Genomic DNA, 68,322 nt, shown 5'->3' on the forward strand with positions numbered 1-68,322 from the left:
TGGCTACAAGACCGAGGTCAGCGAATCCTGAGCAAGGGCTCAGGATCCCACCCTTAGATTCAAGTTCAAGAAATCTTATAAGATCCCTTGAAGACCACATACACAACATGGCACAGCAATACCAAAGGCAAGTCTTTGCTCCCCTCATGGATCAGGGGATACCCTGGAATTATAGCTCATCTCCAGACTAAAGAGATCAGTTCCTGTGGAGAAAATTATACTCCACTGAGGTCCTTCCCTGCCCCCAAATCCTGTCTGCTTTGGAAGGTGGTCTCCACAGCATTATAGCCCACTGAAGTCCCTACTGAACCCCACACCCATGTTCCAGGTATTTCCAAACCTAAAGTCAGCAGCAATCCTCCTCCCCCCCCCCCACAGACACAGAGAGAGAGAGAGAGAGAGAGAGAGAGAGAGAGAGAGAGAGAGAGAGAGAGAGAGAGAGAGAGAGAGAAGCAATTCCTTTGGATCCCCCTGCAAGTAGGAATGTAATCTTGTTTCCAGGGAAAGGTATATTTACACCATGGTTGCTGTCATCTGAAGAAAGAATGGCAACTAGACCCTGAAAGTTTGGGAGAAGACCACTGAAGCGATACCTTCCTTTCTAGGACTTTTTTGGCTGCCCCTCTTTCCAGGAAGGGAGCCGGCAGAGTGACAGCAGCACAGGGGACTTGCAAAGATTGCTGACCTTGTCTGGCTATTTTGGGGTCAAGGAATATCTCCCGCTCTGCCTACCTCTGACAGACTGCTCCTAGAGGGGTGACACTAAAGAGAAAACCCTTGGAATTTGCAGGTTTCTGGCAGATCCAAGAGTGCGAGTGCTAGGTATCTTGCCCTTTCTTCCTGCCTTGATTTTTTGCGTTCATGGACTTTGTAGAACATGCAGTGTGAAAAGCAGCTCAAAGCTTTTTCCCCATAAATAAATAATGCCTAGCAAGAGCCTTTCCCGTGCTTTAATTAACATTTTCTCTTGTTTTCCAGTTATGGAATTAGGCTCCCTAAGCAGAACAGCAAGGACAGTGTTGTATGAAAAAGATATTTTCCCTTTACCAGCATTGATCTGAAACCAGAAAGTGGGTTGAAGCAATAATTTACCTGAATTAAACTCCACTTGTATCTTTGTAAGATTTTGAGACATTTACAGAAGGTGCAAAAACAGAGTGGAATAATCATATCCATTTCTGCTATGCACAGAAAACAACTAGCTACAGAGTTTCTTCCACTTTAGATGACATTCAACCTGAATCATGCCCAGACTACCAACCCTATTCAATGTGGTACATCTAGGGCATTGTGTATATCTAATCACAATTGTGCTCTCTGCCTTTGCATTAGGATTTTAGGGCCTTACACAGTCTGAGCCTTGAATATCTGAAGGACCGCCTTTCCCAATATGCCCCCATAAGAACACTAAAATCATCAGGTGCTAATATTCTGGTGGTCCCTGGCCCAAAAGTATCTCACCTGGCCTTTCTGCCTACAGAGATAATGACAGCATAATCGAAGTTCTGCAAGGCCTAGAAAATGGCGCTATTCCACTAGGCATACAGTTAAGGCCAGGGCAAACAAAATAAAGCATCCTCCATAATACAACTCCTCCAGAGTATATCAGCATAGATGGCCCAAAGGCATTGAGATAACTAGGGCATTCTGGGTTATAGTTTATTGCTATTATTGTTTTAGACTGTTTCTGCATGAGCGATATTGTTTGGATTTGCATTTTTAAAGGATCGACTTTTTTGTCCATTTCTGCAACAAATTTTGCTTCTTCAGACATTATTCCAAATTGCTCCCTCACTTGCCCTGCAGCAAAAATGGATTTAATCTTTTCAAGCAGGGTTTAATGAGGTCTAATTTGGGGCTGTCCAATGCAGAAATGAGTATCATCGGGTTTTTCCCCACACCCACCACTTTGAGTCATTTGGGAACGCCCCTTTCCTCCTTGTCCTTCCTCCCCCTCCCTCCCTCCCTCCCTCCCTCTATTCCAAAATATCTGCCATAAAAAAGGGTGATTACATTCCAACACTGTTTCTAACTTTTAAAAGAAGTAGTCTTGAAGTGTTATTATCTGTACATATAAATAAAATGGTAAGAGGGTGCTGGGAGAAGTTGGGACTCATAGCCGACCAGTCCGGTATGCTGTCTCAGCTGCCCCATCCCTGATTGGCCATCTGTTCAACAAATGGCCTATGAGGAAGAGTTTCCCCCCCTTGCCCTCCAGGTTCTCCCATCTGGAAGAAGTGGCCTATGGAGAGTCCGTCCCATAGGATATAATGGAGGGATGGGGGCACCCTCTTCAGGGGCCGCTAGACGTGGACCCTTTGGACCAAACATTCTGAAATTTGGAGGGGAGTCAGGGAAGGGCCTCCCAGAGCTACCCTGGAGGCTCTAACTCAAACCCCTACCCCCCAGCCAGGAATGCTGTTATAGAATATGGTGGAAGGGGATTGGCTTTCTGGATTGATTGACTGGCAGAAGAGAGCCATGTATAAGGCGCCTTGCTCTCTTCCACCATTTCCAGCAGCACACATGGAGTGTAAGAAGTGTGAACAGTGGCAGACAAGGCAAGACAGCAGAAAAGGTGAGGAATGTCTGGGAAGCGAGATAACATTTAGCGCTTTGCCATTCAGCTGGCAAGACGCTATTTTTACTGATGTGCGGAAGTGTCCTGGGTTTTCATAAGATGTCTTTGTCGCTGTTTAAAATGTTAATAACAGCACAGATAGCAGATTTTAATCAAAAGGGGAGGGATGTTCAGAGAGTTAAGAGCCAAACTGAAGCGGCATCTGTAATTTATCTTTTACAGGTTTACAGAGATTGACAATCTTCGTCTCATCTATTGGTCCTGGCCGGGGGACTCAAGGCTGCAGAGGAGTTTGCAGCCTCAAGGGGTTTTATCGCTCACTTTTGGCTAAAGGAGGGAACTATAGGGAGATCAGTCACATCTGCCAAGGAAGATTCTGTACCCAGATAGGCCAGAGTGAATCGAGTGGCACTCCCTGAGCCCTTGAAATGTTTCTGAAGTCAGATTTGCAGGCTTGTCTGAGCAATGAGGAAAACTGCTTTTTCTGGCTGCAGCCTGCCTTGGCCTTGTTCCTCTCCCCACCCTAACTGAAGGGTAAGCAGTGCTGCCACCTGAAGAGCTTCCAGATAAAAAGCACATTGTGTGACTGTAAGACGATGACATGTGCCAAAGTGCTACCAGAGTTTTATGAGAATGCATCATCCTTGTAATGAATTAAAATTGCCTTTTTGCAGTAATGGGGCATCTCTTCTTCTCAAGTAGCATGTACGTTTTTTATGTTTCCTAGAGGCTTTTGTATACCATCTTTCCTTTCTAGCTCAGAGTGGTTTCCAGCAATAGTACGGCATGCCATTAAGAGGTGGCGCGCGCACACGCACACACACTCTGCCACCACCACGAATGCCTTCCACTTGAGGCTCAGCGAGCGCTTACTCTACTCTCTTTGAAGCTCCAGGCCAAACTGTTTCTTTACACCCAGACTCCTACTGAAAAGCTTGATTTTTAAAAAATGTTTTTTACAGTCTGCTTTTAGCCTGTTTTGTACTGGTTTTATGCTATTGGCCTAGGTTCTAATGCTGGATTTGGATTCCCAGTGGTGGCATTTTAAGGGTTAATGATGCTTATGGTTTAATATTTTTTACTCTTTTTTTCTCACTGAGACTCAAAGCAGGTTATACAATAGACGTAAATAGACGTAATCCACAGGATTACGCTGCTCCAAGACGGCCAGTCCAAGAGGGACGGTAAACAAATCAAACTATAAATACATAAAATAAAGGTTGACATCTAATAAATAATATAAAAGGACTAGGATTGCATAAATCTGAAACAAAGCATAAGTATTAAACACACTATGTTGAGCAATGCAGAAAATGGTATTACACATGTAGAAATTATGGTTGCTAACCCTGGGTTTGTACATTCCAGTTCTGCACATCTTGGATAATGCACTTTTACTGTGCTTTTGTGGCTGGATTTTCCTGTGCATTGAAAGTGCATTATCCAACAAGTGCAGAATGGGTCCTCGAGATTTGAAGGTGAGGCCTGGGTAAGACAGGGTTTGGAGAAGGGAAGGAGGTTATCAGAGAGATGATGCCACATAGAGTCCAGCCTCCCAAACTGAAGTAAATAAATAAATTATATATAGGATCATGCTGATTATGAAGTATTATATCATGCTGGTTGCTTGTAAATAACAGCCCTAAGGCTTTTGTTTCCCACTTTAATTTATAATATTTATTTAGAAATTTATGTCTGTTATGAGAACAAGGAAGGGCCATTGTTGGGGGAACATCTTGCCAGCTGCACACTATTTCAGCTGTGTTTTTGGTCTCCTTCTAGTCGTGAGCCACTTGGGGTGTTTTCAGGGACAAAGCAGAATATAAATATTTAAATAAATAAACCTTTTGTTCCCAAGGAGCACCTAAAGCCGATTTCATTGCCCACCTCCTTCCATTTTATTCTTACAACAACAATACTGTGGTGTAAGCTAGACTGAGAGAGAACGACTAGCCCAGAGTCACCCAGCAAACATCCATGACAGAGTGGGGCTTCTAAGCTGGGTCTCCCAGCTACTAGTTTGACTCTCTAACCACTAACCTCACAGTCTCTTTAATAACACACACATTTGTGGAGCATGATGCTTCAAGTGTATCATACAAATATAAAGTCATCCCTAGGGAAGACCAAAGTTTGGCCATTGTTGGAATATTATGAACTAGACAGCCAGGAGCAGAGACAATGAAATCCTCAGCTAGTTAGCAAGCAGATGGCCAGTTACGTATTCTGGTTCCTGCTAAGATCCAATACACTACGGAGGGCATTGAGCAGTTCCTGATCGTCACAAAGGAAAAGGCCTGGCTGTTTTAAAGGCTCGGCTTAAGAATCCAGGCAAGCTCCTTGACTCTCAGCCTCCAACAGAAGTTTCATTTGAAACCATCTGTCAGTTTAGTGCAGCAAGAGTTAAAATAAATGGTAGGCCACAGCTTCAGGGCACCAGCTGGTTTTGCATTGGATTCACGATGCCCTTGGGATCTCTTTACTGCCTCATAAACCTGCTCTTAGTGGATGCAATGCCTTGTGTCATTAGCATTTTGGGGATGTGCTGCCGTGTACACGCACAAACACACACAAAAGAAAGAGTGGGTTTTCTCCATTCTGGTTTTGTCTGCCCTCTTATCTCGAGGCTTGTGAAATCTGCGCACATCAGATTTGAAATCATAAACAAATAAAGGAAACGTCGCTGCCACTATGTCGCTCAGGAAGGACTGGAGGCCTGTGGCCAAAGATCTGACTGATTATTTCACGTCTTAACATATGAACTTCAGCATCTCAGTACTGTGGTTCCAGGCCATTTGTGCTGTTCTTCTTTGCTCTTTTGCTGTCCTGGGTTTTCTTTCTATCTTTCTCTTCCCTGGGATCACTCCCTCTTCCTGCTTTCCCCCCAGTGCCCCTGCTGTTCCACCTTGCTTGTGTAGACTCAGCCCTTCTGACAGTGCAGTCCTTGTGTGACAGCTGGTCAGCTGTGCCCATCCCTGACTAAAGACTCATCTCCACAAAACCCCTTAGCGCAACACAACAGATTTGCCTTCTTATGGAGCAATCGATCTGTTCTTCCTTCAGCTGTGATTTGTGTGAAGGTGTGGTTTCATAACATGTGCAGGGTCTTCTCTTCTAGAGCACAATGCACAATGGAATGATTCATGCACCCTGCAAGATTTGGGATCTGCATCAATGCAGGTACAGATTTGTGATCTTGTTACATGTAGTATTTACAATTTAGGAAGTACAGTTAACTCATGTGTCCTACCCGTATGGTGTTGTAGTATCAGCAGTATTGCCAAAAGACTAGGAAAAATCATGTCTTGTCCTTTTCCTAGAGGCTTAATGGGATGTTATTTACACTGAAATCTTAATATCAATGCTCAGGGAGCCCTGATATTACTGCTCAGTCAGAACAGCTTTATCAGTGCTGTGGCGAGCCCAAGGTCACCCAGCTGACTGCATGTGGAGGAGCGGGAAATCAAACCTAGCTCACCAGATTAGAAGTCCACATTCCTAACCACTGCACCAAGCTGGCTCTCTACACCTAGTCTGCACTCCCAATCATGGTGGATCTTGCAGCTATGCAGCTATCTCAAAGTTTTCTCCTCTTTTGTGCCTCTCAAGAACAAATCGATAGGATCACTCATACTAGCACCTCCAGTTTTTCCCTTTGTGAAGCTCATGGCAGGGCATTCCCCATATCTCTGGCACTCTGCAGGCCAATGTACATCATCAATGAAAACAGGATTCTGCTACCTCCTTCTCAGAAGATCATTTGTGCAATGCTGCCTTATCTGCAATAGGGTGCAGAAAAGCTCTGTCATCTGATTCTGCTGGCTGTATAAACAGGCCCCTTTATTTGCTTGCTCTCCAAGAAGACCTGGAAACACACACTTCAAAGTACAAGTTGTAGTTTATTGTAAAATAATTTATATGTTCTCCTGACAACGCAAAGAAATCCACACAGATGTTCAACACTGGAAAAATCAATAAGGCTTCCAGTAAAATCAGATCCACTTCTGCTGTGAGATATACTTGACGGTTGTACATTCTGTGGGTGGCACTTTTGAAAAAAAAATGTTGGTTAACCTGATCAGATTTTACTGCCTATCCATTGAGCATTTCTCTGACTCTTTATGGAGCACTCGTTGAACACTCTGTACCCTGATTCTAACATGATATAAACAAAATGAAATCAGAGTCCAGTGGTACCTTTAAGACCAACAAAGATTTATTCAAGGTGTGAGGTTTCAAATGCAAGCAATCTTCCTCAGACTTGAAAGCTCACACCTTGAATACATCTTTGCTGGTCTTAAAGGTGCCAGTAGACTCTGGTTTCATTTTGTTGTGCTGCTTCAGACCAACATGGATACCCACTTGAATCTATGATATAAACAGATTTTCCTGTAGCCCACCTTGCTTCCTAATAGGCAATACATCTTGGAAAGTAAAGGCAAGCAATCCATCGGCTTCCCTCCAAGTCTCCACTTCATTAAACCCCCTTTAAAAACTTTTTCAGGGTAAGATTATCCTGGTAAGGATCTTGCCACAATATTCCTGGCATGGCTCTGTAGAATTCTGAGCAACTCAGGGTGTGTGTATGTGGGCTGATCTCTCCCTTCAGATAGGCAGATCAGCAGTGACCAGAAGAGGTGATGCAGCTCCTATTTCCTTGCCATTGATGGGTGAGAGGTGGTGAGAATCTGAGTTATCAAGTGAGCTTGGATCCATCCCATCTATTCAAGAGGGGAGAGACTGCCAGGAATCCCTGGCTGAGATAGCCTTATGTCTTGGAAGGTATACCTATCCAGTCCTTTCTTTCATAATTTACATTCCGCATTCTACAGACATTTTTTCTGGAGGCAGTCGTTTTGCTTTACCCGCACTGAGGAGCTGTATTTTGTTTGTTTGTTTAACAGATGAGATCCATCCAAGGAAACAAACAATATGCATCTATGGGGTTCCCAGTTCCGTTGTATGGTGCCACCTTGTGGCTAAATTATGATATTTTTACATCCAAACATAAGTCACTTATTTAATGCTTGCATTAATCAGAGGTAATCTTGAATGTTTCTGTGGGTTTTGAGAGTGTTGTTGCAGCTGTACTGTGTGTACAAGTGGAGAAACCTGTATCTCCTTAATTGGCTTAGCAGAACTAGTGAATAGCCTTTGTAGTTTTCTTGATTGGATTTTACATAATTACATTTCAACCTACATTTTATGGCCTCTTGACCCTGCTGTGTGCTGTTTGTTTTTCATACTTCCTACAGAAGAGAGTAGGTGAGCACAGTGGGTAGAATGTCGGACTAGGACCAGGTTCGAATCTGTACTCTGCCATGGAAGCTCACCATGTGACCCCAGACCACAATCCTTAAAAGCAATCTTTCATAATCTGAGCAATCCTCACAGGATTGTTGGGGCGAGGATAAGGTGGAAGTGAGAAGAACAACATAATAATCTGCCTTGGATCCTGATTAAGAAGAAAAGCAGGATATACATTAAACAATACTAATAATATGAAAAGGTCTTCCAAGTGAAGAGCTGTTCACTCCATTTGAAGAAGCGGATTCCACTTCATGATGCTTTTTAGTCTTTACAGAGCCCATGGGCTCTTATTTAATTTTGCTGCAACATACCAACAGAGCTAACCCTCTGGATTTATTGACAAGAGTGGCCATGCCATGGAAACAGAGCTGGAGCAGGCAGCAGTGTAAAAATATTTCCACTGGGATCTTAAAATGACTCTGATTGCACCTTTTATGTTGGACATAGGCTTGCAGCCTGCTTGTTGCTGATAACTCCAGCCTTGACTGCCGTTCTAGAGGCCAAGCCAGAGGAGCTCACATTACAAACAATGCCTGCACCTGCTCTTTGCCCCTGACACACAGCCCATTCCTTGATCCAGAATAAAGATTCTAGCCAAGAGGTCATTTATACATGACCATTTAATATGTGGTGGAGGTTATATGCAAAGTGAATGGTTGCATCAGCATACTATGCATACTCTGTCCGGATTTAATGTATTTAATACATGTGCTGGCTCAATTACTGGCAAACTAATGCTATATGCACACAGACCAATGTATATGGAAATTGCACCTGGGTATGGATGGTACAAATGCTTTGCACATACTGATATAATCTAGCCTTGAGAGTGATGGTATTTTAAATTCTGCATCAGTCAGGAAGGGCTTGCCATGGAGGGGTGAGAAAACCTGCATCTCCAGAAATTCGCTCAACTAATTGACACAGCAGTTAAAAACACACTTAAAAATAAGTTTCATGACATGTTAAAGACTAACAGAAATGCTTAGTGCTGAGAAAGTCTCTTGGCTCATGGTCATTTTTTGATGTGACAAAGAGAGTACTCATTTGAAATGTGTTCTTTCTGAAGCCATGGTTTTCATAAGGTTTGCCCCCCACACACACACAAACATCATATTTGAGGCTTGCCAATCTCCAGATGATGGCTGGAGATCTCCCAGTATACCAACTGATCTCCAAGAGACAGAGATCAGATCACCAGGAGAAAATGGCTGCTCTGGAAGAGGGACTCTATGGGGTGATACCCCAGTGAAGTCCCCCTCTTCAGGCTCCATCCCCAAAATCTCTATTCTCCTACCCAGAGTTGGCAACCTGATGAACCTTGGCACGTTTGTGGTAGAACCTCAAGATTCTGGGACTCATTTTAGAACATCAACTCAGTTCCTGTGCTCTGAAAATGTAGGGAGATCATTTCCAGTGGGGGACAATCTGTTTTTCAAGGAAACGTATATGCCGTTACACTGACCTCAATGAAGAATTCCTGGATTTCATGGAATATATTTTTAATGTATTAAAAGTACAGGAGCATTGAGCCCTCTCTTATATGTGGTCACTTGTATTGTTGGTATGTTTCAAATGTAATTTTCTGATTTGTATTATTTTATGTTAAAATATATTATGTAGCAAAAGACAGGGAGGTGATAACAACAATAATGCTCCACAATATTTATTAAAATTTATTATAGTATTCTTTAAGAGGACAGATACAATATCCTTTTTAGCCTGTTGGGTTAGGACTATAGAAACCTTCTTTCATGTTCTCATTCAGCCCTAAAACTCTTTGGGTGGCCCTAATCATCACACTTTCTGAACTTGAAACTATCTTACTGGGTTATTGTGACAGTAAAATGAGGAAAAGGGAGAACCATGCATCTCTGAGTTACTTGAAACGTGAGAGGAAAATGTGATACATTATTTGTAATCTTATTAATATTGTACTAAAATGTTCTTTGCATCAAAAGATGGAGGAAATTGACAATATTACCTCAATATAGTATACTGTTAATACTAAAACAACAGTTGTTATTCTAATCGTATTTTAATTATCCTTATCTTTGGGCAGAAAACCACTGATTTTACATGCACTCACACACGATACTTGCAGCAATACACAGTGCCGTTCGTTTAATCCTAATGCTGTAATTGCCATGTTGTATGTTTTAATGTTAAAATGTCTTTTGTGTCAAAAAAACAGGCCAGACATTAAAAAAAAATCAGGTATCATTTTAATAAACTATAATAACAATCCTGCTTTCAGTGTCACACTGATAGCCGTTTCCGTGTCAGCACAATTATTGTGGCTTCAGGAAAAGATGCTCAGCTCCAGTTCCAGCTGACTGTCATGCGCTTCGCACGCGTGGGCGGACAGAGGCAGCGATTGGGCGACAGAGAAGCCCCGTTGCTAAGGCGCCCGTGGCGACCTGACCCCAATCTTGCGCGAGCTTCCCGAGGAAACCCGCCCCAACCAATCCCGCTTCCGACTTGGTCTGTGCTCGATCCTCATTGGCCGTCTGGGAGGTCACTCAAAGAGATAACCCAGCTCTTGCGCATTCATTCCATCCTATTAGCGGCTAGAACCGCGCTACTGAGACTCATCCGCGGCCACCATTCTTGGCAGTCCAAAGCGGTCGCTGCTGCTTGCGGCATGTGGGAATAGAATACCGGCCGTGCACCAATCGTGGGCGAGGGTTTTTCTAAGTGGGCGGTGCCGAATCCTCTCCTTCTCCTCGGAATCAGGTTCTCGAGGCAGCTGCTGGGCCAGGTGCGGAGAGGTGAGAAGGAGGAAAGCTCCATAGGGGGTCAGGATGGAGATTGCCAACGGTGGGGTCTGCAGCTCTTAGGGGGCTGATGATGGGAGGGTTTGAAGTGGTTGGAGACAGAGGGTTGCAAAAGGGGAAGTGGAGGGGTTGGGGAGAGGGTGGATGAGTGATACTTGCCGCCAGATCGACCTGCTTGAGGGGGGTGGGAATGTCCAGAAGAAGCACGTTGGGGGGTCGTTGTGAGGTAGGGCATGCATTCCGAAGCGGGTGTTTTGCTCAGCAAGCAGGGTTCATTCACCACCTGCTGAGCTTTCGGACACTGGCAGTACCACCTGACCTTAGCTGGCTCCTTTCACAAGCAGAAGTAGTGGGGGGATGTGGGAGTTGCACCCCCCTCCCCTTGGGTTACGTGATTCTGCAGAAGAAAGACTGGGTAATGTGCAGGTCCAGATCTTAAGGGCACCTTAAGTTGCATGGAGGATGCTTAGGGGCAGGCACAGAGGTCTATTGATACAAAGGGTTGCATTGGTTGTGGGGGAAAAGCATGGGGGGGATTGCCTGCAGACTCTTGGGGAGAACATGGGGTCCAGTGAAAGCTCTGGATGCTGAAGACATGAGGGACTGCAGTAGGCAGTGAGTGCTTGGTTGGACGTTCCAGTGGTAATTGGCTGTGGGATGAAATCTGTTATAACAGGAATGCTTATAAATAACAGGGCTTGTGTGTGTTAGGGGTTTGGGTCCTGGAAGTCTGTGGAGGACCGAGGCTTGGGAGGGTGCTTGAGTGATGCTTGTGGAAGTTGGGTTATGGGCTGTGGGGTTTTTGTGGAGGCTTTAGGATTAGCAAGATAGGGTGTGATGCAGGTCAGTTCATTGGAAGAGATGGAAGACTGCACTGGGGGAGTACTTGGTGGCTGCTCTCTGCTCACAATGTGGGGGGACTTGAAGAGTCTTTCAGGAATGGCTGGACACAGAAGACTGGGTGAGAGGAGTGGGTGAGGGGCAGAGCTTTGCAGTAGTTACCCTTGGACTGTGAAGAAGCAGAAGTGCTGTGATGTGGGAGATTTGGAGGTGATGGTAGTGGTTAGATAAAGATGTGTGATAATAGCGCCACTATGGCGTACACACTCCCAGCAGCCCAATGTTATAAATTTAAATAACCTGTCTGTGTAAATTCAGCCACCAAGTAGCTGCCTTAGCAGAACAGTCTGCTGCTGCTTTTGAAATACCGGGGGAAGTTGGCTTCGTAGCTGTGAAGCTGTGCCAGGGACACCTCTTGGCCTTCCCTTGGTACGCTTGCTTGTCACACAGATCTGGGAGCCGGTTCACACTTGGCAGGCCCAATGTAATTGAGTAAGTGAGAAATGTTAGCATGAACTAGTCAGTGTGCCGCATACACTCACGCAAAAAGGACCCAATCCTGCTCCATCCATTTCCAAAGTCGCTGATGCTTGTTTTGCCTCTGCAGCTGCAATCTGGGCATGTTAATGTTTCCCACATAGTTGCGCCTCTGCAGTCACAGCTGTGCAGAGAATGTACCGGAAGTTTGCTTGTGTGAAAAGAGCTCTCAGTCTATTTTAAGGGATTGCTCAGTGTGCTGCAAAAGACATTGAGGAGGCGATTGGCAGATGATCTGGGAATTGTTTGTGATCTGGCGAGCAGTGAGGTGAGGGCTGTGAGGAGCCAGCTGCTGATGGAGGGCTATGGGGAGCCAACTGTTTGAGGATATGGCGTGGCATGGACTTGCCTTGCTTTAGCCAGGTGAGCATCCTGGAGGGTGCAAAGGACTTCCTATCCAAAAGCCTGTTTCTGTCTCTAAATCGTATCCCTCGGGCATTTCTCTCTCTAGATTTGAAGTGCTGCTCTGGTTGGGCAGGGCATCTTCCATCAACCGTCTTCTTCTTGGACCAGCCATGATCCACAGCCTCTTCCTGATTAACTCATCCGGTGATATCTTCCTGGAGAAGCACTGGAAAAGTGTGGTCAGTCGCTCAGTCTGTGACTACTTCTTTGAGGCCCAGGAGCGAGCTTCGGAGGCTGAAAACGTTCCCCCTGTGATCCCCACCCCCCACCACTATCTCTTGAGTGTTTATCGGCACAAGATCTTCTTTGTGGCTGTGATCCAGACAGAGGTGCCCCCGCTTTTTGTCATTGAATTCCTTCATCGGGTTGTGGACACTTTTCAGGTAGGTGCCTGCATCTCATCTTATTAATTTAGAATACGATATAGTTTTTACACTGTATTTTTCAGGTGTACTCACAAGTCACAGATACACCATTCAAAGAAGCAATAATATGTGCATCAAGCCACAGGTACACTTTAAACTGTGTTAAAAACCCATGTTTGTTTTTTTATGATATATGACGATACACTCCTTATTCACAGTTTGAATTACTAGCCCAAAAGGCCCCACATTTCTGTGTGCATTTCTGGTTGTATTTCCTCCTTTAATAGCAAAAGTTATGCTTGTGGGAACTTCTAACAATTCCCAGTTTAACAATCAGCACATAAGGATGGAAGCAGTCCTATAGATATGAAGGTTTCAGATCTAGAGGGATCGTAAACATTAAAAAGGCTTTCCCAAGGTCACCCTGTGGCCTTCAAGGCTGAACTGGGATTTGGACCCTGGATACTCATTCCACAGCAGAAGGCTGGGCGGGAGTGCCAGGCTGAGGATCCGGGCAGGACCAGCCTTTCCATGAAAGAAAACAAGCAGATTATCTCTGCAGACTCTAAGCACCAATTTGTCAGCTATTTAATTTACCTTGTTGGTGGGAGGGAGTGCCATTTGGATTTTCTGTCCTGGGCACAAAAAATACTTTTGGAAAGCACAACCTAAAAGAGTTGACAAGGTCAGCCTGCGGCTCTCCTTTCTTGATCATAGGATTAGATGATGCTTTTTGATCTCTGACCTCCACTTCAGAGATTCCCGTTTGGCAAAGTTGTGTTCCCAGAGAACGAGTCCTGCCAGCCCAGTCATGAGAATGCAGGAGTGTCGGCATCCTCAGGCTTTTGGAACACAGAGCTCAGTTGTTTGTTCTGCAGAATGCATGATCAAGGGCTTTGAAATTTCTCATGGCTCGAAACTGCAGCCAGGCCCAGTTGACTTCCCCCTCTTCCTCAGAATGCTAATGGGACTGGGAATTTTGCATGCTGTATTTTACCTACACAATTCGGCGGAAAGGCTTTGGTTGAGGAGGCCTTTTATTTAATTTTTTTAATTAGTTCATTTATTTCCTGGCTTTCTTTCCATTGTGGGTCCCAAGTGGCTTATTTCTTTCTCCTGTCATCCACTTTATCCACACAACAAAACTATGAGGTTGGCTAGGCTGAGTACCGCACAGAAACGTCTTCCGAATTTCATCAGAGCAGATTGCGAAAGGAACTCTGGCAACCGGTGCATTGTGAAAGGAGGGCAGGAAGCATAAACTGGGCCTGTGCTGAGGAAACGAGAGTATAATGCTTTTCTCTTTTGTTTGCTGTTAGCGTAGGGGAAATTAATCAGCGTGTTTACAGTCACTTGATGGGAGACCCAGAAACTTGGTTCAACCATAGAGGCCATTTTGTGATGGCCATGCAGATTCCTGGATCTTCCCCATTTACAGTTTCCTTGAGTTGAAAGTTGAAAATTATGTCTCTTGACTTGTGTCTGCTCTGCAAATAAGTACTGCTGACAACAGGGTTATAACTATGAGGGTATGAAGAACTTTGTATAAGGGTTCTTTTGTAAGAAACCCCTTTTCTGTCCTTACCATTCTGGCCAAGGACTTCAAAAGCCATGGGGTGATTAGCGCTTGGACACTTGTTGCTTTTTTTTGGGGGGGGGAATAATTAAAGTTGAATTCCATTTTGTTGATTTTTAAAGATAAGTAATTTTATGCAGAGGACAGGACCTGCAGTTATGAACTAATACTACATGTAGAATGGTACATGTAGTACCATTAAAAAATTGTCAAAGTAGTTCAGCAGTGGAATCAACTACCTAAGGAGGTGGTGAGGTCACCCTTACTGGCAGTCTTCATGCAACAGCTGGACAGATACTTATCCTGGATGCTTTAGGCGGGTCCTGCATTGAGAAGTGGGTTGGACTAGATGGCTCATATGGCCCCTTCCAACTCCATGATTCTATAAATATATTGAAATTTCAGGTACTTGGGTCTTCTGTTGTGCTGTTTTGACTTGCAGTCCCCTTCCGTTCAGTATCTTTAGGGCCCATCTCATGACAAACATTCTGGCTCCATGCCTCCTGACCAGAAAGAAACATTGATAGAGTTTGAGTTGTAACCTGATGAGCCTTTAGCTAGATGAATGCAGGAGAAAAGTCTTATCTAGGCCTCTTCCATTATTAATGTGCATGGTTTCTCCTCCAGTTACCATTAGGGCTTCCAGTCTGTTGTAAAGTGAAGACAGCTTCTGATGTCTGCGAGTGAAGGGAAGGGGGAAAGGCAGTGCTTTGTTCAAGGCCAACACATTTTGGATCCTGAATAAAAAGGCTTCTTCCTGTCCATCTGTGTATAGTCTTCCTTTTCTTTAAGGAGTTGTGAAAATGGCCTTTCCTCCATTCTGTCCTCTCAAATGATTCTGCAAGATGTGTTAGGGTGAGAATATAACTGGGCCCAAAGTCATCATTTGTAGGAGAACAGGGATTTCAATCCAGGTCTCCACTCCTGAGATTCTATCACATGTTAAATGATGTGGCACATAATCCAGGGAGAAGATCTCCTTTAGAAAGCATCAGTCAGATAAGCAGGAGAGCTTTGGGCCTCATGGCCATGACCTTCTGCACTTGAACAGGAGAACCTTGCACTGAATTATGGTCCAGTGAATGGAATTGCCTGTCACTTGCCCTTAATGACCCTCAGCATCCACTGCCTGTTGGGAGCTTACCTCATGACGCTACATGTTTTGCCTCCTGAAGGGGATCTTGGCTTTGTCAATATGTTTCAGGGCCCTCGGGGTGCAAGCAAGTTAATCTTTTTGGGTTTTTTCACAGGATTATTTTGGAGTCTGCTCCGAAGTAGTCATCAAGGACAATGTTGTGGTGGTCTATGAGGTCCTGGAGGAGATGCTGGACAATGGATTCCCACTGGCTACCGAGTCCAACATCTTGAAAGAGCTAATCAAGCCGCCCACCATCTTACGAACAGTTGTCAACACAATTACGGGTGAATTAATGGACCTCTTTTGTTCCTGAAGGGCAGGCGGTCTGGGCAAAACACAATCTAAGGCAATGTTGTGGTGACACTTGTCTTGGCAGATCCTCAGACCTTAGATTTCCTGGAGTCCTTGACACAGTTATTTGATGTTTTGTTTGCTGGGACAAGTCTTAAGATTTGAATCTGGGAAGAACTAGTGTTAAAAAGTGTTAAAAAGATTTCAGCTGGGCTACCATCAGCAACAGAGAGTAGAGTGTGGAGGTTTGTAGAAAGCTCAGGAGACATGCTCTCCCAGGTGGAGCAGGAAAGTCCCTGAAATCCACGGTGCCTATTCAGAAATACTCTGAATAAGCAAGGATGAGGTCCTTCCATCAGCCTTCCTGGTCCTTCCTTTGACACCGTCAGTGGCCAATCATCCTGCAGAAGTGGAGACAGAGAGAACAGGCCCCTTTCATTGTGCATCAGTAAGAACACCAAGTTGTACAGTGTTATCAGTAAAGTGCTAGATCCTGTTAATGCGTGCTCATTCTCAGCTGCCTGATGGGCCTTGCAAACTAAGAGTGCATGATATAAATCTCTTAAATATATTGCACCATGGGATGGGATGTTAATCTCTTCCCAAAGAATCCTCAGGCTAGATTGATTCAGTAACTGATAACATTGTTTCCACAGGCATCACATCGCGTACTACATTCAGGACAGCTGTTCTCCCATATTTGATCTTAACCCACTGGCACTCTTTAAGAACCCCATGTAATGGTTCTCCTAGAACTGGGCAAGAGTTCAGTCCTCTGAGAGCTCCAGGGCATGGGCCAGCGCTGCTGTTCCTGCCTCCAGTCTTCCAAACCTCATAAGGCTTGTCTGCGTTTGGCATCAACACCCAGTGAGCCTACGTGAAAGGACAACTTCTTGCATTCATCTCAGGTTTTCAGTTAAGATAAAGCTCACCGGGAGGTTGTGCCTATGATTGGGGGGGCATAGCCATTATATAATATTTCCTCCATGCAGGTTGATGTGATATTCAATTGATATATCGGGAATTTACCTGCAAAATGGGATTTTTGGGGTGATTTATTCCCAGGCAGCTTCCACTTGAAATGTCCAGTGGGAAGTGACATATTTTGGCACCCCAAGTACAAAGGTAGCCTGTAAATACTGCAAGTGAAAATGACATCTACTATTTGGTTAGTTCAGGTGATGACATCTTCATTTTCAGCCTTCTTAATTCTAGGGCAGCAAAATAGCTTGTGAGTCTAGGACTGTGGGACTGCAAGGCCCAGGTTCAAATCCTTGTTCAAGCATGCAACCCCTTGGGAGACCTTGAGACTATTTTGCTGTAGCAGCCAGGCCTAACTCGCAGGGGTGTTGTGAGAATAAAAGGCAAGTGGAGACTGTCATGTATGCCTCTTTGATCTCCTCGGAGGAAGGGTGAAATAAGAAATGTAACAAGCAATTACTCTTTCAGGAAGCACCAATGTAGGAGAGCAACTCCCCACTGGGCAGCTGTCCGTGGTACCCTGGCGACGAACCGGCGTGAAATACACCAACAATGAGGCATATTTTGACGTGATTGAGGAAATAGATGCTATCATTGACAAATCAGGTACAAGATGCTTGTATTTCCATGGTGTCTCTCCAAAGGGCCAGTGTGTTTGAAATCTCCAACATTCTCCCCTCCCCCAAAAGACTTTCCAATTGCTATTTAATGTATGTTTTGAGTTGTAGCCTCTGGCTGCTCTTGTATATAGCAGCTTCCATCAGGTTCATGGTTTCCCTCCCTCATGATCCACATGGCTTTTGTTTCCTGAGGCAGGTTCCACGATTACGGCCGAAATCCAAGGGGTGATTGATGCCTGTGTGAAACTGACTGGGATGCCAGATCTTACCCTCTCCTTCATGGTAAGCAGGAAAGGAGTTCTTGATGGACTGCTGAGAATGGACGGGACCTTGTCAAACAGACCTTCCTAGGCTGTCATGATAGAAAATATAGAGGGGGCAGACGCAGTAAACTATTGTAGAAGGTGAGAAGTCAGGCAGTCTGGGATTTAGTAGATTTTGGAGATGTGGGTAGAATGTAAAGGTAAAGGTATCCCCTGTGCAAACGCCAGGTCATGTCTGACCCTTGGGGTGACGCCCTCTAGCGTTTTCATGGCAGGCTCAATTCGGGGTGGTTTGCCAGTGCCTTCCCCAGTCATTACCGTTTACCCCCCATCAAGCTGGGTACTCATTTTACCGACCTCGGAAGGATGGAAGGCTGAGTCAACCTTGAGCTGGCTGCTGGGATCGAACTCCCAGCCTCATGGGCAGAGCTTCAGACTGCATGTCTGCCTCCTTACCACTCTGCACCACAAGAGGCTCATTATGGGTAGAATGTACTGCTGGCTATATTGTGGCTGGTGACAGAAGATAGGGCTTCAGTGAAGACGGAGAGAGAACTTAAATTTTTGGGATGGACTAGGGTAACTAAGACCATTAGTGGCATCCCACTGGACAGGGAATTTCATTGAGGGTGAAACAGAAGCCAGGTGTGGTCTGCCAATGAGTGCTTGACTCCTTTTTGATACCTGTGCATTTCAGAACCCCAGATTGCTGGATGATGTCAGCTTCCACCCTTGCGTGCGTTTCAAGCGGTGGGAGTCAGAACGGATCCTCTCCTTCATCCCTCCAGATGGGAACTTCCGCCTGCTTTCCTATCACGTCAGTGCTCAGAAGTAAGGGGGCTGTGAGTGGATTCTGACCTCTAGGATCTCTTTGCCCATCTAAAAACAAGGTTTAAAAGAAGCAAGTCATTCATTTCTCTTATTCAGCTTCCATTCAGATATTAGCAGCATGCTTGCCAGCAGTGTGTCTCCTTTCGAAAAAACAAAAGACATGGTGCCCTTTAGTGTAGAGTTTCTGGATTTTCCACCCTCGAACTCAGCAGGTGACAAGAATCAGATATGCTTTTTCCTGTGTGTGTAGATTCTCAGCTGGAACTCAATCTGGGAAAACTGGATTAGATAAATCCCTGATGGTAACAGAGTACAAATGTAAAAATGTCTTCCATTAGAACTGAAATTTAACAAGGAGGCCTGTGGGATGAGGAGTCGTTTTGCCACAAGGGATGTGCAGCAAGACATGCTGCAATCCAGATATCCAAGGCAATGAACTCGCAGTACATTGACAGAAGGAAGGAAGAACACCCATCTGTAAAACACTGTAATATTTTTTGCTGTGCCCTTGCAGTGGGAAAGGGTTCATCTTCCTTAATGACAGGGCCTTACTAGCCAAAGGAGCATCTCTCTGGTGACTGTTGAGTAGATGAGCTAGATGGGTCCAGGTAGTTGAGGATGCAGTTTGATGCTGATGCAGCTACAGTTCCCTTCTCCTCCTCTGTTCCAGCTTGGTGGCGATCCCTGTTTACATGAAACACAACATCAGTTTCCGAGACAGTAGCTCATTGGGCCGCTTCGAGATCACTGTGGGTCCCAAACAGACGATGGGGAAGACGGTGGAAGGGGTGACGGTTACCAGCCAGATGCCGAAAGGTGTCCTCAACATGACCCTCACACCATCACAGGGAACGCACACCTTTGATCCTGTTACAAAGGTGAGAGGGGAGCAGGCAGCGGAGTCTGGTACCTGGGCTGCTCCCTCATTCTCTCTCATGCTTTTTATTCTGGGAAAATGAGACATTTCCTGCTGAAGCCTGGAGATGATGTTGCAGAAGAGGCAACAAGAAAAGTTGTGCCCGTGAATCACCCAGCCTGCTCCTTCTGTAGCCACGGCCCCTGGGTTCAAACACTTATCAGAATGATGTAGGGAAAAGCCACGAGAAAGTGGTGCGTATACTGGGATAGGAGTGTGCGAATTGGGCCTCATTTTGCTCTGCAGCAAGGACTGATGTCTGTACAGGAGGTGCATAGAGGGAAGCAGACCCTAACCCAGTGGGCTTCTTTCAGGAGAGGCAGGAGGCACTCAGCTCGTGAGTGACCATGCCATCCACTGGGCCAGTTAGAGAGAGAAAGGGAGATGGCCTCGTTGCACCAAGGCAATAGAGATGCAAACTATTTGTGCATGAGGGAAGGGAAATGGGTAGAATTCTGATGAGCAGAGAAAGGAAGAAACGGGGAACAGATCTGCTGATGGAATGCAGAGGAAGAGAGAGGTCAGAGAGCCACACCCTGAAGCACTTTGTTTGCTGAAGCCAGTTTGGTGTAGTGGTTAGGAGTGTGGACTTCTAATCTGGCAAGCTAGGTTAGATTCTGCACTCCTCCACAAGCTGCCAGCTGGGTGACCTTGGGCTCGTCATGGCACTGATACAGCTGTTCTGACCAAGGTGTAATATCAGGGCTCTCTCAGCCTCACCCACATCACAGGGTGTCTGTTGGGAGAGGAAAGGGAAAGGCGACTGTAAGCCGCTTTGAGACTCCTTCGGGTAGAGAAAAGCGACATATAAGAACCAACTCTTCTTCTTCACTGCCTGGAAGAGAAGGGAGAGAGAAGGAAGAAGCCAAGGGCGAAGGGGTTTATCACCCCTTTCCTTTGTTTGAAGCCCCGGAGAATCTTGATGAGAAAGACACTGGGACATTTGCTTCCAAAGTGCCTGCCACACTTTCACTTCCTTTACAGATCTTGCTTGGTCTGTGCCTAGAGCATATAAAAGTAAATCTTGTCCCTCTGCTTGAGGATCTGACAACCCTCCTTCCGTCCTGCGTCTTGGAGGTACCATGTTGGTTGGTTGGTCCATATGCAGCACTCACTTATGTTTTCACCTGTTTGCCTTTCTCTTCTTCTGAAGCTGCTATCCTGGGATGTGGGCAAGATCAACCCCCAAAAGTTACCAAGTTTAAAGGGGACAATGAGCCTCCAGGCGGGAGCCTCCAAGCCCGACGAGAACCCCACGATCAACCTTCACTTCAAAATACAACAGTTGGCTATTTCTGGTATGTAGGCTTAAAACTAAGCTACTTTTTGTTTTCAGATATGTCAGCGGAGAATACAAGGAGAGGTGGTGGGGCTGACGGGGCCTAGTGCAATATGTCACAGTATGTCACAGAATCACAGAATCATAGAGTTGGAAGGGGCCACCCAGGCCATCTAGTCCAACCCCCTGCTCAATGCAGGATCAGCCCAAAGCATCCAATAAAAGTGTGTATCCAACCTTTGCTTCAAGACTGCCAGTGAGGGGAAGCTCACCACCTCCTTAGGCAGCCTATTCCACTGCTGAACTACTCTGACTGTGAGAATTTTTTTCCTGATATCTAGCCTATATCGTTGTACTTGTAGTTTAAACCCATTACTGCGTGTCCTCTCCTCTGCAGCCAACGGAAACAGCATCCTGCCCTCCTCCAAGTGACAACCTTTCAAATACTCAAAGAGGGCTATCATGTCCCCTCTCAACCTCCTTTTCTCCAGGCTGAACATTCCCAAGTCCCTCAACCTATCTTCACAGGGCTTGGTTCTCCCACTCCTCTGTGTAAGACAGTTGTTATGCAGCATGGGTGCCTGAGGGCAGAGGGACATAAAGATCAAGAAACCAAAACTTTATCCTGAGAAGGGAGAGGTGGTGGTCACGTGTCAGTGGCAAAATATCCAGCATTAATGGAATTGCACATTTCTTTTGGGAGGGGGTGTTTGGCATTTGGAAGTGCTGCAGGACCCACATTGTTCCTGGATTATAAGGCCTTTTACCATCTTTGGCTGATTCACCAGCTACATCCCCTGAAGAACAATCTTATCCACTATAATTGACTAGTAATTAAGCCCGCTGTATGCCGAATACAGCGGGCGCTAGAAACTGACCTTGGGGACCGCCGTCAGTCTGCTGGGGACCGCCGTCAGTCTGCTGGGGACCGGCTCGGGCTGCGGCCGGGCCGCGGCCGCGGGCCGCGCCCGCGAGCCGCGCCCGCGAGCCGCGCCCGCGAGCCGCGCCCGCGAGCCGCGCCCGCGAGCCGCGCCCGGGCCGCGCCCGCGAGCCGCGCCCGGGCCGCGCCCGCGAGCCGCGCCCGCACATCGGGCCGCTTGCTGGCAGGGCCGCTGGTGGACTGTTTCTTCCTGGAACCTTGTTGGCCGGGAGCGGCTGCGAGGACGGCGGAGACCATTGTAAGTTGGGGGCGAGGGGGTGGTGCGCGGGGGCTGCGGCCTGCGTGGGTTCCCTCGGGCGTCAGGCCAGGAGCAACTGCAAGCCGCGCTGCGCGCGGCTCGCAGTTGCTGGGGCTGGGAATCAGAGGGAGCAATCGGCAGGCGCTTCGCGCCTGCCGATTGTTCCCTCCGATTGTCTGTCATGAGGAAGGGTCCAATCCGGACCCTTCCTCATCCCGGACACATCCCGCCCCAGAACGCCTTACTCTTTTATTTAGTCCGTGGCGCCCGTGGCGCCACGGGCGGTGTTCAGATTACTCACTGAGTTCCAGATTGGACTGCTGAAGTTCTATCTACAGAGGAGCTCTGGAAAATGTGACTGACAGAGTTGCCACTCAGGAGAACATATTACTTGTTCGGCACTGTTCACAGATCATGGTTTGTTTCCAGGCCCCACCCAAGGTGCTGGCTTTGATCTTGAAAGCTTTCTATTGTCTGGGGATTGAGTACCTCAAGGATTGCCCTTTCCCATATGAGGCCTCCAGACCCTTAAATCGTAGAGGGAAGTCTCTTCCTCCTTTTAGGGCAGTATAGTTGCCCTGTACCAGGAGCCGGGCCCTTTCTGTAGTAGCCCAGGAGTTGTATATTGCTTCCTACTGGGAAACTGTATCTGTGCTGTTCCCGAATCTCCTTGTGTGGACTGACATTCAGTCAGGCATGTGAAGGTTTGGAGGAGATTTCTGACTGCTGTTACGTAGTTGTAAATAATTTTAGTGGTGTTGTATCTCTCTGGGGGTTTTCATGGACTTGTACTTTTAGCGACCGTAAATGGATCCAGGGAATGGTAGAGGACAGGAAGGCCTGGAGGATCGTTGTCCATGAGCTCGTGATGGGTCGGACACGACTTCGCACCCAACAACAACAATAACAAAACTTGAGCAGTTTTTTTTCTGTTTAGAAAAAGAAATCACTAAAAACATCAAATAAATATTTCACTGCTTCCTCAGTTTAAATTAGTACAGCACAAACGCCCACTTGCTAAAAGAGGCCAATCAACCGATCAGTTAGGCTTCCAAAGCCAAGGCATTCCATGAAGGGGGTGCTATCACTAGGGAGTCCTGCTCTTTTTAGCCACTTGTTTCGTCTCTGAAATGGAAGCAGTTGGGGCAGAGGAGAGGAATGGGGACAGTAAGACTTTTTGTTTTGGGGTCAAGGGTGTCAGTTTCCTGCAACACTCTTTGCTTTTTCTCATGACCTGCCAGACCAAAAGAAACCGCAGATTAAGCAAATGCTGCTCTGCCCATTCTCCTTCTGCATTTCGCAGTACCTCTGGGCCCATGTTGATGGCAGCTGCCTTTGTCTCCCTCCGCTGCTCATCTCCAGCCTCTTTCATTTACCTTTTCCTGTCCTCCTAGGGTTAAAAGTGAATCGACTGGACATGTACGGAGAGAAGTATAAACCTTTCAAAGGGATCAAGTATATGACGAAGGCTGGCAAGTTCCAAGTCCGGACCTAGGAGCTTCTGCGACTGAGAGAAGACTTCCTGTTCCGCGTCTGACTTCCTGCTCCACTTCTGCTCCCACTTTCCCCGGAGCTACTGCTTCCTGTGGCTTCTGTGGCTCCTTTCTCCAAACTGGGCAAACGTGGTGTATCCAACTCAGATTTCAAAACTCTTAAGTGGGAGAGGAGAGCAAATGGGGGGGATGGATAGTGACATGACTGAAGAATCACTGGATAATTTTCCCCCTACAGTAGAATTTGGTGCCCCCCCCCATCCCAATTTGGATTCTGGTGTTTAGCTGTTTTCCTTCACGGCCCTGAGGGCCTGGGAGAAGGAACTGCTGCTAGGACAGTATGATAAGGGGAGCTGAGAGAATCCTCCCCCACCCCATATTCTTCCTGTTGTACTCAGGACTCCCCTCCCCCCCACCAAACCCCCCACCAAACCCTGCTTGGAAGAGAGTTGCTGCTGCAATCTAGCCAAGAGCCTGCTGTGGAAGACTGAAGAGGTGTTATCCTCATACCCGTCTCAGTCAAGTCCTTGAACTTAGTGAAATGTTTTGTTTGGGGGAGTGGCTGGAAACAGGTTTTTCAGGGAGCTGAACGAAGCATCTGGCTCATACTAAGAATGCTCATCCCATGGCTCTCTTTGGAAAACGAGGTGTAAGATCGGGCTTTGGAAACCTGCTTAACTGGAGATAACCTGTGGGGCAAAAGAGAGACTGTCTAGAAACAACCACTGGCAATGCAGCCTCTCCCATTCTACCTTCAGCACTCTTTAAAGATGATTGTCTGGAAGGGAGGAGAGGGAAGCAAGCTGGGTACAGCATTGATCCCATATGCTGCCTGGCCAAGGGAATGGGGTGTGTGGATGTTGCGTGCGCATGCTTCAGCTGCTGCAGTGCAAGCTCCTCCTGCATGCAGATGTGTGTCCTGTGCTTCCAGCCAACCTGTCTCCTTCCTCTCTTTCTATCATGCATTGCTTCTCTACTGTTGGATTATAGCTACATGCTGGTGCCTTCTGCTCTGCGCCTCTACCAACTGTGCATGCTTGGTTTTGTTGTGTCTTTTTTAACGTGCTGGCAGACTGTCCTGTCTTCTAAATGCACCACTTTGGAAAATGGGGTTTGGAGCGGCGATCCTGGAAGCCGTGTCAGAAGAATCTACATGACCACCTTCTGCTGCCAAAAACAAGATTTATACAGTGGCCACCGTTTAACCATCTGGCTTCAGAAACAGTGATACAAATCATAGCTCTCCCCTCCCCCACATGCCCCCCCCCCCCCGCAAGAGCTGGTAGGTGAACAGTTACTAATAATGAGAATGCTTTCAAATGACCTATTCCCCCATAGGGTGTATTTATACATCAAGCCCCTGTGGGGGACACACAGCCATTACCAGAACTTGAGAATCAGGTGTATGGTTGGAGTTCAGTGCAGGGAACTCTGTTCTCAGGAATGCACAGACCTGATTGGCATTGGGGGCTCTTGCTGAAATGACCCAGGGAAGCTGCTATTTGCCACTTTGGGGATGGCTCCACATAAAGTCCTGTCCCCCCCCCCCCCCAGGGCAAATAGCACCTTCTAGAGCTATTTCATATTGGAGAAAATGTTGCAATCAGAAGGTTTATGCCCTTTCTCCCTGCAGTCCCAATCTAAATCAGAAACCCAGGGAATATAGAACCCAGCATGGAAATCCTGACACCAATGGCCGTCGCATGGACTTTATAATCTGTGAATCAGCCTCTGATCCAACTGTGGGACGGAGGCACGAGAGACTATTTTACATCTCGGCAGAGGTGGAGTTTCTCTAGAGCTAGGAGCCCCTTACTGTCCCCCTGCTCCAGGGCCAGAATCAAGGCAGTCTTGCAGTCAGACGCATGCTTGTTGGAGGTGAGGTCCTTTAAGTGCAGTGAGGCTTGCTTCTGAGTAAATATGCAAAGGGTTTCAAGAATGAAAACAGGGATAAAGTTCTTGGGCCTGCAGTTGGAGCCCACCTTCACAACAGGCACACTTCTTTAAAGTAGCAAACATGTTGGACTTTGCTCTTCCCTTGTGCTTCAGAGAGGCTGCCTGCTTTAAAAATAAAATAGCATTAAAGCGGTCACTCACTTTCCAATTAGAAATACTTTAAAAACTGCTGAGAAGGAAGAGTAAGGAAATTGATGAGACGTGGTGCAGGAACTAACTAATGGACACCCATTCCGTCTGCAGTTTCCCCATCTCTAGAAATGTGTGGAATTTTCCCTAAAGCCCGCTCCAGGAATGAAAATGGCGCCCCTGAGAACAGCCATGCTGCATTCAGTCCACATCCTACACCCATCTCCACCTTGCCTGACAGCACTTTGTCATGGGTTAAAAGCACTTGGACTCAGGACGTTGCACTGGAGCAGCCTGACTGGTGATTCCAGGGCTCTGCAGAAAAATGCCCTCCTAGGCAGTTGACGAAGATGCCTGTGACGTGACAGCACTTCTTGGATCATGAGTGCATGTGCATTGAGACGAAAGGCATTGTTTTTAGCAGGAGAACAATAAAATTGCTTTTATTCTTCCGTATCTGGGAGGTTTACAGGAGACTATGAAGAACTGATGCTTGGGGAGAGGGGTCTCCATGCTCTCTTGCTATTATGGAACTGCCAATTGAGGTAGAGTGAGCAGATGGGAAATAAAACCAGCCCCCATTCTTCCAAGTTCATCAGTGTGAACTGAGCTTTGCCATTCTGTACATATCTGGCTGTTGGTCTTTTATCCTAGGGACTGACATGTCTTCTATGACTGCAGCTTGCACAGTTATCCCAATAGACTTTGGATAAAGTCAGTGGCATGGACAAGAAACATTCCGAATCCGATGTTGGCTCCTGCATCTCTGCTACCAAAATTAAGCCCACCAATGGGACTATGCTACACGTATTGGAATGCAATCTTGCATGAGCAAATAGAATGAGCAATATCAGGGGGGTTTTGTGTTTTGTTTTTTCCTGGATAGGGACAGATGACACAGGCAGCTTGTAAGTTAAGGGGCAGGGCCTTTTCTGTGAGTTTCCTGCACCATCTGCACAAACATAAAGGAACCTTTCTGTGCAAAGGACATTTCTCATGCTCCCCACTATGGGCCCAGCCAGAAGTTGCGGCATGTGTTATAAAGGTGGATCTGCATGTCAGTTTTGCAGGATGAGTGCAGTTGATCGCAAGGGTGGCTCGCTGCCCTGTGTGTTGAGGTACATTTCTGATTGTGTCAATAAAGCAAATTCTTCAGAACTGAGTACGGAAAACCAGTTTCACTTAAGTTGATAATACTTAGCAGTGATACAGTGATTTGTTCTTCGAAGTGCTTCATTGTGCCGTGCTGTAATTTTTTCAGCAGGCCTGTATGGTTGAAGAGGCCTGGCTAAGGTCACAGAGTGAGGTTGCAGCAGGGGCAAGGTTTGATCCCAACATTCCCCCATTGTGGCTTTTTCTTTTAGCCCTGGTGCTACTCCAGGTCCTCCTCTTTGCAGTACTGGGTGGTTAGATGCACATAATTGACCAAATTGGCACATCAAGGTGGAAAGCTGCCCTTGTATACATACAATCACAGGTAGAAGGGCTGGGGCACATGGGAAGGCCACCTGGATGATGCCGAGCTGTACTTCCACCTTTTGTTCAGCAGAGGGAGTCCCAACATCAGCCAGATGTTGATTTTTAAATTGCTTTGGGGCAGGAAAACAAAACTACAAGGAAACATTTTTGAAATCTGGTTCAGAAAGAAGGCCCAGTTTTGACAGCGGAGGGGGCTCTTTAAGGGTAACACAGAAGGGGGAACAAACATCTGACCCAGCATGCACAATCCACCCATGCAGACTCCTGTGCAAGCCCTGTGAAGTACTCTTGTGTATCTTCCATTCATGTCAGGTGGGTTTCTAGAGACAAACAGCCTGGCAGAAAGGGTCACATTAATTAGTGACCAAAGTTTATAACCTCCCCACTCCAAAAAAAGGAATGCTTTTATACCAACCATAGATCATTCCGCAGCCTTCAGCTATAAAATCCCCCTCCCTTTTAAATGAGCTCTGATGTGTCACACTATGCAGTTTTAGTGGTGGTTATCTTGAAAACCACACTGGTTCCTTTGGTCACATGCTATGCTTGCTTAGTTGACCTCTGGAGCCTGGCCAGTTTGCTCATTGACCTGGAATTTGATGTGCTTTGGGGTAAAATCCTTTCTGAGGGCTGGTTCAAGTCTGTGTCAACAGCAACCATTGGAAGTCTCCATGCTGTGAGTCAGCCTGGTCCATTGAGCTGCTGGATGTGACCCCGCAAGAGATACATCTGAACATGGCCCTCCAGTTCATAGTGCTGGTTAAACTCTGCCGGAGCATGAATCAGATCTGTCCTGGTCTGTGGGATGAGGAAGGGGAAATAGCATGATCCTTCTGATTTCCACCATAGCTCTCTTCTGAGCCCTTTCCATACTTGGACTGCCTAGCTCTTTTGGATGGACAGCAATAAGCTGTATCTAGGCAATAAATCCCATGCAATCTGCAGGATGCCTGCTCATTTCTCTGCCCATGTTTTCATTTCTGACTACTGCATATTGCTTCCTTGTGACCAATATACAACCTCTAATTTTGAATGGCGGGGTCTTGGAATGATGAAATGCCACTGTGCATCAAAACTCTGACAAAGCCAGTCCCTCATCCTGCAGGTATTGCAACCTGATTCTGCTTTAATTACATGCAGACCAGCCCCAAAGTTTTGTCTGAGAGTCATTTGGGTACATGTTTCCAATACAGATACAGGCAGACTTACGAATAGGTCTACGTAACTTAGTAGTTCTTCAACAGTAGACAGATCTATAAGATACACATGGTATAGCCTTAAGTAAAAGTATAGCTTTCTAAGCCTGTTCACTGGACTTGGAAGGGTGCCTGAAAGGCACATGAGATCTAAAGTTCCATTAAATTTGTAACTATTACCAGGGGTCACGTCATGGTAGGCTAGGCAGGTGTGCAGGGGAGTTATTGCAGTCCAGCTAAATCCTGCAGGATTGTTCATCCTTTACAAGTTGCTGCTCAGTGACCAAGCTGGACATGGGGTAGAGCTGCCTGTTCTGGGTAAAAATGGGTTTCCTCTCAGAAGTGGACTTTCCATGCCCAGCTGCTGCTGCCTCCAGCCAGCACCCATTTATAAGATGGTCCTGTTTGCTTTGATACCATTGGGTTGAGTCCTACCAGTTTCTCTGCTGGCATAAGGAGGGAAAGGAACCATTTCACATGATTCCCCTCTTTCTTGCATTCCCATCACACACTGTCAAGTAAAGTGTACTTAAGTAATTTTAAACTTTGGTCTTAATGGTCTTGTATACTTGAGGGCCCTTAACTTTTGCCACAGAATCTAGTCCTGACAACAGAACCCCTGACCTTTCCTTGGTTACCACTGCAGATAAATCCACAGATAAGTTCACTAGATCAGTACAGACAGCAGACTGTGTCTGAAATCAAGGTCTTACACTCTTCAGGGGAAATGGGAGCCTGCCTCCCCTTTGTTAGCAATCTCTCTGGGAAACTCTTATTAGACTTCACAGTTTGGAATACAGGACAGTTCTCATTCTTAAGTTACCCCTTCCCCAACAAGAAGCACCAGTTAAATCATCAGCTTCAATATAAAGGATGTTTGAACTATGCACAATAATACAGTCCTTTGGGGTACAGGGAAAGCTAGTCCTCCTGACTCTGTCTTAAGTGCTCCTCTGAGACGAGTTCCAGTGCAACAGTTTTGCTTATGTAACCTTTCTATTGTTGAAAAGGAAAGGACTCATTAACAAGTTTACATTGCGTTTATCTAATTCCCACTTGCTCAAATACTTGAGGCTGGTCTTGGGATGGAGAAGGAAATAAGGGAAGTAACTAAAGCAGATAATGTGATACTGAGCAACTACAGCTACCCTCACATTGACTGGGTAAGCTTATACTCAAGTCATGCTGTAGATATGAGATTCCTAAGCATCATAGGCTATTGCACACTGGAACAGCTGGTCACAGAGCCAATCCGAAAGGTTCTAAGTGAAGCTCAAGGAAGCTGACCAAATGCCAGGTGTGGGCTGGAGATCTCCCAGAAATAGAACTTCTCTCAGGTGACAGATCAATTCCTCTGGAGAAAAAGACTGCTTTGGAGGGAGGACTCTCAGGTATTGTGACCTACTGAGGTTCTACTCCCCTTCAAAACCCTCCTTACACAGCCTCCCTCTCCAAAATCTCCAGGTATTTGCCAACCCCCAGCTGGAAACTCAAGGATCAGGAACTGGTGAGAGATGTAGAGGTTTTTGCACAAGCTGGGAACAGTGATCACAATGCTAACACAATCAGCCTTCATGCCCTCTACCACCACTGGGAAACTACTGGGCTGAAGTGATGTAGAAGAAGAGAAGAAGAGTTGGTTCTTATATGCCGCTTTTCTATACCCAAAGGAGTCTCAAAGCAGCTTACATTTGCCTTCCCTTTCCCCTCCCCACAACACACTGTGAGGTGGTGAGGCTGAGAGAGTCTTGATATCACCACTCAGTCAGAGCAGTTTTATCAGTGCCTTGGCGAGCCCAAGGTCACCCAGCCTGGTTGCATGTGGGGGAGCGCAGATTCAAACCCGGCTCGCCAGATCAGAAGTCTGCACTCCTAACCACTACAACCAAACCACTACACCATTCTATCCTTTCATGCCCCATCCTTCATTTAGGCACAACTGCTTTCATAGCACCTGGCCAAGATGCAGTAGGAACATCTGTGCAAGACCAACTGGAATGAATGTGTATTACGCAGGAGAAAACACAAATTCTTTGATTTGTCTGAAAAGAATTCAAGCAGTGTTCACCAATTACTTTAAAATACCGACGTCTGATAGAATAACAGTTTAATACATGAGAGACACATCAAAGACAATTTAAAGTAAAAAAAAAACACCTGTCTTATTCAAGTACATAGCAGGAAGGTTTAAATACAGAGTATAAAAATTATCTTCAGTTTTGTCAAGAAGGAAAAGTCAAAGAAAACTTGGGCTAGGAGTCTGGCTGAACTGTGATACCATCTGAATCTCTAACAGGAACAAACATCCCTTTCCCGACAACCAATTCCACTTTAGTTCTGTTTAACCAGTTCTCTCTCTCCATATGCTGACATCTCTTGGTAACAAATGCTGGCTTGAAAGGGTGTCAAGATCAGGCATGGTTTATGGCCTGCAGGGCCTGCAAAGGACCCACTGTTCTTTACCCAAAGGAGTCTCAAAGCAGCTTACATTTGCCTTCCCTTTCCCCTCCCCACAACACACTGTGAGGTGGTGAGGCTGAGAGAGTCTTGATATCACCACTCAGTCAGATAAATACTGATAAAACAGCACTGCTATTGTCACTTAACACAGGATGCCCAAGAAGGGCCACAAAACTATTAAACATTCTCACTCATCCTTTGCTCAAGGCCCTCCCACTCTAATGCTAGAGCCGGTCATTGTCACATCCACCAGGAATGGAAGTTTTGCAGGATGTGAATGAGTCCCTCCAAGCATGTGTCCATGCTTCTGTGTAGGCGAAGTTCACAGTTCGTTTTCCAGAATGGATGAAGCTTTTCCAGATGCACTTGAAGGTGTCTCCAGCAGCCCTGTGCGCAATTTCCCTGCCGAACTCGAGTGCTTCTTGGGGAAGGGTGCTGTTGGAACCAGCTCCACTCCTGCGACTCAGTGAACAGGCACAGAAAAAACACACAACCCAAACTAATCACCTCTGAAGAGGCACGGAAGGCACAAACCACAACATGCCCCTCTTCTGCCAGTCATGGTGATCGCGAGACGACCTTCTTGTTTTGCCATCCACCGCATCTCCCTGATACAAGGAGATTCAAGGGTGGAGGACAGGAGGGAGGCTTTAACGTGGCTCTCTGATGCCATCAGGGCTTCATGTTCTCCTGAATCCAGCTCAGGTAACGAACCACTTTGGTGTATACACCGGGTGTGTCTTTCTTCCCACAGCCATCACCCCAGCTGATGATGCCAATGAGGTTCATGTGGCCATCTTTCAGACAAACCAGAGGGCCCCCAGAATCACCCTGCAGCAGAAAAGAAAAGCAAGGAAGTGAGGAGGACTGACCAGAATATTTCCTCTGGAATCCTTAATGAGGCCAACTTGTGAAGTTTTGGTGCCAGAAATCCAAACTAAAAATGCAATACGTGTTTTCCTTTAACGGGACTCCAGATCTGTTCCTTTCTTATGAAAATATTCCTAAACCGCTTTCCCACCAAATAGGGGCTCAAGGGAACCCAATGAATGGAAGTCCACTTCTGAAAGTCTCTTGCTTTGAAACCCCTATGGGGCTGCCGTAAGTCAACTGCAACTTGGTGGCATTTTGCTCTTCCACCACCACCACCAGGCAAATGGATCATACCCAGCACAGCTAAGAAACAGACAAACAGCATGCAAAATAAATCTTCACAAACTAGAAAAGGCCCTGTAGTCCAAACTTGTACTCTACATATTGTCTTCTATCAAATGTACATCTGAGTAATGCTGTCTTGCAACCCACCCACCCACCCCACCCCCAACTCCCCAAAAAAGAAAGGTTGAAAGGGAAGGTTATTTTCTGACTTCTTTATGACCATTCCAAAGAATGCTGAAAAGGCCCATGTAACTTGCCAGATCTTACAATTCAAGCCAATTCACACATCACAAAGTCACAGGTCAGGGTTGGGGTGCCCACCATGTATAACAGTAAGATGTGGGTTCTGCTCAGTTCCTCTGTGTGTTTTAAGATTAAGATCACAGCAAACATAGCTTCATCACCCCACCCTGCTCTTTTCCTGACCTGAAGTGATCCAGGTGGTCAGGTTATTTGAGCTGTTGGGAAAAATCACTTGGATGGCTGCTGTTAGAAGGAAGGTCCTTGACTAAATCATCTTTAGTCTGATCCTGCAAAGCAATTCTCATATTCTGAGGACTTGAGTTTACCTTGCAGGCATCATCTAGATGCCGTGTATCTCCTGCACACAACATGTTCTCTGTAACGGTCCTGTTAGAGAGCTGCTGAGGCGTGCAGCGGCTGTCTGGATACAGCCTCACATGACCTTCCTTCAGACGTTCCGAGTAGAAGGGAGAAACTGAGGAGAGAGAAAGACCATGCTAAATGAGTAAGAACCATGTGTACAAATTACCCATCCCTGCTCAAGCCCCATGACTTTTCACTTCACAACCACCACCACCCCTTGTTTAGTTTAGAAACTCAAGACGCGAAAGTCTGAGAAGCAAGCAGGGAGGTGTACTTGGAGATTAAGATTCAGGAATCAGATGATTTAACTTGCTCTAATGGAAGCCAGATGCCCTTCTGGTGCCTCAACAGCTCTGTTGTGCAGAACAGTAAGTAACCAGATAGGAATGCAGCTCATGGATATCAGGAAAGGGGCTTGCTTAGGGAGCTGCTATTGCCGAGGCTATTTCTCCAGCTGCAAAAGGGATGAGACCTGGCAGCTGTTTGCCTTCCATCTTATCAAGTGGCTTGAATTTAGCAAGTACAAAATCCACCCTAGAGTGATTCCAGTCCTGCCATAAGACAACCACCTTAAACAGCAAATTGTGAGTGCCATAAAGGGTATCAGAGTGAGAGATGGAGGACTCAAAACACAGAAGTGGTCAAGGAAAAAAATCCAGCTGTTGAGCATAGAACTTTTCCACAGCACAGAGGTTGTAGGGGAGGATATGGAGCAAAGCCAGTCTTACATTCCTCGTGCTTGCCGTAGCCTGAGATCTCACACTCTGTCCAGTCAGGCAATTTCAGCCCAGCCTCTGGGAGACAGGCAGCACGGACGGTGTCTGTTTCTTTCGCACACTCTTTTTTGCGGGACTTCAGCTTCAGCAAAACTGGGGGGAGGGAGAGAAGAGAGTGCTTAGACATTAAGATGGAAATGTTACATCTGCTCCCAGAATGCATCTGCTCCCAAAAGGCACCAGGAATGAGTCTTACCGATATCGTTGTCGAACGTGTTCGGGTCAAAGTTTGCGTGTATGACATATTTCTCCACTTCGAACTGTTGTTCATTTTCTTCAGGGTTCATCCGGTAAGTCCTACCCAGCACAACCTTGAGGCGATTGACAACAGTCCTGCAGAATAGAAGATTATTCTACTGTAGTCAGCACGTTTCATGTGCAATACCTTTTCCTCTGAAAGTGAAGTCCTGATCATCTAATAAGGACTGGAAGTCCCATTTACAACCATGATTTCTAAAGCTGACATCATACATAAAAGTGTGTGCTGGAAGCTTTTCTACTTTCAGTATAGCTCCAAAAACCCAGGGCAAGCCTCCCCCTCTCCCTTCGATGTGCACACTTCAGAGATAATACTGGCCAGTTTATAAAAGTTTGTTGCATTTATTGTTACCCTATAAGAAACAGATTCAGGTGGGTCTGAAGCAAAAGGACAAAGATGGTTGGTCTTAAAGGTGCTTTCATCCTAGGTATAAGCTTTCATGTGCATGCACTTTGTTTGTATGCACACTTACCCAGAATAAAACTTTGTTGGTCTTAAAGGTGCCACTGGACTCAAATTTTGTTTATATGAGAAGCACTATGTGTCTTAGAAGACAGCACTTCTGGCCTCCAAAATATGTTCTACTACTAGGAAAGCAAATTCTGCAACCCAACCAAAACTGTAAAAGCGAAATACATTTGCACATGTTGACATAGTTTTTCTGCTTCTTGTTCTATTCTGATTCTGCCTCCATATTCTTCTGCCGCTGCCATATTTTACATTTTGAAATGAATTTGGAATGCTTTGCCAATGCAGAGATTGGACAGGGGAAAGGAGGGATGAAAGGAACACCCTGATAGTTACTGTAATGGTATTAGTAGCCCACCTTTCAATCAAATGAGCTCCAAGGTCCCTAACAAGATCAGATTAGAATATGGGCACCTAAAAACCCAACCCACATCTATTGGGATTCTAGCTCCTGGCAGTGCATCCCTCCTTTCACTTATGTGGCCCCAGGGATACTAGCTCTAAGAGCAAAGTCCTTTCTGGCAGGTATTTGGAATGGGTGGGGTGGAGATGAGAGGAAGCAGTCTCTCGGTCTCTCTATGCCCAATGGCTTCAACCCTTCTAAGGGTGAAGACTGCAACCTTCCAGGGAACCTGAAACATCTTCCTCTCAGCAGAGTATGCCAAGTGCTTGAGCACCTGCCACCGAGATGACTAGAAACTTGATTTTTTTTTCCAAAGGAAGGTTGAGATTTTTTGTAATTCCATAGCAGGCTACTTCTACATGAGGATTTTCCCTGCACAGAACACAGCACTCTGCTAAGTTAAGTGAAATGTCTACATGATGCTGTGCTCCTTCAGAGCACATGACCGGTGGGCTTCCCAGAATTTCCTTCGTTTAATTGTATCAAAAATACATCTAGTCTGACCAAAGAGGTAACTGCAAAGAGGCATCCCCATTGTGGGCAGTGGGGAACAACTTAACAGAGCTCCTCTCTCCTTTGGCCCTTTCAAGAGCTCTGTCCCCTTTTTTCTACCAAGCTGCACTGAAGCTACAGTATAGCTGAGCAGGGAAAGGGGAGGGGGGCTTGGGGGAAGCAGCCCAATCTTCCCTGGAGCTACTGCTGTGGAGGGGGTTGCATTTTTGTGCCCCCCAGCAGGCAGTCTCAGCTCATCACACAGAACCCTCCTGATCACCACATTTCTTTTGCAGAGACTCAGCACTTGGACAGAGCCATAACTCAGAGGTAAAGCATATACGTGGCAGGAAGAAAGTCCAAGGTTTATTTTCTAGCAACTCCAGTTAGCTGGGCTGGAAAGGATCCTTGCTGGAAGTCATGAAGCCTAGACCAGTCTGACTCATCAAGCAGCTGCCTGCTATGCCATTAGAAAACACAGCCTCTTGCCAAAGAAGAAAAAAACAACAGGATGCCATATCATTTCGTGGTTTTTGAAACCACAAGCGTGTTCTAAAGTCTGAAGAACAAAGCAGATACACTAATTTAACTAACTACCTCCACAGTACATTTATGCACAAACTGAGGGACCTGGGCTCAGGGGTAGAGCATCTCCTTTGCATGCAGAAGTTCCTCAGGTTCAGTCCCTGGTACCTCCATTGAGAAGACATTTATTTATTTTGTGTGGGAGTTTGTTGCATGGCCTATCCAGAGTTCTGCTAGTAGGTCAGGTGGAAGACTTCTGCCCAAGACTCTGCCAGTCTGATTAGACAATTAGACCCTGACAAATCGACTTTTTGACTTGTTATAAAGCAGGTTCATGTACTTGTGTGAAACATCAAACCTAGGGATGTACAAAACCCCCTCCAAACCAGCAATATTCTTCAAGTTTGGGTATACTGAACCTGAAAAATATCAGTATTTTCTGATACTCCTGAATCCTAATATTGGTATTCAAGATTTGGTAAATATTCAGGCACGCTGATTTTTTTTTTTTTTGCTCCATTATGCAGAATCAGTCACGGAACATGTGGAGCTCTGGGAAAGTTGCTATTTTCAGGTAGAGGCACAACATTTGCAGCATAGATGCGGGTGCCTCTCCTTGACAACGCCCCCCCGCCCTCAAAGTGTGAAAAAGATTAGACCAGGGAGTCCAATTCTATAGGCCTCCAAAGAAGGTGCTCCTGCTTCCATTGTTTTCAAGGGAAAAGGGGAAAAGGCATTTAAAAGCAATGAGGTCTGTTTAAAATTTAAATGCCTTTTGCAAGTCGCAGTGCTAGTGACCTCCAAGGGGAGTTTAAACACCTTCTCCAAGCCATGAGTTCACCTGGAAGGTGGTCAAAGAGACTGCAATCCCTTTAAACACTCTTCAACGTTATCTACCTGGTGGTCCTGAATATTTTCTGGATTTTTCAGGCTCAGTCATTTCAGAGCACCAAAAATATCACAATCTATAAAGCTGAAATGTTTTTTTTCTGGCTCAGATTAGCCAAACACAAATCCCTAATCAAACCTTTCTGGTTTTGATAAGGAGATGTGTCCCTTCTGCAGGCAGCCCCAACTAGCGCTTGGGACCCAGATCTGGGATTAAGATTCTGGATGGACCACAGATCTCTGCTGCCAGGTTCCACCTAAATCAGTTATGGAGCTCTTGCAATTGTGAGGACCCAAGGCTGGACCTACAGCACCCCTGTGATGACAAGATTCACTGCAGGTTGAAGGATGCTGAAGACACACTACCAGCTGTCACTCCATAAGGGAGCCGTGGACAGCAACAGTCCCTGGAAGGCATTCCACCCAGTGGCACTGGGTCAACGGTCCCATATGGATGCTACTCCATTTCAGCCTGTGAAATTCTGGTGGCAAACAGCAGAATGACAGATCAGCCTGCTGCTTTCTAGATAGCAGGAAACCCAGAGAAGAGGCATCAGGCAGACTTGCTCCTTACCCGCCGGCAAAACAATGGGCCGCTGAGAGGACCCAGCAGGAATTGATTAAGATCCCTCCACAGAGAAAGTGCTCTCCTCGCACTCTCCGGTACCGGATAAAAATAGCTGCCTGCCATGGGTGTGACTGGATCTGTGAATAGAGGCCTCCTTTGATCCGGAACTGGGCCTCACTCTGCTTCCTCAATCCACAGGTGGCTGTAGATGTGGGGGAAAAAAGAATTAAGGCATTTCACAATGTATAAGCCACCTCCTGAAGTTAAATTCATTGCCAGGAAAGAGTCCTGTGCAGAAGACAAGGAGTGGATCTACACCAGAGAATTAAACCTTTTCTCTAGGGACCTCTGAGAACCGTAGCTCAGACTTCCCAAGATTCCTTGGGAAGGAGAAGCCATCATTAAACCAGCATAAAACTAATGCTAGGTTTGTCCCAGAGACTCTACCATTAAACCTTTTCTCTAGGGACCTCTGAGAACCGTAGCTCAGACTTCCCAAGATTCCTTGGGAAGGAGAAGCCATCATTAAACCAGCATAAAACTAATGCTAGGTTTGTCCCAGAGACTCTACCATAAAACTAATGCTAGTTTTGTCCCAGAGACTCTACCATGTCAACAGCATTAGGTCTGACTGCAACCAGCTAGGAGCTATGGCTCAGGATGGGCAAGGAAAACAAGACAGCCAAATTTCCTTACGGCAAGCTGGCACATTGCAGAATTCCCACTGTGTCTTGCCTCCCTTCAGGATATGGCACCATGGTCTGGTGTCATTGTCTGGATTCCTGCAAAACACAAAACAGAGAAATTAGTATTTCAGGGTTGACTCTTCCCCAAGGTGCCATATGTAAGAGTGGTGTGTTATGGAGGGGCCATAGCATCTACTTGGCATGCAGAAGGTTCCAAGGTCAGCAGCACCTCCAATTAAAAGGATGAGGTGGTAGGTGATGTGAAAACCCTCTGCTCAAGACTGTGGAGAGCCACTACCAATTTAGGCATACTGAGTCTGATGCTGGTAGACAAAGGGTCTGATTCACTAAAAGAAGAAGGAGGAGGAGGAGTTGGTTCTTATATGATGCTTTTCTCTACCCGAAGGAGGCTCAAAGCGGCTTACAGTCGCCTTCCCTTTCCTCTCCCCACAACAGACATCCTCTGAGGTGGGTGAGGCTGAGAGAGCCCTGATATCACTGCTCAATCAGAACAGCTTTTTCAGTGTTGTGGCAAGCACAAGGTCACCCAGCTGGCTGCATGTGGGGGAGCGCAGAATTGAACCCGGAATGCCAGATTAGAAGTCTGCACTCCTAACCACTACACCAAACTGGCTCTCAGAAGGCAGTTTCATTCATTCATTCATTCATTCATTCATTCATTCATTCATTCATTCATTCATTCATTCATTCATATACCGCCCTCCCCGAAGGCTCAAGGCGGTTTACATCGGAACAAAGAACAATACATAAAACAGTCTATAAACAAGTGAATACCTTACAATAAGAATACTAATAGTTGTAACCATATAACAATATAACAGTATAAACAATATAAACAATACAACCATGCAACAATACAAACAGGTCCAGAGCATTGGTGGAATTCTGAGGGGGGGGCAGGGGGGAGCAGGGGCCCTTCAATCGCTTTTGATTACCTCTGATCTCAACCAAATGCCTGTTTGGATATGGGCATCAGTAACAATCTGGCAGAAGTGGTACCTCCCATTCTGTTTTGAGCATCCTGAGAGACATTTAAGCAGTAGAATCAGGAAGTACTGAGCCTAAGGAAGTACTAAGGAAGTACTGAGCTCCCCCTCACTGATAGCCTTGAAGCAGTGGCTGGACAGATAATTATCCTGGATGTTTTAGGCTGACCCTGGACTGAGCAGGGGATTGGACCCGATAGCCTGTATGGACCCTTCCAACTCTATGATTCTATGATTAAGTTATTTTCACCCCTGAGCTTGGAGTACAGTTAAAATTTCCACTTTAGCTGTGAGACTTTATAAACCAGAATTGCAGAATTTACTGCTTCATACAAGATGTTAAAAACATTTGTGGTTACACTTGAGACATAAGTGTAAAATGGGAGATCAGTAACATGTTGCAAGTGTTTATTACTACTACTACTACTACTACTACTACTACTACTACTACTAATAATAATAATAATAATAATAATAATAATAATAATAATAATAATAAGCTACCCTACATGGGAGGGACTTAACCGTTTTGTCTTGTATAATTTCCCCCCAAGTACATGCTCTCCACAATTCCAGCTATCTTGAGCAGGGAAGTTCAGATGGACCTTGTATTAATTGCCACTTGGGGACATTTATACTGGATACATTATATGAAAAGAGTCAGAATCCCCCTCCCACAGACACCCACATCAAATCCACAAGCTTCATAAATGCTGCATTGAGCAGCACATACACCACAGGGGATCCTGGTGATGGATCTCCTGCATTAGGCCCTATTTGGAGCTTTTAAAGACATGCCATGTGTGTGCCTATGTAACTGAGACTTCCCAGTCAGTTGTGGCCTCTAGTGCATGTCATTCTATTGGAAAATTCATGACTACCATGTGAAGCAGCTTTCTTGGCCCAAAATCTTATTCCTCCCTAAATGGGCACTACTGAGCCCTCCCTGAGAGGGGAGAAGGACATGGCACATGCTTCTCCAAACTCCAACTCAGTGGGACATTGCACAGCCATACTGGCTCTCAGAGGCTATGCAGAAGAGCTTGCCTGGATAGTTAGGCCTCTGGACATTCTTCTGGAAACAACCATGATATCTTAGTAGACCAGAGAAGAAAAGCCTGTCAGTTGACTACTCAGTGGTCATTGAACAGGCCCTCCACAAAGAGAAAGTGGGGACTCCATTTACCGGCAGTAGTTGTGGCTGCCAAGGCCAAGCTGCTGTGCGTTGGTCTTCCAGGCTGTGTAGAACTTGTTAGTGAGGATTTTGGAGTCCCACCTCAGGCAAGTGGCACCAGATTCCGTGTGTCTGTGGCTGCCTTGGTAATCAGTGCCCCTTCCAGAAACACAACCATCGTTTCCTGCGACAAAAGAGATGGGGGTGGGAATTGCAAGTTTAATTGGAAATTGCTAATTATGAAAATAGAATTATATAGAAGTAAACATTCAGCAACCCCACCCCCTTCTCTCGGTTGTCTTCTTCACCATCAGAGTCCAATTATAAGATCCTTGGGTCAAGGACCAGCCTACTTGTTTACAAAATTCTGTACAGCCTCATGGACACCTCATTTGTTAAGACAGTGTTACCAAAGAAGAGCGGAAGTACAAGATTAGATTCAGTATTAGTTGGTTATGTCTTTAAAATGGATCAGCATCAGTAATGGTGTTTGCCAAAGACCGGAGACCAGAGTTACCAATCTGAGGATCCCGCCCTATCTCCTTAGGATTCGTTCCCCCCCCCCCCCGGGTTAACGTCACCCAGGGTCATCTATGTACGAAACAAGACTGGGAACAGCAGGGTGGTGGATCCAGGAGAGAACAAAAATTTGGTTACTCCACATCATTTGTAATTGTAATGAGGGTTTTGTGTGTTTTATTCTGTAATTATTTTGGTTTTATAAATTGTAAACGACCACGAGATGGCTTATGCTGGGAGTGGCACTCTAAAAAGCGGGAATAAACAAACAAACATTGTTTAAAAAGGCTTCATACATACCAGGAAAAGTGTTTGGTTTTAATCCTGGAATGTTTGAAGAAAAACCCCTCTGAGCACAAGCAAAAAGCAGCTCCCTGCAGGCGAAACATCCCCTGCATTCTTATAGTAAAGGGAACCACCAGCAACAATGGCTTATAAGTGACTTTGGCTAAATTTCCCTTGGAAGTGAAAGCCTAGCCAGCCAGAAACCAGAAGCTGATTGGCCCATTATTTTGCCCCGCGTGCCATTTTGAGAAGGAGACATATACACTTACTCTTGGAGCAGGACGAGATGCTGCAGTATTCCCAGGAATACAGCCCTGCTTTGAATACATGGCACCAGGGTTTGGAGTCCCCATCTGGATTTCTAGAGAGAGGGAATGCATGAAGATACTCTTAGCACCATCAATAAAAATAGAAATTCATCATTTTTTTAAAAAACCTTGCAGCTTCGCAAAAGCCAAATTTTATATAACAGAAAAAAAAATATTCATATAGGCCTATATGTACCTGTGTCTTTGATAACTGCAGCGTTTGACCCTTCCCAAACCTAAGATATTGTGAAAGAGGGATGGAATATTTGCCAGGCAAGGGCTATAGACCAGCCCAAGCCTATCCTCTCACCGGCAATAGTTGTGATTGCCCAGTCCCAGCTGCATGGCATCCACCCGGCGCCCGTTGTATCGCTTCTGCGCCAACACACTAATGTTCCAGTTTAAGCAGTCTGTTCCACTTTCGGTCGTGCTCCACATTCCCCTGTACGTCGCTCCTGCATCATGGTAACACGTGGCTTCGGCATCTGTGCCAGATAAGGGGGAAAATATCACCCATGTTAGTCCACTTGGCTGTTGTGAGTTCCATGAAACAGAGCCCTAACACAAAGGGTGTTCCTGCAAAAGTATCTGCCTGTGAGTCAGCTCTGCACTGGCACATCATGAATAATGAAATTGGAATAAGAGACTGGATGAGCCATCGCTACCGGGGTCTGCAAGGGGCTAGAGTGAAACTTATACCCAATTAACTCATAGGAGCAGGAGATCCATTCATAGCCCATAATGACTACTTGGCATACGCTAAGTCTTGCTTCCTTTCTGTCCTCCCTTGGTGGGGAGATGTCACACAATACAGCTAATGTAGCTCCTACACTGAGCAGGGAAACCAGGAAACTCTCACTAGCGTGTCCACAAGCAAGCCTTAGTGTTATTAGGAAGATGATACTCTTTAAGGCATGTGGCCAATATCTGGTGAAGTCTCAAGCTGGGGGAGGGGGAGTTTTTAAAAAGAGCCCTGAGTAGAGTGCAGATTGTGAAAAAAAACCCTAAAAACTGAGATTCTTATTTTCCTTCTTTCAAGGCAGTTCAGATTCCCGGGGTGTTTCCCCCAACTAGTAGAAACAGCCATGAAAACTAGGCAGATCGCAGGGGTAGTCAAACTGCGGCCCTCCATATGTCCATGGACTACAATTCCCAGTGCCGGCAGGGGCTCATGGGAATTGTAGTCCATGGACATATGGAGGGCCGCAGTTTGACCACCCTTGCACCAAAGCTTCTTCACTGCACGGAGTTTATTAAGGTCAGTTTTCTTGGTACAAATTTCAGAACTGCTTTAAAAAGCCAGGAACACACCCCCAGTCCTGCCCTGTATGTATTATATTATACTGTCCACTTCCAGCTGTAGCCCAGCAGCATCTGCATTCACTACAGAACACTGAGAGGTGACCAAGGTCAGGCAAGGATTCAGTAAACGCAGGCTAGTCCTCCTGCCGATATCGCACCCATTCATCTTTTTCCAGGATGGCATACTTACCGATCTCACACTGCTTCCCGGTGAAGCCCGGGATGCATGAACAGATGAAGTGGCTGGGGGAGTACAGTGCTTGCTGACAAATGCCTCTGTTGTAGCACTTCTGTTGTGCACAAGCTGGCAGGAAAACAAACACACACAACAAACCTCAGTTTCCTCCTTCCGTGGGAGTCTGTGTTCTCTTGCCTTATTTCTACTGCAGACCGAAACTGGCTTAGGCCTCATCTTCAAGGCAAACAAAGGCTAAGTGATGGCACTTAGGCTTCCTTCTGATCCTCCCACTTGTCATTGTTTCCCCTCCTGTCTTGGAATTCGGATGGTAAACTCTATGGGGCAGAACTGCTTTTGTCTGGCTTCAAAACAGAGGTGCTTGAAGAGTGTGATTTGTTTAAGCACTGCTCTCTTGTTTTTCTTCCGCATAGAGAGCTAAAGGGGCTTACAACATCCCCTGTCCAAGAATACGGATTTCGCCTATTGCAAGACCTCATCCAAACCAGGTCCCCCGGGGAGTAATTGATCCTCAAGGTCCAGAGGATGTCCAATTTGAACCCTAAAACCCTCTCCCTCATTTGAACCCTACAACAACCACCCCATGAGGTAGGTTAAGCTGAGAGTTTGACTGGCCAGTACGTTTCCATAGCAGAGTAAGGATTCAAGCCAAGCCTATCATACTGAAATTTCATTCCCTCAATACTAGACCACATTCCTCTTCAGACTGATGAGAGAGTCTTGTAACACCTCTAAAAATTGTGTGTCACGTTAAAAAAAATTGTGTTATGATAAATTGGTCAGGCTTCAAAGTTACACAAGGCCCTGCTGTTTTTTGCTGTGACAAACTCCCATGCGGGACATATACTGGTAAGTGCCATTACAAGAAACAAGCACTATAGTTCTAGAACAATTTCTAATTTTTTAAAAAAGAAGCTCAGGAGCACCTTGAAGGAGAAAATGGCACCTGCAAGGAACTCATGAAAGGAAAATGGTGCTGATGTGGACAGGACCTTTGAAAGTGGGCACCTTCCCTTTGGATGGCATGCAAATGCACTCTGGCTGGACTCTCTCAGGAAACATCATAGGACACCATTTTGAAAAAGAGCCTGCCAAGGACAGGGAAAACCTTCAAAGAGGATGATTAGAAGCCGATGTCATGTGGATGCGCTCCAAAACAGCACTCTAGCTTGTGGAAGGAGTTTTTGCTGAAACTAATTTTCTTCTCCCTGCATTTCCCAGGAGTCTTTGAAGGAAGCCATGCCAGGCTCTCACCCTACACCATCAATATCAGTTTATTCCAATTTCTGTCTCATGCACAACCCAGACCTACCTTTAACAGGCACCGCATGGCAGCGGCTACGGCCGCTCTCACACCGACAGTATTCAACTCTGCTGTTTGCTAGACGTAGCCAGCTCTCCATTGGCTGGTAAACCCGTTGGGTTGATGCATCTCTACATGTGGCTGCAGTTAAGAAACAAGAAGACCTCGTGAGAAGACAGACCCGGCAATCCATTTCACCATCCCCCTTTTCCTTCTGAACAATCGGTGCCTTCCATGTGGCCCTTCTTGCTTTTTCCTCTTTCTCTATTGTATGTGGGGTGTAAAAAGATTTGTAGTCCCTACAGGGCTGCTTGCGCTGTTCAGACGGAAGGGAAACGCCTTCCTTCTCTTCTAAATTCCTGGCAAGGTTCACAGGTTAGGAGATTGCCCTCATATGAAATATCCAAAAGCAATATTCAAAAGCCTGTTCCTAATTTGGACACAAACAGAATAATCAGACAAACACAAAATTTTGCATCCAGCTAAGGTCAGAGAACTCTAGCAAAGCGAGTTTCCAGTTCTCATTACCTCAGAGCAAAGAAAGAAATTCGAATAAGAGAAGCTAAAAAATGACTGGACAGAAGTTCTCATAGTGGTCTTGCAGTAAAACCCTTAAAGAAAGTACACCTTTTAAAAGTTTGTTGACTTGTGAACTAGGAAGGGCCTAACTCTGCTCAGGATTGTATAGTCAGGATGCCAAGAAGAACAGAAGACTCAGATATAGAGATGTCCGCTCACACAAAGGAAACACACATACAATGCTACTGCTCAAGCAGCCAAAAATGCCCCAAGCCAGGGGTAGTCAATCTGTGGCCCTCCAGATGTTCATGGACTACAATTCCCAAATGCTGGCAGGGGTTCAGGGGAATTGTAGTCCATGGACATCTGGAGGGCCGCAGTTTGACTACCCCTGCCCCAAGCAGATATGTTTGTCCATGAGTCGGGGTCAGATTTTCCATGAGCTGAATAGTTTTCCCCACAGACCCATGGCAGTTTGGGGTATTTACTTACTCAAGCACCACAGGGCCTGATTCATACTGGAACCACAGCTCCAGCAAGGAGGGATTCCAGTCTTTCCCCTTGCACCATTTTCCCCAAGCCAAAACAACGGGGGGGGGGATTTTTTGATCCACTGTGGGTCTGTGGGACCACCATTTTCCTCTGTGCTACAAACATAGAATTCTGCACCGCTGCTTGTGTTTTCCGAGCATATTGAATAGTAAGACTTGACTCTCAGTCAGTACTGTTGCCGACTTTTGCCTTCCTCCCCACTATGTGAAGACTGTGACACTCTGTATCTCAAACTGATTCGTTGTATAATCATTTGTATAATCAGAAATGTTCCACCAGTCTAAAACCCGCTGTTCCAAAATCTGGTGCTTAAAGTCAGTTGCCTTGATTAGACTGATGGGGCCTATCACTGTGGTTTTGTATAACCTGAAGCCTCGATGGCTAGAACATCTATCTCATCTTTTGGAATGCAGCAAAGAAGTCCAAAAAGGAATAATGGGGAATTTAGCAGAGCTGAATCTTGGATGCAAACTGAGCAGATGCAGCTGCAGTTACAAGTTTTGGGGAAATCTAGAGCAGGATTAATTGTTGTGCTGCCAATTTTAGGAGCCTGCTTATTTTCAGTGTGCTCTGCACATACATTTGTAAACAGATGATTCAGGAAGCTTCAGTTTCAAGTGTTCTGCCTCGTTACAAGAGAACAGACCCTGTCAAAAGGGTCTAGACTTTCCTTTTATTTGGGAACATGAGATGAGCTCCCCGGTTGTGAGTGTATCCCATAACAAGATACAGCTGGTCCTGCCCCATCCACAGTACTTTTGCCCGTCCATTACACAGTTCATTTCTCCTAGCCTCTATACTCCCTGCTCTGTCTCCATTCTGATTCCCCCAACTCTTGTTAAAAGAATTCCATATTTACTGAAAACCGAAATGTAATCAATGACTACAAATTTCCACATTTGCTCAATTGCTTTCTATCTGCAGAACCACAGCTCTCTTGGCACAGAACTTAACTATAGAAGTCCTGCACTTGTAGTACACTTAGGTCAAGGTCAGCACAAACTCTGCATAGGGTCCCCTTTTGCATTTGTAGGAGACAGGTCCATTTTGCACCACTCTCTGCTCAACATGCACGGCTGCCTGCTGTAGGTTTTGCTCCTTACCTCCTGATCGAGCACCTCTTTTAATGCGCACAGGAAACTCCTACAGGGAGAGAAATGAGTTTTAAAAAGAAGGAAACAGGCACCATAAAAAGTCATTTTCCCAAGTTCTAGAGGAGCTTGCAGCATAGATCTTAAACATCAGAGTGCCATACATAGCCAGACCAGAGCGGACTGCAAGCAGTTTACGGGCCTCAAACAGCCTTTTTATTTAACCAACTTGTACACCACTCTTTAAAAATTATATAAAATGGCTTATAGTACAATCAGCCAAAGCTGTATCCATAAGGGAAGCCTAATCTCTCAAGGATATATATTCCAGGGCCTTTCCCTGAATTTTCATTCTTAAAAGTTTCTAGTCCTCTTCCATTTAGACAAAGAAGGGAAAGCATAGAGGCAGATTTCAAACCATTTGTTCGTTGAGAACTTACTGGGTTTGAATCAAAAGCCCTGGATATCTGCCAAAGTCCAGGATATGGTTGCCACAGAATTCAGCACCAAAATCCTTGTGGTGCACTCAACACAAAGGGCTTAACTGAAGAGTCTAAACACTCAGTACTGTAGATACAAAAGTCAAGGGTGCCCAGGGGTCTCAGGGGATCTTTTTCTCATTTCTGCACCGCTCCCCAAGTTCCTTGGATGTTTCATTAAAGAAGAAGCTCCCTCCCTGACCTTAACAATTTGTGGAAATTCTTAGTCATCAGTACAGCAAAATCCCAAAACAGAGGCGGCAGACAAATGCCTTTCTGCATAGGCTAGATTTCACTCATTAATTCAAATCATAAGGCTAGAATAAGACACAGCAACAAATAGGGGAATCCCAGCAAAAATGTATCATCCCAGCCGACCATCCCAGACCAACTCTGCAGCCCAAACAGCATTTTCCTTCTGGTATGCCAAGATATCTGGCGGCGGCAAGACACAGAAACCACAGCCAGAAACCCTGGCATGCTGGCAAAGGCTTACCTGGCCCTGGAATGTGGCAACTGCTCCCAACAGCAGCAGAAGAAGGAAGAGTTCCTGTTCCAGATTCATGGCAATGCTTTCCCTTCTCTAAAAGTCAACAAATCTAAAAAAAAAGAGGAAGAAGTCAACACCTAATGAAGACCCAAGGAAACAGTCTTTGATCCACACCTGGAGTAGTGGTGGTGCGCTGTAAACACATGAACCAAACAAAACCGCTTCCCGGGGGAGCTTTGCTAGCATTAAGGGAACACACAACAGATGGCTGCAAGCAGATTTGCTGGTTCAAGAGCTGAGGGCAGAGCAGCACTGCCGCACAGAAATGTTTACTGGTGGATTTAAAACCAGAATCATCTGCTTGCGTCATTTAACAGCCCCCCACCCCCCATCTTGTAGTGTTGGCCCAGGCTTGTAGTTTCCATCCTGTCCCCTCTCTTTGGTTGGCTGCTGAAAGTAGGTTACTTGGCCTGAGAACTCTGGCTTGTGGGTTGTCTCGGTCACTGGTGTTTTGACCTCCCTGACTCACTTCCCTGTAACCACAACAGCCTCCTAAGCCCACTGAATAGTACCAGCTCTTCCAGCAGCTGCCCCTTGAATTTTTACAGATTTCTAGGGCTTATAGTGGCAAAACACACACACTTATGCAGAGGCCTGCTAGAGCTTGCAGGTCTATCAAAACCAGTGTGCGATGATTACATTTATATGGATTTTTACTGGGACAATTATATTTACTTTGCATTATAAACTGTTAATCAAGTTCTCCCTTCCTACAGGAGGAGGAGGAAGAGGAGAGAGTCCTGGTATTCTTGCTCAGTCAGAACAGTTTTATCAGTGTCGTGGTGAGCCCAAGGTCACCCAGCTAGCTGCATGTGGGGGAGTGCAGAATCGAACTCAGCATGCCAGATTAGAAATCCGCACTCCTAATCACTACACCAAGCTGGCTCAAGCAAAGGAACCTCTGCTAATGAGAGTACTACTGCTGCAGTGAATAAGGAAGGACTACCTCTGCTTGCTGGGAGGAAGAGCCTAATTAACATAAATGCTTTTTAGTGCTAGTATTAATTAAATTCTGGCTACATACTTGGAACATAAGCTTGAATTAAAAGTGAAGAGAACAATCTACAGTGAAATCCTAAACAGAGTTACATCCTTCTAAACAGTAGGTTTAGAAGGGCATAATTCTGTTTAGGCCTGTATTGTCAACAATTTACTTCTTAGAAGAAGAGTTGGTACTTATGTGCCACTTTTCTCTACCCGAAGGAGTCTCAAAGCGGCTTTCCTTTCCTATCCCCACAACAGACACCCTGTGTGGTAGGTGAGGCTGAGAGAGCCCTGATATAACTGCTTGGTCAGAACAGCTTTATCAGGGCTGTGGCGAGCCCAAGGTCACTCAGCTGGCTACATGAGGGGGGGGGGCGGGGAATCAAAGTTGGTTTGCCAGAATAGAAGCCACTGCTCTTAACCACTACACCATGCTGGCTTCTTGGGGGGAAACCCCTCCAATAATTGTTCATTTGCATATAGTAATGAACTTACGCATAGGAATAATTATCCTGAGTTGCAGATGTCAGAGCTACCTGTACTCTTTGCACTGCAGGATGCTATCACTTTGTTTATTGACGAAACACTATCCCATGAAGAAGTGGAAATGACATTTGGCAAATGGCATCAGATCAACTGATCCTCTGTGTTTGACATAAGCTGGCTTGGCATAGTACAGGAGCAGCCAAACTGTGGCTCTCCAGATGTCTATGGACTGCAACTTCCATGATGCTAGCAGGGGCTCATGGGTATTGTAGTCCATGGTCATCTGGAGAGCCCAAGTTTGACCACCCCTGGCATAGTAGTTAAGGAATAATGTGGAATTTGCCTGGTTCAGATCTTGACTCTTTCATGAACTCACTAAGGGGATTCAGCTAGTCTCCCACTTGCAATGTGAGGGTAATAATACTGACCAATCTTATAAGATCTTATAAAATACAAGCTCTTTTTGCTGTAAGGATGCTCCATATGCATCTTGACTACCACAGAAAGCATTATTCTGGAAGATTTCACTTGTGGTCTGGTTTTACTGCATGTCAGAACAGACATTCTAGAAGTTTTATTACAGCACACCATCTAACGCACAAAAAGTTATTTTTAAAATCCAGTTTCTGCATCAGATTCTACAGGAAAGCTGGTTTATAGCAGACGATGAACAGCCCTGCCTACATCTCTGCCTGGGATCCTTAAAAAAGCCAAAGACTTTTCACCTTTCCCCTCCAAGACAGAATTCAGTCTCTGCAATTTAATACAAAGCTGATGAAGGCAACTAGAGAGCGGCTAGCGGCTTGGGAGCATAACAAATCAATTAGTCACCAGAGGCCAGAAAGCAAAACAAAGAACAAAAGCTGATTTAGATTAAATAAAGAGACCCTCTGTTTAAGCCTGAGGCTGGGGTTAACTATTTCACACCCTCTCTTCCTACATACAATAGAAGGCTCCTTTGCCTGCTGTATACTGGAGGTATCCTGCTACAAACTGCCTCTTCTTAAGTGCTTTCAAGTTTACTGTAACCCCAACAAGGGGCTTTCAGAGCAAGTAAGAAGAAGAGATGGTTAACTTATGGTGACCCCATAGGGTTTTCAAGGGTAGAGATGTTTAGAGGTGATTTGCCATTGTTTGCCTTTGCCTAGAGACTCTGGTATTCCTTGGTGGTATCCGATCCAATTAATTACAATCAGGGCCAACCTTGTTCAGCTTCCAAGATCTGACAACTGGGCTAGCCGGGGCTTGTGGTTAAAGAACTGTAGCAAAAATGTCAGTATCCCAGAACAGGTTAACAAAACCTTTCCAGCCACAGCATGAGACAGAGAACCACTAAGTTGGTACTCTTCTCTTTGAGCTTCACGCTAGTTCTGTAAGGTGGCGTCCACAATGGTATTCTCCCCCTGGAACATGGGAAGCCCCCAATTTAAATGACAACAGCCACAGAATATCATATTCTGAGCACGACTCATGGGACTCCGAGGGAGATTTTTCCTTTAAATCAGTTCCAAGAAAAATCTCCTTTGATCCAGCTCACAGGGGAAATTGTAAGGGAGATGTGGGTGGAATGGCTATTAGGACATTCCACCAACAGCCACGATGGAAACGGGTATTTCCCCCCCCCCCATCCATCCTTTTACTGCCCCTCCCCGCCCCCAAGCACAGTTCAGCTGAGAAAGGCAAGAGAAAGTGGGTTGCCAGTGTGGGAGGGCAATGTAATCTGTCATATCTGTGCTGAAAAGGGGGGCAGCAGTGATAGGGGGAAGGAGGAGGAAGAGAAGGAGGAGAAGGAGAAGAGTTGGTTCTTATATGCCGCTTTCCTCTACCTGAAGGAGTCTCAAAGCGGCTTACATTCACCTTCCCTTTCCTCTCCCCACAACAGACACTCTGTGGGGGTGGGTGAGGCTCAGAACAGCTTTATCAGTACTATGGCGAGCCCAAGGTCACCCAGCTGGTTGCATGTGGAGGAACGGGGAATCAAACTCGGCTAGCCAGATTAAAAGTCCGCACTCCTAACCGCTACACCAAGAGACATGAGCAGGGGAGATACTGTTGACACCCACCATCATGCCATTTGCTGCTGCTGCTGCCATAGTGGAGGTACATTTTCATACGTCTGGAAGCAATCAGCTGGGAAAAGGAGACTCCCCTATGGTCACCTTCTGGGCTGAACAGGATTTGAACCTGGGCACCCCCAATTCAGATGAAACACTCTGTACCACACTAGCTCAGAAAAGAAAGCCTTCCTCTCACCTTCTACTGCTAAATCCCACATCTGCTGTAATTCTGCCTCTCCCACAGCTGTTAGCGTGAATGTTCACACTATGTCCACAAAGATGTTTGGACCTACTTGCTAGGTAGAGGGTCAAATCCCTCCTCAAGGCCCTTCTTACACTAATGCAGCTTAAGAAGATACATGGGAGATGGCTCTTAATCCAAAAAATGACATATTTGAACTTAAAAGGAAAACAAGAGACATAACTGCTCAGCTGTGAGCAGTCACTTGGGTTCAAAGTATAACAATTCTGTATGAATCACTAAGCCAGAAATGTCCTGTTTCCAAGACTGAAACTCAAACAGCAGAATACTCAGGCCATGCAGGGGGAAACTAGGGCAACAAGGGATGTTAACAGACAGCCTCTGGCAACAGCAGTCCAAAGACTCTAAGCCAGTCCAAGACTTCAAGCCAGCTGAAAGGAGGAACATGCCTTGCCTCAGCCTATTTGAGCGGGGGGGGGGGGGGCTGAGAGATAGGAGGCGAATGCAGCACCTTTCCCTCTGCTCTGTACAAACTGATAAAAAATTTTGGCTTGTTTCAGACAGAGCCAGTTTGGTGTAGTGGTTAGGAGTGCGGACTTCTAATCTGGCATGCCAGGTTCGATTCTGCGCTTCCCCACATGCAACAAGCTGGGTGACCTTGGGCTCGCCACGGCACTGATAAAACTGTTCAGACTGGGCAGTGATATCAGCGCTCTCTCAGCCTCAGGGTGCCTGTTGTGGGGAGAGGAATGGGAAGGCAACTGTAAGCCGCTTTAAGGCCTCCTTCGGGTAGGGAAAAGCGGCATATAAGAACCAACTCTTCTTCTTCCCCATGTTGTATACAACTGATATGGAGGGAAGCAGTGGAGAAAATCCATCAGGAATAGAATAATTGACCCTCTGCCTTGCATGCAAAAGGGAGGAGGGAGGGGATTCCAGGGTTTGTCCTGAAGTTTCAAGGTTTCAGCCACTGCAGGATTTCCAGGGGAAAGTCTCAAGATGAGAGCTTTCCCAAAAAATATTGGTTTTCAACATTCACTGAGTGTTGGGGGCGGGGCAGCACAAGGCCTCTCATATGACTCTAGTTGCTCTTTAAGATCTGCTAGACAGATGTCAGTTTGGATTCTGTCTAGAGACCAAGTTAGATTTTGCCAGGTGTGTCACCAGATCCTTCTTTGAGGTGGCATGGCAGCTTTAGCATCCATTTCCCAAAATCCTACCAAGCCACTTCACCAGAGGCAGGTAATTAAAAGAAAATTCTATTTGCTTCAGGATTCAACATTGTGCCTTCTGTTTTTAATTCTGTGTGTGGTTGAACGCCTTATCTTGTTTGTGTGTTACTTCAACTGTTTGGGTGATTAACAAATCTTATAAAACCCAAACAAGTCCATACCTTTCCCTGGGCTCTGTGTGAATATCTTTCCAGAGCAGAGCAGACCTAATGGCCACAAGGTTCCAGCCTTGGCCGTGGCTCCTGCCTACTTGTCAACATGGATGTTCAGACCGATAAGCTGTATCTAATGGGAACCACACAGCCCTTGCTGCATGAAGAATACAGCTATGTTTACATGGCTGGAAAACTAGATTGGCAGCCGTGGCTCACAGGAGCACAGAGGTGGAACGATTAAAACACATTGAGTCCAACCTCTTCTCCTGTCCCCCCATGCCAGCCAGTTCCCAAGGCATGAGCATTCACACACATCAGTCCCCACTGGGGCCACACTGCCATGTCCCACAAACAGATGTGCACACCAATATGTCATCTACAGAGAAGGTCATAGAAGCTATAGGTGATACAACAAGGATCAGGTGGCGAGTGATGTCAAAGACTGCCACCTGAGACCTGTCATGTAGGCACTCCCCTTGGGCTACATGCTTGCTCCTTCCAGGAACCCTTATTTTGGTTTTCTGGTGGGTGTCAGCCACTCTCCCTTCACTGCCCCTGTTTTTGGTTGCCAGGTTGTTCTGCTTCTTGGTAGTGTTATCTGTATCTGCTTTACTGTTTTGTCTGCAGGTCAAATGACCGTATCAGCTCATTGGCACCAGAGTGTCAACTCTCTGGTCTTGATTTACTGTGAAGATAAAGACCTGTGTTCTGTGGGAAAGTATTTTGGTGTGCTAAATGTGTGAATAGGGAGGAAGGGGGTTTGTCGATATGAACCCTAGGCTTTCCTTAGCAACTCATTCTTAGCAATGCTTTGCTATAGCTAATTGACCTGTAGTGCTGTCTGTGGACTTTAATAAACAGCTTTGGGACTTTTATGTCTCATCTTGTTTTGTGTCCTTTGGAAGTGCATCCTGGGGGTTGTGACAAGACCCTGCCGAGCCACTGCCAGTCTGAATAGACAATACTGACCTTGATAGATCAGGGGCCATTGATCACTCGACTCAATACCAGGTAGGCTTGCCAACTTTCGGGTGGGGGCTCGAGATCTCCCAGAATTACAGCTGATATCCAAATGAGAGGGAATATTCCCCTTGGCAAAAAGGGCTGCTTTGGAAAGTGGCCTCTCTGGCATTAGACCCACTGAGGTTCTGTCCCCCAGACTCCACCCCCAAATCTCCAGGAACTTTGCAACCCAGAATTAGCAAATCCGGAATTCTTTTTCACAGATCAGAAATAAAACTTTTACTTTATGGCCCACTGACAGACAAGCAGGAAAATAATGGTACGTGTTATATGTCTTGTACTGGGCTCTGCCGAGCTTCTTCCCTGGGCCTCCTCGAGGAGTCATCCCCTCATCCAGACACCTCAGCCCTCATGTCCCACCAGAGCCCATGATTTCAGGAGCTGGAAGCTCTACTCATTACTGGCCACTTTGAGCTGGAGTAGGGGCTCTTTCGCAACCCTGCCCACTGACTGAGCCTACCCACAGGAAATATTATCAGGAGAAACCACTGTGCCATTCAAAATCTAGTCTACGGTTATCAGCTATATCAACAGAAGAAGCTGCCTTATTCTCACTGGTTCATGTAACCCAGAACGGATTGCACTGGTTCCCCAGAGTTTCAGGCTGGGGTCCTTCCTAAACATTCCACCCAGCACCCATTCCATGCAGATGCAAGGGACTGAAGGAGGCGAGGGGCTTGTGCATCTTGTGTATGCAAGGGATGTACTCAGTGTGCTGAGTTATAGCCAGCACACTTGATGCAAATGCACAATAAGGCTGAGATCTGCACCAAGGCAAGGTCACCTTCAGCAGTACTGATGGCTCTCAGCTTGTTAATTTTGGCTGCTGCTCTGAGTTTTCTGAGCCAGGCTTGCCTCCCTGTGTTCCAAGTATAATCCAGTATTAAAAAGGGGGGGAAACACCTGTATAAGCCCTCAAAGACTAAGCAGGCACACACAGTTCCCTTCATAACGGTATTGCCATCAGGGTGCTGCTTGGATGAATTTCAATGGAAATCTAAATATCTTGGACACTTTTGGGGATGTTCATAAATAGACTGAAGGGAAGAAAGGATTTGCTTTGGAGGAACCAGTTTCTACTTGAAGTTAAGAAGCAGCACTGGCAGCAAAGAACTGCCTTCCCACTATAATGCCAGAGGAAGCTGAGTAGTTTATTTTGCCGTTAGATGGGAAACAAGTGGCTCTTTCTGCTATGAATAACAGACAACTTAATAGAGCAAGAAGTACTTATTATAGAACAACGCACTGTGATTAAATATGCTCCGCTGCAAGTACTGTAAAAGTCCAGTGTATCCCTCCCCTCGGTTTTCTGTGAAGGAGAATTAGGGTTGCCAGGTTCCAGCTGGGGCCTGGAGGTCTCCCACTTTTAGAACTGATCTCCAGACTACAGAAATCACTTCCCATGGGGGAAATGGCAGCTTTGTGGGGTGGCCTCTATGGCACCATATCCTGCGGAGATCTCTCCCCTCCACAAGCACCACCCTCTCCATAGATCCATCCCCCAAATCTGCAGATGTTTCCCAACTCAGAGTTGGCAACCGGACACAGAATATACAAAGTAGATTTGGAACTCAGTGTATTAACCACCATTAAGAATTAATTAACTGTGGAAAATGCAATGTACACAAAGCCAGTTTTAATTCCGGCTTTTCCAGTATGGTCTCATCAGGATTAATGAACTGCGGGGAAAGTACAGCATAACTGAGAATGTACTGGAGGGCGGGGCGGTTGGCAAACAGTCACGACAGCTGTTTTTGTAGCTGTTTTCATATTTTATATATTTTGTCCTGTTTATTGGCCTCTGTGTTGCATCTATTCCTATACTGGAGGAGAACGAGCAGGAGTAAAATACGAAAGGTGCCACGGCAATAATTCACCCAGTGTGTTTCAAGCCCCTAGTCTTTATCAGACGGTGTTTTCCCTCTCTGTTGCTAAGATCTGATGTTATTTTCCTTTATCTGCAAATCGCAGTGGAGCAACCCTGTTAGTCTGCTGTAGCGAAAACAAGGATGGCTTTAAGGCACCACAGTTCTCCACTGTGATTTTCTTTTGCTTCTTTTCATGGCACCCTTATATGGCACCCTCTCTTTTGTTGTTCTTTTCTTTTTTCTATGAAGAATTGGTTATGTCAGTTGTTTCTGGATGACATATTGGAATGTGCTACTCTTATCAACCTTGGTCTTCCTGTTAGGATACAGCATTGCAATCCTGGGTTCTATGCATCCCTGATACCAGGAACATAGTCCGTGCTCTTCTAAGCTGCCCATCAGCCGAGATCAGCTTGGAGACACTGCAGAATGCAGGGAGATGATCTGTATATACCACTAGCCCCCTTAAAAGAGGACTGCCTCAGATCGGTATGGTGACCCAAAGGCTGCAGTGCTACCATGCTAACTCCTACTTTGCAAGTCACATCCTAAACAGTTACACCCTTCTAAGTCCAAAATTGGCACATCTGTCTGATAGTTCAATAATTCAGTGCCCTGACCTTGATGGCCCAGGCAAGCCCGATCCTATCAGATCTTGGAAGCCAAGTACAATCAGCCCTGGTAATGTTTAGATGGGTCACTATGCAGAGGTAGGCAATGGCAAGCCACCTCCAAACATCTCATAACTCGGAAACCCCACAAGGTCACCATAAGATGGCTACAACCACTTGTTGGGCTTTCCTACCACCCTCAAAGGCAAAGAGCTCAAATTTGATATGACTATCTGGGGCCAGATAATATAGCTTCGGGGGCTGCATCTGGAATTTGCCCTCCCCGTTTTAGAAAAGCTAAAGATTCAAGGAAGGGGCCTAGAACAGGGGTAGACAACCTGTGGTCCTCCAGATGTTCATGGCCTACAATTCCCATGAGCCCCTGCCAGCGTTTGCAGGGACATCCCTGGGATGTACTTTGTTGAAATCTGGCATGATTCATTCTGCTTGTAGCTCCAATCAAGACAGGCATGTGGCTCAGACTTTTAGCTATCCCAGCATAACTAGACAGGCTAATTATGTGTGACAAACTTGATTATCAAGAATAGCATAAAATGGCTGGGATTCTTACTCCAACTTTGAAAAGGTGACATCCATCAGCATTTGGGGAATGGGCAGAGGCAGCTAAAAGCAGTTTCTAATTTTGTGCAGTCACATAAAAAAATTGCTGAAAGCAGACAGGAGGCTGAAGGGATTGACACTGTTGCTGTCTGGGACTCTGGTGCTGTTTTGCCTGCTGTTAGGTGTCTGGTTTCTGCTGCTCCGCTTCATATTCGCAAGTAAAAACCAATGTTACAACAGATTCTCATCCAAAGGAAACTAAATTCCTTTAGCGTTGCATCTGGATTTCTCACTCATTGCTCAGGGAAGGTGGGATCCCCTAGGTCAATGCCCTCATTTTCATAACAAGACACAGTAAAGCCAGCTTGATGTAGTGGTTAAGAGTGGCAGCCTCTAATCTGGTGAGCTGGGTTTGATTCCCCGCTCCTACATATGCAGCCAGCTGGTGTCAGGAACCAGGCAGAAGACACTCAAGTCAAGTCCTTGCTAAGCCAGTCCTCGAGACCACCGGGTTAGTGAAATCCAAAAAGGAAGCTTTATTCAAAAGACTAATACAAAGGCATCTACAGGGAGAGTTTGGTGAACAAACTTATTGGCAGAGACAAAGGATCAATAGCCCCACAAGGGGTACTTATACAGGAGACCAAATAAGGGAGGGGGGATGAGGTGTACAAAGGTGGGAAAATACACTGGTTCTCAGCAGGGCCATCTGGTCCCTGCTTTGATCTGGAAATGCTACAAGTGTTGAGACTTCACAGTCTCTAGCAAAGTCATTGAGAGCAGTATGAGATAACACGTTCTAACGGGTCAGACACTTTGGTATACAAAGGGAGGACAGGCACCATCAGGCGATTTATAGTTTTATGGCAACAGCCTGGGATTCTCCGGGTCAACACAGGTGAAACTCGGGTCAGGGACCGGGGTTCATGACAACTGGGTGACCTTGGGCTACTCACAGTCCCGATACTCACAGAGCAGTCCTGTCAGAGCTCTCCAAGTTTCACAGGGTGTCTGTTGTGGGGATAGGAAGTCAAGGCAATTGTAAGCAGCTTTGAGACCCTTTTGAGTAGTGAAAAGTGGGGTATAAAAACCAACCCTTCTCCTAAATTTAAGAGAGAAAATACACATGCACCACTAGTGCTGTCCAGTTCACAGACAGCATTGTGTAGTGGCTGGACTAAAGTGTTGTACTAGCATCTGGGAGACCCAATTTTAAATCCCCATTGTGCCAGGGACACTGCTCGGTGACCTTGGGCCAGTCACATGCTCTCAGCCTAATCTACCTCACAGGGTTGTGGTAGGGGTAAAATGGAATGAGGATAAAATTGTAATCTGCTTTGGGTCCCAAAGGCAAAATATAAATAAAGTAATAATAAATAAAATGTGTAAGATAAATAACCCTAACTTTTGACTGTTATACCTTTATCAAAGAAACCATTAATGCATGTCTACATAATTGCACAACAGGGAACCGGGAAATTTATTACAGGTCAGCAAAGATAATTGTAGAGAGTAACAATTTAAAAGAGTCTAGTGGAATCTTAAGGACTACATCATCTTTTGTGAATCAGGGCCCACTTTATGCCTCAGATGAGTGTATACATCTTTTAGTTATTTATACTTCAAGAGATAAACTGAGAGACAGTACCAGATCGGAGATCAAAATCCAGACAAGATCTGTACTCAATTTTGCTCAATTTTGATACAGCAGTTTGCTCAACTGTGATATACAATATGACAGCAGCAGGCAACAATAATGTGAAGCCCTTACAAAACATTTCTGACCTGCATTGCCCTCATATATATCATACGTTGGCATGGAGTTGCTGGGCAGATAGTTATATCCTCTTTGAAACTTCCTGTACAAAATTTCCAATAAAAAAGGGGGAAAAAGAAACTTCCTGTTCAATATACAGACCCTTACGTAGCTGGAACGTCTTTATCCCTCCCACCCTACAAATTTAAAAATTTAATCATTACCGTTATATGCCTTTGTACAACTATAAAAAATCATTTAAAAAGTCTGAAAGTGTGTACCATTCGCAGCCCAGTCCTAAGCAGAGTTGCAGCTTCTAAGCCAATGGATTTAGAAGGGTGTAATTCTGCTTAGTTTAACATTCCAAGTGTTGTTTCCTTCCCACTCATGTACAATCCTCATCTGTGGTCTTTCAAGGGCACAGGCAGGGGAGTTAAGATGCATGTGATCTGGCTATGAGTATGTCTTCTCTGTGTAGATGTCTTCTAACACTGGCACAACAGGTTACTGATGGAGCAGAGAGAATAGAGAAAAAAGATTTCCCTGGACACAGAAAGCCTAGACATCTTCCTGAGAATTATTCACACATGCACATAAGCCCTTACAAGATTCAGGGAAGTCCATGGTAGATTTGCTTGCTTTCTTTGACCTGCAACTCTCCCTCACTTGTGCCCCAAGGTGTGAGGGCAAGTCTCTGACTAAGCTGCCCCCTTCCTTCCCAACCCCTTTCAAGTACTAACTCCTCACAGGAACAATACAAAACATTGTCCAAGCCTCTTGTCCCAGATACTTCTCCAGTGGGGAGGGAGGAGGCAGAATAAATGCCTGTGTTTTTCTGCTGTGCTCTGTACTTTTTGGACTGCAGTGGATTGTTAACGTGAATTGAGACTATTACGCATTACAACTTTGTTTGAGAGGAAGCCTCACAGAACTCAGTATGCAGGACATGGCTGCAATCCTAAATACACTTCCTCAGCAGGAAGCCCCTCTGGACTCTGCAGAGGTTAGGTCTGAGTAAAACAAATAATGGCTGCAAACAGACTTTTGGGAAGGTTTTTGTAAACCAAATTCTACCACATCTTAACTGCCAGTCAGGCTACAGGGACCCAGAGAATAGGATGCAAGCATAGCCACATCTGTGGGTAGAAGAAGGACCTGCTGATGCGCTTTCTTGACTTCCCCTTCCATCTTGGACCAAGGTTTCCTTTCAAGGGTTCCACAACCCTGCACACAATGGTTAATGCATTTTCAACGCACTTCAGAAGTAGATTTATCCAGCTGCAAAAGCACAATGACAGTGCATTATCCTACATTTAGTCTCTCCACTAGGCTTCCTCCCGGGAATAAACAAAAGCAACAGCAAAGAATAGCTCCGAGCCCCTGCCGAGAACTTTTCCTGGCAGAAACGCACTAAGATGCGATCCCGCGGATTAAGCAGGGAGGGCTTACCGGCGTGGCTTCTAAGCAAGCCGACCCCTGTCCTGAACCTGCCCTCCACAGACCCGTCTCAAAAAGAAACTGCTCACAGTGCAAGGAGGCATACCTCGGCCGGCCACTCCCGCCCCGCTTTCTGCCGCTGCACTTCGCCGCGGTCTGCTCCTTCCAGCAGAGATGCTCGTCCTGCGTCCAGCCGGCAAATCACCTCCGCTCCTTTGTCCTTTCGCTCTGGAGATCGCCAGGATCGTCTTCTGTTTAAAAACCTGCAGCCGCGGGGCGGGGCCGGGCCGGCTCTGTGGTCTTGGGGGCGGCGCCCAGAAACCGACCAGATCTGTAGTGGTGGGGAAAAGGGGGAGGTGGGGGGATGCAGACTTTGGAGTGGGGAAGGGTTCCACGGCCCTGCACACTTGTCAGGGCGATGAGTAAATCATTCTGGTGAAGTCAGCCGTTCATTACTTCGCAGTGAGGCAGCATGGGAATAAACCTTTTTGCCTGCTTTCGAACACTATCAACCGAGCAAAGGGACTTTTAGTCAAGTTCATAAGGACAAAAGTTCAATTTCTTCAGCCAGTGCAAACTCAAGGTTTGTTGCCCTGAGTGGAAGGCACTAACCTGTTAAAGAAATTAGACGAGTTCCTGGATTGGCGCTACAAAGATATGAAAGATAAGTGGAACCTCCATGTTTAGGGGTGGTGTAGCTCTGAATAACAGATGCAAGGCAGAGGGCAACAGTTACCTTTGTGCCCAGCTTTTGAACTTCTCAGAAGCATCTGGGCTGGTCACCACTAAATGAATCTTTGGTCTTCTCCAGAGAGGCAATTGCTGAGTTGGGAAGCAGACAGGTTTCCATAGCAAGGATAGTCAACCTGTGGTCCTCCAGATGTTCATGGACTACAATTCCCATGGGCCCCTGCCAGCAAATACTGTCAGAGTCTCATGGGAATTGTAGTCCATGGACATCTGGAGGACCACAGGTTGACTACCCCTGCTCCATAGAACTCTCTAATGGAGCTGCACACAAACAGAAAACATGTTCCTGCATAGTCACTGTTCATTTCAACGGGGCATCAGCAGAGCCAGTGTGGTGCAGTTGTTAAGACTAGTGGACTGAAGAACTGTATTTGATTCCCCACCACTCCTCCACATGAAGCCTGTAGGTGACCTTGGGCCAGTCACCATTCTCTCAGAGCTCCCCCAGCCCCATCTACCTCACAAGGTGGTTGTTGTGGGGAGAGGAAAGAAAGGTGATTGCAAGCCACCTTGAGACTCCTTAGGGGTAGAAGAAAGTGAGGTATACCAACTCTTCTTCTGCATCGAAGAAAATTTCCTGGTGATTCTGCCCTGTGGATTACCATTTGGATTTCCTACCTCTAGCCCAGATAGCCTCCATGTCATTACCTTTTTCATGGACCTATCATGGCAGAAGAGAAAGCAAGCTACTTGCTGGCATGCAGCATTATTTCTTGTTCAGATTATAGCGGAGGCAGCAAGTTTGTTTTGCTCTCTCTCTCTCTCTCTTAAGGGAACCTTTTCCATATTGACTTATCTGCTGAAGAACTCCTGTGTCTATCACAGAAGATGATTCTGGGATCTGTTCCAGGGCACACTCTCAATTCACTCAGATCCCTGGCCCAGTCTGCTGGGCTTTATTGTTGCCCATGGTTCGGATGAAAGCTTAGCATGACCATCAATCTGTGTCTAGACAGGGAAGGTCGGTATCAAAGGGCAAAGCTGTCCTGAATAGATAATGTGAGATGTAAGCTGCATCCACATAGCAAGGATTTTCCATTTCTCTGTCACTGCCACCCAAAAGGCAGAACCACTTGCACTGATGATGGAACATCCACATCTGGGTGTTGGGCCCTTTCCTTCATCAATTGCCATTTCTCTCCTGTTGTGCCATCTAAGCACTGAGAGCTTTTAAAAAAATACTGTTGTGTTGCCACAATCTACCAATTCCTTGTGTTTTCAATTTTTAAAAAGTTTTAAAAACTGAATTCAATAAAAGTTATATAATTTTAACAATACAGACATTCAAACTTGGGAGATCCTGACTCTTATCAGTTGGGTTTTTATGGTTCCAGTTGGAAAAAGAACATCCCAAGGGCAGGAAAAGCCTAAAAACCTAATGATCTGAGGATGACTATATGGAGGGTTGAACTGTGAGACAAAACCCCAACCTGCTGTGGGTTGGAAGCCCAGTTAGACAAAAACCTGTGTGGTTGTAGCTGAAATGTTGGCTAGTACTCATCCCCTTGTTGGGGAACTCCTAATAAGAGAACTAGCATGATATAGGCTAGTGTGCTAGTCAAGACCCAGATTCAAATGTCTCCACTTAGCTATGAAGCTCACCCTGGGCCAATAACTTTCTCTCAGCCTAACCAACACACAAGTTCAGATGGGTAGCTGTGTTGATCTGAAGCAACAGAACCAAGCGTGAGTCCACCTTTAAGACCAACAAAGTTTTATACTGGGTATAAGCTTTCATGTGAGGAATTCACCATTAGATATAGGACGTAGGTGAGGAGGATGTAACTAGCAAGGACCAATCAGAGCTAAGACTGTATTAAGACAGTTGGCAAGGCAGCTAACAACAAACACGATAACTGAATGATATCTGCATGTGTGGTGAGATATTGGTTTCTTATGGTCTCTCTCATAATCAGAATGGGATGGCTTTGGAGACCCCTCTAATATCAGCTGAAATCATGCAAGTCATTCCAATCAGGATGGAAGTGAAGGGAGCAAGTGAGCTTTTCAAAAGCCCTTGTCCCATCCTCGTCCATTTCCTCACACATAAGCAATTCCACACTGAAGTTTCAACAAAAGTACTACTTTAAAATTATCCAACTGTTTAATTAGTTAAAGTACGGATGAACAGGACAGCCAAGGAACAAAATTCCAGGGGCCTGGATCACTCTGAGCTACCAAGGAGAAAAGGGCACTATTAGGGGAAAATACCAGCATGAATTTTCTCATGGAGAATCTTTTGGAAGAGATAGGGCCTTAGATATGATGATGATGATTTTGGGAAGGAAATATGGTGGCTCTTGACAGCCCTGAAAGTGACTAGTCAATGAAAATGCCTTTCATAAGTTAAAGGTCTTGATAGGTCATCCTTGGTGTGCCAGGTGTGGCACAGAGACTGTCCAGACTATCTGCCAAACAGGAAAGCCATGCCCTTCAGGTTCATAGCGAACCACCATCAGAAGCATGTGTGTCAGCAGAGATATCCGTCTGGTCTTGTCTAACTTGGAAGCTAAAACATCCCTGGAGAGGTAGCATTTGTGACTTGCCCGTAGTGCAGGGCCACAGAAGGAACAAGGGAAATGAGCTGGCAAAAGCTTACAGCATAGAAATGCTCCTAAGAATATTCATTTTGGATTTGAGTTTGGCACCATGCTAGTCCTATGGGAGGGAAATTGCCATTACAGAACTGCTTACGTTTGTTTTAATTACCCCTCCCTGCTCCTGTGACCTTTGTACAGTAATCTGATGCATAGCAATGAAGCATCCATGACTTTCTCTAGGATAGAGATGAGTGAAAAAGTTGCTAAAATTCTGGGTGTTGTGCTAGTGCAAAAGGATGCAGGAGCAAAGGTAGTAAAGAAAGATGGCAGCTTTAGGTGTGCTTCATTTACACTCTGCTATAAAAGGTGTAACAAAGTAGATAGAGAAATGGGGCTGGTGTTTGCATACTGAAGGACTCACCCAAAGTTAAATGCCCTGGGAGCTTTGGGTAATCCCTACTGGCTCACAGGGCTCTTGATGGAATAATAATGCCTCTCTTTCCTTCCTTTTTCATTCTCCCTACTTTTATGACCATATTTATAATGTAAGCAAAGGGTAAAGAACAGACATATGAACCTATACAAAGATGCATGCAATTTTATGCAGTCTTAAAGGTAAAGGTATCCTCTGTGCAAGCACCGAGTCACGTCTGACGCTTGGGGTGACGGCCTCTAGCGTTTTCATGGCAGACTCAATACAGGGTGCTTTGCCATTCCCTTCCCCAGCTGGGTACTCATTTTACCAACCTCGGAAGGATGGAAGGCTGAGTCAACCTTGAGCCGGCTGCTGGGATCAAACACTCCCAGCCTCATGGACAGACAGCTTCAGACATCATTTCTGCCTCTTACCACTCTGCGCCACAAGAGGCTCTAGTTATGCAATCTCATGATACTACATGAAGATGCATGCAATTCTGCAGTGCTGCATAAACATACATTAATAGAGTGATGCAAACTTTTTACAGGAGACAAGTGCATGGAAAGGCCATGGGTTCATAATAACATTATTAATTAATTAATTGATTGATTTGATTTATTGCCTGCCCCTCCCTGACAGCTCATGGCAGGTTACATACGTCTGAATAAAATCCCATAAAACCCCATTAAAACCCCAGACATAAAATCACAATCATAAATCAAAAACCAGAAGAAGAAAAGGTCAAAAGGAAGAAGATACGGCAGAAAAACAAACCCTCACAATTCTCATCCCCCCCCCCAGAAAACATCATAAAGGGGTGGGAGGGAAGAGGGGGCAGATGATACTCGCAAATCGTCACTCATGCCACTGTCTTGGAAGGGCAAAGAACATTAAACTATCTGTAAATCTGTAAAGCTTCTCCCCCCCCCCACCGCAAGCAATTGTCTCTACTAAAGATCCAAAGTGTCCCCACCCAATTACAGTTACTGGGGCTCTCTAGGGACACAGAATGACTATTAGGCTAATTGGTAGATACATCCTTTTACCCTATTTGTCAGAAGAACTATTATTCATAACTATTAAAATGTGAAAACCCAATGGAGAAAGTGTAGCCTAGCCGGAGCCCCTGGCTGAAAGTAAGTTAAACAAACCCTCTTACACAAGCCCCACTCTATTATACAGATTCAGTCCCATTGCTGATGCATGTTTACATGTGGAATTAGTCCAGCTACTAGATGTATCAAGAGGGACTGGAGCTCAGTGGCAGAGCCGCTGCTTTGCGTGCAGAAGGTACCAGGTTCAGTCCCTAGCATCTCTACTTAAAAGGGTTCAGGTGGTGGGTGATATGAAAGACCCCTGTCTGAGAACCTGGAGAGCCACTAATGGATCAAAGGTCTGATTCGAGATGATCAGCCTCCTTAAGGGTAGTGGGTCTTCTGGGGGTTTCCACCCTATTTCATCAGTTGGTTGCCCTCCTTCTGGGTTTTCACTAGCTCCACAGTCATATTTCTTACAAGTGCTTTTGGTACAATCTTTCCTAGAAGATCATACCAAACTGAGCTTGGGGAAGATGTAGAAAGGAAGATGCAAATTTCTGTACCACCTCATCTACACCCAGCACCACATCTGGCAGCAATGAGACCAAAATCACCGCTGTGTAGAAGCAATGGGCTCCCCCTGGAGGACCAGTTCTACCCTTTCTGCCTGAAGAAAAGTCTGAAAGGTGGAACTTTTATAGCTTTTGTAGTCCATTATGTGATGATTTTGTCTAATGATTCAGTTGGGTATTTTATCTTTTTAAATTGTGTTCTTGTAAGCTACTTGGGCATCTTTGATGTGGGGGTATTAAATATTTTATTATCTGTCTGTCAGTCAGTCAGTCTGTCTGTCTAACTAATTAACTAACTAATTAACTAACTATTCGATTTCTATACCATCCTCTTAGCAAACTGGCTCAGGGCAGTGTACATCATCACAACAAACAATACTATAGGTAAAAATAATTAGTGATTAATAATAATAATAATAATAATAATAATAATAATAAGAAGAAGAAGAAGAAGAAGAAGAAGAAGAAGAAGAAGAAGAAGAAGAAGAGTTGGTTCTTATATGCCGCTTTTCCCTACACAAAGGAGGCTCAAAGTGGCTTACAGTTGCCTTCCCATTCCTCTCCGCACAACAGACACCCTGTAGAGTGGGTGAGGCTGAGAGAGCCCTGATATTACTGCTCAGTCAAAACAGCTTGATCAGTGCCGTGACGAGCCCAAGGTCACCCAGCTGGCTGCATGTGGAGGAGCGCAGAATCGAACCCGGCATGCCAGATTAGAAGTCTGCACTCCTAGTCACTACACTAAACTGGCTCTTAATAACATGTTAAACCAATTTAAAAACATTTAAAATCACAGCAGCCATAATCAATTACGGCTATTGTTTTTTTTAGTAAATAATAAATTTGCATCTCCTCAGATTAGCATAGCAGCAGGTTGGCAAGCAAAATGCTGAAGCTGGCACTGCCAGACTTAATCAGAAGGTTTCCTTTGGTTTATCAGACAACGTAGGCAGTTAGCTCCACAATATTATGTTGACCACACAAGAAGAAGTGAACTGCTATAGTCTTCGGCCCTCGTGGCTATGGCCTTTCATTCACGGCAGTTTACAAGCTGATGACTTTGTCATCTCGGAAGTCGTTGTTGTTATAGGCCGGAAAGTCTGTGAGAGATTACAGGCAGCATTCTAATAACCCTGTTCCTTGCACACTTGCCTTAGCTTGGAAACTATAACATTGCCAGTTCTCAACTTTATGTTGTCAAGTATTTCCAACTTTTAGCTTCTAGCTATGGTTTAAATGTGGTGGATCCAACAGATTTTACTTTGAAGTGGGAGGATGGAGTGGTTGTTTTAAGGTTAAAAGCAAGCGCTTCTTGGCTTCATTGCAGTGTTAGCATGTAGGAATGTGCATGTATTCTATTTCTATTTCTCAAAAATGGGGGGTTGTATGTGTTTAAATCCTCTTTCTGCTCTAAAACAGGCAGCAGAAATACTTGAGAGTATTATTAAATAAGGACCTTAAAAACTTGGTTTGTGGGGAGATATTAACTAGATCTGTATCCAGTAATCCTCATACCACTGCTCCATACATCAGTGGAGATAGACCCTGTGTTATAGAATTTCCCCAAGTTTACCTTTTACAAATGCTAAAACTGCATGACAGAATCTTAACAGTTTCAGCTTGACAGCTGCTATACAAATATGGTTTTTTAAAAATCTTGAAATGATTCCCAGGAAACTAAAGTATCCGACTTGCTCAATTCTTTGACCATCAGAAATTCGTTTAGGATATGCAGAGTGGTTTCCAAAAAAACATTGTCAAAGCTTGAAGTGCTACATACAGCAGCATGGGTTGACTATGATAGCTGGGAGGAAAGGGGTGGGTTATACAGCAGCTACTGCAGCACTACCACCAGATCATTCAAGCAAGATAATGAGGAAGAAGAGTTGGTTTTTAGACCCCGCTTATGACTACCCAAAGGAATCTCAAAGTGGCTTACAATTGCATTATCACAACTGTGACAAGCTCAAGGTTACTCAGAGAGAGGGAAAGAAAGAAAGAAAGAAAGAAAGAAAGAAAGAAAGAAAGAAAGAAAGAAAGAAAGAAAGAAAGAAAGAAAGAAAGAAAGAAAGAAAGAAAGAAAGAAAGAAAGAAAGAAAGAAAGAAAGAAAGAAAGAAAGAAAGAAAGAAAGAAAGGTGGAGTTGCAATGGGAAATAGGAGTTATGCATCCTTTTTCCAATTGCTTCTTCTTGCAAAAACGTCCATTTTTCTTTACTAAACCTGGTTGTCAGGTGGCAAAGAACTTTTAATATTGTGTAAATGGGGCATAAAGGTAGAAGAATTCAGCAATGGATCTTTGGAATGGTGTGAAAAGAATTTCACAAGAGTATCCTTATCACCTGTGTAATTTTGGAAGTGTTGTGGTGGGAGATACTGCCATTGTTGTACCCAAAGCTGCCAAGAAGAGAAGCTTCTTCCTCATCAGCAGGATCTGCTTCTCGTACCCAAATTTTCACTGATGAGATAATTGTTAGAGCAATAACCTCATGCGAAGGACAGGAAAGCTGATTCAAATTTAGATCACATTTTTGATCTCAGTAATGATGCAGAAATGGCAAATCAATTACTCATCCAGGAAGTCAGGAAAAAGCTGCAATGCCATGAAATGAAAATGTTACCCATCAGTTTTTATTTGGAAGAGAACACAGTTTCCATGTGTGGCCTTCTAACGTTTCATGAACGTCAGTCCTGAGGCCTTATCGCAACACTGAGATAGGAGTCTTAAAGCTAAGTTTTCGGAAGGTACGCAGTATCGTCAAGCTTATATTTTATTGAGGTTAGCTGGAATCATGCAGCTGTTGCTTCAGAGGAACTGCGCAGGATAACTAGAAATTTGTTGATGCAAAATTAGCGGAGTAAACAAACAAAAGGACTCCATTTCCCGCTTCTAAAACATACTTCTGAAAAATGTCAGAGTACAAATAATAGACCTTTATTAATAGACTGAAATGATTCAGTGAACTTTCCAAAGCTGCAGAGAATATGGCAAAGATTGGAGCTGAAGAAAGATGGAGAGATTAATGTGAGAGTCATGAAAGGAAGGATACAATCCTAAATGTACTTGCCAAGTCCTGTTGAAATCACAATATAAATGTTTTAAGATTGCACATCAAGTTTTTACAAAGTTGAGGATAACCACCACAAGAAAGCTTGGACTTTTTTCTACTCAATATCATCCAAAGTTTGGAAAATGTTAACGCTGTCATGTAGATGCTGGCTGTTTAATCACCCTACTATCCTTTCCAGAACTCTTAAGAGTTACACTTTCATGACAATATTATTTGTGTTTGGTAACTTTGTGGGGTTTAAGCAAGCCTGGACCTCTTCAGGAGTGCAGGACTCTCTCCTATTTTCAGCCTTCATTTTTCAAAAATTCTCCTGCCTGTTTACTCTGGAATATATCGAGGGAAATGTGTAGGCAGCATTCTAGATAGACGCCCAGCAAATTGGCTGCTGCTGCTGCTGTTTCTAAAGCAATGACATTGAGGGTAATGACACTGAGATGATCAATAAGCCTTTGGGTATTTGGTGCTTAGGCTACTTGTACCTAGCATTTTTGCTGCATTAACACCAAGGGCTGACTCAGGCTAACTTCAGCCTTGCTTGATTTATCCCCCCCCCCCACACACACACACACACATACACCCTTTTGGATTCCCTCATCCACTGGTGTTCTTTACAGTTACACAAAAGACCACATTCTCAGGATGACATAACAGTTGATGAAACTAATTTACATGAAATGATGCTGAGGATACACTTTTGGTCAAGAACATCAAAAGTGCATCTAGAAGTACCTGTACTCCATCACCCTTTGCAAGACTCAGCAGCCAGCAGGTCTCAAGTAGTCTGCCAGTAACTGGCTAGCAATCTACTGAATATGAAGCTTCCTTATACTGATCACTAGTCCATCTAGC

The 68,322-nt window shown here is 45.4% G+C and overlaps 2 protein-coding genes across 3 annotated transcripts; one reads left to right on the top strand and one right to left on the bottom strand.

The window, feature by feature from the left end:
• Positions 1-10,445: 10,445 nt before the first annotated feature.
• Positions 10,446-26,624, top strand: AP3M2 (adaptor related protein complex 3 subunit mu 2). 2 transcript variants are annotated; one of them, XM_077305798.1, is made up of 9 exons: positions 10,446-10,652; positions 12,497-12,833; positions 15,642-15,813; positions 17,270-17,407; positions 17,618-17,703; positions 18,382-18,515; positions 19,186-19,393; positions 20,585-20,729; positions 23,283-26,624. In XM_077305798.1, the coding sequence occupies exons 2-9, from the start codon at positions 12,561-12,563 to the stop codon at positions 23,381-23,383; spliced, it is 1,257 nt and encodes a 418-aa protein (XP_077161913.1). In that variant the 5' UTR covers positions 10,446-10,652; positions 12,497-12,560; the 3' UTR covers positions 23,384-26,624. The 2 variants fall into 2 exon arrangements, with proteins under 2 accessions (XP_077161913.1, XP_077161912.1); XM_077305797.1 differs by having other exon boundaries at positions 10,447-10,662.
• Positions 26,625-30,231: 3,607 nt separating this feature from the next.
• PLAT (plasminogen activator, tissue type) lies at positions 30,232-59,418 on the bottom strand. The gene is made up of 14 exons (XM_077305363.1): positions 59,194-59,418; positions 46,662-46,764; positions 45,699-45,738; positions 43,534-43,665; positions 42,216-42,329; positions 41,034-41,208; positions 40,685-40,776; positions 39,624-39,795; positions 37,441-37,526; positions 36,751-36,946; positions 33,338-33,474; positions 33,094-33,234; positions 32,329-32,477; positions 30,232-31,432 (listed from the first exon to the last, which is right to left on the bottom strand). The coding sequence occupies exons 2-14, from the start codon at positions 46,728-46,730 to the stop codon at positions 31,274-31,276; spliced, it is 1,662 nt and encodes a 553-aa protein (XP_077161478.1). The 5' UTR covers positions 46,731-46,764; positions 59,194-59,418; the 3' UTR covers positions 30,232-31,273.
• Between the last annotated feature and the right edge of the window lie 8,904 nt (positions 59,419-68,322).

The sequence above is a fragment of the Paroedura picta genome, chromosome 12, assembly GCF_049243985.1.
Source record: "Paroedura picta isolate Pp20150507F chromosome 12, Ppicta_v3.0, whole genome shotgun sequence".
In the NCBI taxonomy this organism is placed as follows: Eukaryota; Metazoa; Chordata; class Lepidosauria; order Squamata; family Gekkonidae; genus Paroedura; species Paroedura picta.

Bases quoted from the DNA above. Each gene is read 5' to 3' on its own strand.
- PLAT (XM_077305363.1), bottom strand. From the start codon at position 46,730: ATGAATCTGGAACAGGAACTCTTCCTTCTTCTGCTGCTGTTGGGAGCA. The intron at 36,947-37,440 runs GTAAGGAAATTT...CCACATCTACAG, and splicing joins CTGCAATGTGCCAGCTTGCC to CCACCTGTGGATTGAGGAAG. The intron at 32,478-33,093 runs GTAAGACTGGCT...CTCTCTCCTCAG, and splicing joins CTACGGCAAGCACGAGGAAT to TTTCTCCCTTCTACTCGGAA.
- AP3M2 (XM_077305798.1), top strand. From the start codon at position 12,561: ATGATCCACAGCCTCTTCCTGATTAACTCATCCGGTGATATCTTCCTG. The intron at 17,704-18,381 runs GTAAGCAGGAAA...TGTGCATTTCAG, and splicing joins ATCTTACCCTCTCCTTCATG to AACCCCAGATTGCTGGATGA. The intron at 18,516-19,185 runs GTAAGGGGGCTG...CCTCTGTTCCAG, and splicing joins TATCACGTCAGTGCTCAGAA to CTTGGTGGCGATCCCTGTTT.